This window comes from Schistocerca gregaria, chromosome 7 (assembly GCF_023897955.1).
Source record: "Schistocerca gregaria isolate iqSchGreg1 chromosome 7, iqSchGreg1.2, whole genome shotgun sequence".
In the NCBI taxonomy this organism is placed as follows: domain Eukaryota; kingdom Metazoa; phylum Arthropoda; class Insecta; order Orthoptera; family Acrididae; genus Schistocerca; species Schistocerca gregaria.
The window spans coordinates 500,530,173-500,602,261 of record NC_064926.1 but is presented as its reverse complement, the minus strand read 5'-3'; the positions used below and the strand labels follow the sequence as shown (position 1 = coordinate 500,602,261).

Below are 72,089 nucleotides of genomic sequence, written 5' to 3'. Positions count from 1 at the left end.
TAGCATCAAGCACATCAGTACGTAGCATCAGCAGGTTAGTGTTCATCACGAACGTGGTTTTGCAGTCAGTGCAATGTTTACAAATGCGGAGTTGGCAGATGCCCATTTGATGTACGGATTAGCACGAGGCAATAGCCGTGGCGCGGTACGTTTGTATCGAGATAGATTTCCAGAACGATAGTGTCCCGACAGGAAGACGTTCGAAGCAATTGATCGGCGTCTTAGGGAGCGTTGAACGTTCCAGCCTATGACTCGCGACTGGGGAAGACCTAGAACGACGAGGACACCTGCAATGGACGAGGCAATTCTTCGTGCAGTTAACGATAACCCTAATGTCATGGTCAGAGAAGTTGCTGCTGTACGAGGTAACGTTGACCACGTCACTGTATGGAGAGTGCAACAGGAGAACCAGTTGTTTCTGTACCATGTACAGCGTGTGTAGGCACTATCGGCAGCTGATTGGCCTCCACGGGTACACTTCTGCGAATGGTTCATCCAACAATGTGTCAATCCTCATTTCAGTGCAAATGTTCTCTTTACGGATGCAGCTTCATTCCAACGTGATCAAATTGTAAATTTTCACAATCAACATGTGTGGGCTGACGAGAATTCGCACGCAATTGTTCAATCACGTCATTGACACAGATTTTCTGTGAACGTTTAGGCAGGCATTGCTCTTAATGTCTCGATTGGGCCCCATGTTCTTCCACCTACGCTCAATGGAGCACATTATGATCTCATGCGGGATACTCTACCTGTTCTGCTAGAACATGTGCCTTTACACCTACGACACAACATGTGGTTCATGTACGATGGGGCTGCTGCACATTTCAGTCGAAGTGTTCGTTCGCTTCTCAACAATAGATTCGGTGACCGATGGATTGGTAGAGGCGGACCAATTCCATGGCCTCCACGCTCTCCTGACCACAACACTCTTGAATTTCATTTACGCGGGCTTTTGAAAGCTCTTGTCTACGCAACCCTGGTACCAAATTTAGAGTTTCTTCGTGCTCGTATTGTGGACACCTGTGTTACAATACGCCATTCTCCAGGGCTGCATCAGCGCATCAGGGATTCCATGCGACGGAGGCTGGATGCATGTATCCTTGCTAACGGAGGACATTTTGAACATTTCCTATAACAAAGTGTTTGAAGTCACGCCGGTACGTTCTGTTGCTGTGTGTTTCCATTCCATGATTCATGTGATTTGAAGAGACGTGATAAAATGAGCTCTAACACGGAAAGTAAGCGATTCCGGACACATATCCACATAACATCTTTTCTTTCTTTGTGTGTGAGGAATGTTTCCTGAAAGTTTGGCCGTATCTTTTTGTAACACCCTGTATGTACATCTACGCCCAAACACATCTACATCTACCTGTACCTTTATATCTACGAGGACACTCCACAAGCACCGTAAGGTGCGTGGTGGAGGGTACCCTGTACCACTGCTTGTCACTTCCTTTCCTATTCCACTCGCAAATAAAGCGAGCGAAAAATGACTGACTGTATACCTGTGTATGAGCCCTAATTTGTCGTGTCGTATTTTATCTTCGTGGACCTTGTAACACCTCCGTTTTTATGCCGACCTGATCTAATCGAATAGCAGCCCAATATTTATTATTAACATGAAAGTGAACCTAATGGGGCTGGTAATAGGAATTGACTGCTACGGCAGTTGTTACTTTCCAGTTCGTCCTGTTCAATACTATAATACTGAGTGTATGGTAATAAGGAAGACCAACACACTTTTGCTAATTACGAACTTCTATTCTTCTCAATACACAAAAAGAAGGCAGCCACTGCCTTCGTCATACATATCTAATTACGGCTAATCTCAGCACAGGCTTTCTGCCTTTGCCATTATCGTCACACGCTAATCCATCACTGCATCAGACACTGCAATCCAAGGTTAGGCCGGAGGGGTAGGCGTGAAACCAAATATCGGCACTAATAACATCATTGATCACTTTTATAAAGATACTCCATCACTTTCCTGGTATTATTTATTATTTAGGGGTCTAACCACGGCGATGGCGACACCCTTCTCGGTTAAACACCCTGTATTCCAATAATGGCCTCCACACATACACCATTCCCGCCAAACAGTCTGGCGCATCTCGACACTCGCTCTCGCAACACGTCGCAATCGATTGTTCGCCCTGTCGACCTGTGCCGAGTGCAAAGTTATAGTAGGGGCCTACGGACCCCTTACAACCTTAGGCACAATTTATGCTGGAGTCAGAAGAATCGTTCGGCTGTCAACTTCAAATCCTTTTTCTCTGAACTTCCTCAATAGCGTTTCTCGAAAAGAACGTAGATTTCCCTCCACGAATTCCCATTTGAGTCCCTGAAACATCTATGTAGCACTTATGTGACGTTCGAACCTACCGGTAACGAATCCAGTAGGCCGCCTTTGAATTGCTTCGATGTCCTCCCTCAATCCGACCTGGAACGGATCCCAAACACTCTACCAGTAATCAAGAATGGGTCGTACCAGCGTCCTAGATGCGGTTTCCTTTACAGGCGAGCCATTCTTTCGTAAAGTTCTGCCAATAAAGCGAAATCGACCGTTCGCCATCCCTACCATAGTTTTCACATGCTCATTCCACCTTATGTTGCTTTGGATCGTTACGCCCAGATATTTAAACGACTAGATTGTGTTAATCAAGTCACTTGCAATCCAGTAACCGAACATTGGAGGTTTTTTATTCCTACTCATCCGGAATAACTTACATTTTTCCACATTTATGCCTATCTGCCATTCACCACACCAACTGGAAATTTTGTCTAAGTCGTCTAGTTTTTTCCTACAGCCAATCAACTTCGACACCTTACCTGACCATAACGCCATCTCTCATGAAAACTCGCCGTCGAGGACAACATACTGGGTTCTATTATTTAAGAAGTCTTCACGTCACTCACATATCTGTGAACTTATTCCATACGCTCGTATCTTCGTTAACAGCCTGCAATGGGGCACCGCGTCAAATACTTTCCGGAAATCTAGAAGTATGGAATCTGTCTGTTGCCCTTCATTCCATAGTTCTCAGTGTATCATGTGAGAGAAGGGCAAGCTGAGTTTCGCACTAGCGATGCTTTCTAAAATCATGGTGGTTCGTGAACGTAAGCTTCTAAACCTCAAGAAAGTTCATTATATTTGAACTGAGAATATGTTCAAGAATTCTGCAGCAAACAGAAGTTAGGGATATTGGTCTGTAATTTTGCGGGTCCGTTCTTTTACCTTTTTTGTACACTCAAGTCACCTGCGCTTTTTTGCAGTCGCTAGGGACCTTGTGCTGGGCGAGAGGCTCACAATAAATGCAAGCTGCTTCTCACAGTATCGCGTATTAAGAGTTCTTCTTGTTGCGTTCCGTGCAATGAGAGAGAAGAGTAAGTATTTAAGTGTCTGTGTGTGCACTCTGATTAACCTTATCTCCATGGCACATACGAGAGTGATAAAGAGGAGCCGTAGTGAATACTTAGATTTATCACGTAATACTAGTGCTAGAATCTATGTAAACAGGATGTCGTGGAATTTTCATCTACATCCACACTCGGCAAACCACTAGGAAGTTCATGTCTGAGGGTACTATCCATTCTGACAGTTATTACCCTCTCTTCCTGTTCCATTCAGGTATTGAGCGCTTGAGGAATTACTGCTTAAACGATTCTGTGAGCGCTGTAGTTAATCTTTTCCTTGAGATCCTTACAGGAGTGAGAGGTAGCCCACAATTTTAGTATATTGGAATATACAAGTACGTCATTTAAATCGGTTCTTCAAACTTTGTAATTGGTTTTCTCGGGTTATTTTGTGCCTGTCTTGAAGTATCTGCCAGATGAGTATCTTGAGTTTTTCCGAGAGACTCTGCAGTGGATAATCCAACCTGTGATCACTCGTGCTGCCCTTCTGTGTGAACATTCAGCATCGATTCTTAGTTCAGTTTATCACGGGTACAGTACAACTGAGCAACATTCTACGATGAGCAGCTGGAGTGTTTGTATGCAATCTCGCGTGAACACTGTCGATGAACTTAAATCTGCCACCCGCTTTATTAGTACGACTGAAGCTACGTTATCATTAAATTTCATATACTTATTAAATGTTACCAGAAAGTACGTATGGACTGACCGATTCCAATTTTAAGTCGATATGTTACTGACACGATACTACGCTTTATGGTTTTTGAAGGGCAGAATTTAACATTTTTGAACATTTACATCAAGTTGCCAATTTTTATGATACTTTTAATTCCAGATTTCTTTCAGACTGCGGTTCATTATATACAGGGTGTCCCCAGGGAAATTTCCATATTCCACCATATGACAGAAACGTTCATCGAAGCAAAAAACTCGACTAAAATTGAGCTCTAAAATGCATACCTTAAGCACTTCGAGCACTTCCTCTTCTTCGAAGGAAGGAGGCCAGTGTTTAACGTCCCGTCTAGATCGAAGTCATAAGAGACGGAGCATGAGACCGGAATGATTCAAGGATGGTTAATGAAGTGGAGCGTGCACTTTCCAGGATTTTCCTGGAACGATTTATGGAAATCGCCAAAAACTTACATCAGGATGGCCAGATGCGGATTTGGACCATCGTTCTCCCGAATGCGGTTCCAGTGTCCTGGATGACTGCGCCAGCTCGCCGGATCTTCATCTTCGATACTGTGAAACAATTATCTTCCACTGCAAGATCGTTGCTTTCCATACTTTGAGAGGTGGTAGTATGGAGCGAAACAATTTCCAGTGTATGTGGGCTCTAAAATGCATACTTTCAGAGCTGTCAGTACTTGGTCATCTGTCCTACTGTGAATCGCATCTCTTCCGATAAACAAGTGCCGATAGCTCTTAATGTATGCATTTTACTAGAAATTTTCTGCTTTGAATGTTCCTGTCGTACCGCTTCATACTGACCATTCCTCCTGGGATATCCTGTAAAACTGAGAAAAGTCTGAGATTAATATTAGTACTGTATTCAAATTCATTAATATACAACAAGGTTCTCTTCAGAGAAAATGGTTCCCAGCCGACGTGCATGAGGTCTCTGCAGTGCTCTGTTAAAGAGGTACGCATCGCCAGGAATGTCTAGATCCAAAAGACAGGTTTAAGGATTCTACACACCCACATAGGCCTTTAGCATTGAATTGCATTGATACACTGCTAGCAATTAAAACTGGGTCACCACGAAGAAGGCATGCAAAAGACGCCGAATTACCATAAAGTGTAGTACATGCTTCGATATCAGAAAGGCTGTAACTTGAGCGCAGTTACACAAAATAGGAGTAACGCAATCTATATTCGGTATATAAGTGAAGATTGAACTGCCGGTTTTTCATTCAGAAATCAAATTTGAATATTGGTTCTATGTGACAAGACCGCATTGTAGCTCATACGAGAACCAGAGACGAGTACCAGCACCGGTCGGTTTGCAACAGCATCAAAATCATGGCCTATCGAGACTGCGTTTATCGATTCTAGGTATCAATGCTCCTGTTAGTCGAGATGTGTCGACTTTCAACCGAATACGAAATCGATATGTACAGGAGGGCCATACTGCCGTGCAGGGTCTCTACGTCCAAGCAACGCTCGAGAGGACAGACATTTCTCGCTCGGCCGTACAGCATCACACGACCACGTCGTGTAGGTTAGAATGAGCTCGCTTACAGAAGGACGAGTGTCCGTGGTACAGATCAAGGGTCCTCAAAGTTTTCCTGTCACGATTGCCTTCTGAAACATGAATTTCACTATGTGACCAAAAGTATCCAGACACCCACGAAAACATTCGTTTTTCACATTACGTGCAGTGTGCTGCTACCTACTGCCAAGTACTCTATATCAGCGACCATAATAGTCAGACATCGTGAGAGAGCAGAATGGCGCACTCCGTGCAACTCACGTACTTCGAAAGTGGTCAGGTGACTGAGTGTCACTTGTGTCATACGTCTGTACGCGAGATTTCCACACTCCTAAACATCACTACGTCCACTGTTTCCAATGTGATAGTGAAGTGGAAACGTGAAGGGACACACAGGCCGACCTCGTCTGTTGACCGACAGAGACCGCCGACATTTGAAGAGGTGTAAGTAGGCTGTTTAGGTTTTTTTATTGGTAACGCCGCCGCCACGTAGCGCTCTGTATAAAAATCACTGGCTGTGCCGTGTGCAGTCTGTGGCTGGTTTGCATTGTTGTCTGCCATTGTAGTGTTGGGCAGCGGCAGCTGGATGCTAACAGCGCGTAGCGTTGCGCAGTTGGAGGTGAGCCGCCAGCAGTGGTGGACGTGGGGAGAGAGATGGCGGAGTTTTGAAATTTGTAAGAATTGGTGTCACGAACTGATATATGTATTATGACTATTAAGGTAAATACATTGTTTGTTCTGTATTAAAATCTTTCATTTGCTAACTATGCCTATCAGTAGTTGGTGCCTTCAGTAGTTTGAATCTTTTATTTAGCTGGCAGTAGTGGCGCTCGCTGTATTGCAGTAGCTTGAGTAACGAAGATTTTTGTGAGGTAAGTGATTTGTGAAACGTATAGGTTAATGTTAATCAGGGCCATTCTTTCGTAGGGATTTTTGGAAGTCAGATTGCGTTGCGCTAAAGGACTGCACTGGGTCTGCACCTCTGGTGGCCCACCAACACCGTAATCTCTACCAGGACTACAATGGGTCTACTCTGTGACGACCTACCTACCAATATTCCTTAAAACTTCGACTGACTCTGCTGTGGGTTTGCTCTGTTGTGACCCATTACCTGTCTGCATGTCAAGAGTCAGCACTGTCTTTCCGTTGAAAGGACAACACTGCTTCTTCAAGACTGCATGGAAATCCACTACTTCCGTGTGCATTTTCTTTTACTACTCAGACTTTGAGAAAAACAGTGCAATTTTACTTTGATGAATGATCAGGACTGTCTTTATGGACTGTGAGAAAATTTTAGCTTTTGACCAACATTGTATCGGTAAGTGTGTGCATTTCATTTCTTTGTCATTGCAATTATGAAAAAATTTTCATATCTGTATTGGCCACTGCCCAAAACAATTTGTAAATTTTTTTATGGGGAGCATGAGAGCTATGTAAGTAGGCTGTTTAGGTTTTTTTATTGGTAACGCCGCCACGTAGCGCTCTGTATAAAAATCACTGGCTGTGCCATGTGCAGTCTGTGGCTGGTTTGCATTGTTGTTTGCCATTGTAGTGTTGGGCAGCGGCAGCTGGATGCTAACAGCGCGAGGCGTTGCGCAGTTGGAGGTGAGCCGCCAGCAGTGGTGGACGTGGGGAGAGAGATGGCGGAGTTTTGAAATTTGTAAGAATTGATGTCACAAACTGATATATATATATTATGACTATTAAGGTAAATACATTGTTTGTTCTGTATTAAAATCTTTCATTTGCTAACTATGCCTATCAGTAGTTAGTGCCTTCAGTAGTTTGAATGTTTTATTTAGCTGGCAGTAGTGGCGCTCGCTGTATTGCAGTAGCTTGAGTAACGAAGATTTTTGTGAGGTAAGTGATTTGTAAAACGTATATTTTAATGTTAATCAGGGCCATTCTTTCGTAGGGATTTTTGGAAGTCAGATTGCGTTGCGCTAAAAACATTGTGTGTCAGCTTAAGCACAGTCGTGTATAAATTGTTCTAAGGGGACGTTTCAGAGGGTCGTAATGTGTAATAGGCAGGTATCTATCCACACCACCAGACAGGAATCAAAAACCGCATCAGGATCCACTGCAAGTACCATGACAGTTGGGTGGGAGGTGAGAAAACGTGGATTTCATGGTCGAGCGGCTGCTCATAAGCCGCCTCTCTCCCCGGTAAATGCCAAACGACGCCTCGCTTGGTGTAAGGAGCGTAACCATTGGACGATTGAAAAGTGGAAAAACGTTGTGTGGAATGACGAATCAAAGTACACAATGTGGCGACCCGATGGCAGGGTGTGGGTATGGCGAATTCCCGGTGAACGTCATTTGCCAGCGTGTGTAGTGTCAACAGTAAAATTTGGAGGCTGTGGTGTTATGGTATGGTAGTGTTTTTGATGGAGAGGGCTTTCACCGCTTGTTGTTTTGCATGGGCCTATCACAGCACAGGCCTACATTGATGTTTTAAGCACGGCGAATGCATCTTTCAACACGATCGAGCACCTGTTCATAATGCACGGCCTGTGGCGGAATGGTTACATGACAGTAATATCCCTGTATTGGACTGGCCTGCACAGAGTCCTAACTTGAATTCTATAGAACACCTTTGGGATGTTTTCGAACACCGATTTCGTGCCAGGCCTCACCGACCGACATCGATACCTCTCCTCAGTGCAGAACTCCGTGAAGAATTGGCTGTCATTCCGCAAGAAACCTTCCAGCACCTCACTGAACGTATGACTCAGAGAGTGGAAGCTGTCTTCGAGGCTAAGGGTGGGCCAACACCATATTGAATTCCAGCATTACCGATAGAGGGCGTCACGAACTTCTAAATCATTTTCAGCCAGGTGTTCGGATACATTTGATCACATAGTGTATTTTAAGTCCCCATCCTCTTATTTTACCTTCCTTTCTCAGCACCTCTCATACTTAGCATGTAAACGGCCCATGATATCTATTTATTTCAGTCTATTTATTACAACTATCAGTTATAGCAATAATAATAATAATAGGGTTTTTTTACAAATTAGTCCACAAATTCGACAGTTAATTAAAATTCAACTGTTATCACCGCTAGTACTTTCAGTTCATTTAGAAAGTTTTAATATTTGAGAAATATCTGATACTTTCAATTCAATTAGAAAGTTTTAATACTTGAAAAATTATGACGTACATACAAATTCGATTTTTTTCCTTATTAGAACTTCATACTTTTGAAGAAAAGAGAAACTGTTCTGTTCTGTCAGACCTCTTGTTATCACTGCGAACCAGCCACTTATCCAGGGCAAGGGAGGAGCTTGTATCACTTTATTTTAAATCCGGTTAACTACGTCTGCTCAACACGCACTACAATTGAACCTCTGTCTATCTCACTGCCTTTGAGCTGATTTCGGAAGCCTCACTGAAATCGATTGGGCAGTCAAATTGGCAGTCAGTTTGGAAAGGAAGTGACCGTCATATTATCAAACACTTTAGTGTCGTCACTGGTTGTTAACCGTTTGTAAGTAGCAAACCCAGCAGGTGATCGGTGCCAGGGGCTGTGTCATGAAATATGATACCTCAGTTTTCTCACCATGCGTGCTGACAGAATCTACTGGTCAGTTCTTGCGAAATTAGACAGCGAATTAACGATAGTACAGTCTCGCAACCAGGCTCATGGAAATCTGAATCTGACGCTAGTAATATCTGCTCGTTGGAAGTCTTTTCCATGCATACATCTACATCTACATGACTACTCTGCAATTCACATTTAAGTGCTTGGCAGAGGGTTCATCGAACCACAATCATACTATTTCTCTACTATTCCACTCCCGAACAGCGAGCGGGAAAAACGAACACCTAAACCTTTCTGTTCGAGCTCTGATTTCTCTTATTTTATTTTGATGATCATTCCTACCTATGTAGGTTGGGCTCAACAAAATATTTTCGCATTCGGAAGAGAAAGTTGGTGACTGAAATTTCGTAAAAAGGTCTCGCCGCGACGAAAAACGTCTATGCTGTAATGACTTCCATCCCAACTCGTGTATCATATCTGCCACACTCTCTCCCCTATAACGCGATAATACAAAACGAGCTGCCCTTCTTTGCACCCTCTCGATGTCCTCCGTCAATCCCACCTGGTAAGGATCCCACACCGCGCAGCAATATTCTAACAGAGGACGAACGAGTGTAGTGTAAGCTGTCTCTTTAGTGGACTTGTTGCATCTTCTAAGTGTCCTGCCAATGAAACGCAACCTTTGGCTCGCCTTCCCGACAATATTATCTATGTGGTCCTTCCAACTGAAGTTGTTCGTAATTTTAACACCCAGGTACTTAGTTGAATTGACAGCCTTGAGAATTGTACTATTTATCGAGTAATCGAATTCCAACGGAGTTCTTTTGGAACTCATGTGGATCATCTCACACTTTTCGTTATTTAGCGTCAACTGCCACCTGACACACCATACAGCAATCTTTTCTAAATCGCTTTGCAGCTGATACTGGTCTTCGGATGACCTTACTAGACGGTAAATTACAGCATCATCTGCGAACAGTCTAAGAGAACTGCTCAGATTGTCACCCAGGTCATTTATATAGATCAGGAACAGTAGAGGTCCCAGGACGCTTCCCTGGGGAACACCTGATATCACTTCAGTTTTACTCGATGATTTGCCGTCTATTACTACGAACTGCGACCTTCCTGACAGGAAATCACGAATCCAGTCGCACAACTGAGACGATACCCCATAGCTCCGCAGCTTGATTAGAAGTCGCTTGTGAGGAACGGTGTCAAAAGCTTTCCGGAAATCTAGAAATACGGAATCAACTTGAGATCCCCTGTCGATAGCGGCCATTACTTCGTGCGAATAAAGAGCTAGCTGCGTTGCACAAGAGCGATGTTTTCTGAAGCCATGCTGATTACATGTCAATAGATCGTTCTCTTCGAGGTGATTCATAATGTTTGAATACAGTATATGCTCCAAAACCCTACTGCAAACCGACGTCAATGATATAGGTCTGTAGTTAAATGGATTACTCCTACTACCCTTCTTGAACACTGGTGCGACCTGCGCAATTTTCCAATCTGTAGGTACAGATCTATCGGTGAGCGAGCGGTTGTATAATATTGAATTTAATTGAAACGCCTCCCCCCCTTTACTCTCTGCGCCCCCAGAGCGGAAGAGGACCCCCCTCACCCCACTTTGAAGGCGGCTGCTATAGGTGGGTCTACAGCCGTTGCTAATTTGTTGAGGGATGTCATTTTCCTGCGAAGACTTTTTATTTACACTCCTGGAAATTGAAATAAGAACACCGTGAATTCATTCTCCCAGGAAGGGGAAACTTTATAGACACATTCCTGGGGTCAGATACATCACATGATCACACTGACAGAACCACAGGCACATAGACACAGGCAACAGAGCATGCACAATGTCGGCACTAGTACAGTGTATATCCACCTTTCGCAGCAATGCAGGCTGCTGTTCTCCCATGGAGACGATCGTAGAGATGCTGGATGTAGTCCTGTGGAACGGCTTCCCATGCCATTTCCACCTGGCGCCTCAGTTGGACCAGCGTTCGTGCTGGACGTGCAGACCGCGTGAGACGACGCTTCATCCATTCCCAAACATGCTCAATGGGGGACAGATCCGGAGATCTTGCTGACCAGGGTAGTTGACTTACACCTTCTAGAGCACGTTGGGTGGCACGGGATACATGCGGACGTGCATTGTCCTGTTGGAACAGCAAGTTCCCTTGCCCGTCTAGGAATGGTAGAACGATGGGTTCGATGACGGTTTGGATGTACCGTGCACTATTCAGTGTCCCCTCGACGATCACCAGAGGTGTACGGCCAGTGTAGGAGATTGCTCCCCACACCATGATGCCGGGTGTTGGCCCTGTGTGCCTCGGTCGTATGCAGTCCTGATTGTGGCGCTCACCTGCACGGCGCCAAACACGCATACGACCATCATTGGCACCAAGGCAGAAGCGACTCTCATCGCTGAAGACGACACGTCTCCATTCGTCCCTCCATTCACGCCTGTCGCGACACCACTGGAGGCGGGCTGCACGATGTTGGGGCGTGAGCGGAAGACGGCCTAACGGTGTGCGGGACAGTAGCCCAGCTTCATAGAGACGGTTGCGAATGGTCCTCGCCGATACCCCAGGAGCAACAGTGTCCCTAATTTGCTGGGAAGTGGCGGTGCGGTCCCCTACGGCACTGCGTAGGATGCTACGGTCTTGGCGTGCATCCGTGAGTCGCTGCGGTCCGGTACCAGGTCGACGGGCACGTGCACCTTCCACCGACCACTGGCGACAACATCGATGTACTGTAGAGACCTCACGCCCCACGTGTTGAGCAATTCGGCGGTACGTCCACCCGGCCTCCCGCATGCCCACTATACGCCCTCGCTCAAAGTCCGTCAACTGCACATACAGTTCACGTCCACGCTGTCACGTCATGCTACCAGTGTTAAAGACTGCGATGGAGCTCCGTATGCCACGGCAAACTGGCTGACACTGACGGCGGCGGTGCACAAATGCTGCGCAGCTAGCGCCATTCGACGGCCAACACCGCGGTTCCTGGTGTGTCCGCTGTGCCGTGCGTGTGATCATTGCTTGTACAGCCCTCTCGCAGTGTCCGGAGCAAGTATGGTGGGTCTGACACACCGGTGTCAATGTGTTCTTTTTTCCATTTCCAGGATTGTATGAAAAAATTTCATTTCGTGCTTTTGGTGCTAGCTAATTTCGCGCCCTTGGGCATTTTTAAGCTTCTCCTGAATCTATGAAAATCTGTAGCCACATACACTCAAGCGCCAGAGAATGTAAACAGGCTGATTACGGCGCTGCGGTCGGCAACGCCTATATAAGACAGCAATTGTCTGTCGCAGTTGTCAGATCGGTTGCTGCTGCTGCTGCTGCTGCAATGGTAGGTTATCAAGATTTAAGTGAGTTTCATGCACATGTGTTATAGTCGACGCACGACCGATGGGACGCAGCGTCTCAGAGGTAGCGATGAAGTGGGGATTTTCCCGTACGACCATATCACGAGTGTATCGTGAATATTGGGAATCTAGTAAAACATCGAATCTTCGACACTGCTGCGGCCGAAAAAAGATCCTGTTAGAACGTGACCAACGACGACTGAAGAGAATTGTTCAACGTGACAAAAGTGCTACCCTTTCGCAACTTGATACAGATTTCAGTGCTCGACCAATCAGCGTGCGAACCATTCAACGAAACATCATTGATACGCGCTTTCGGAGCCGAAGGCCCACTCGTGTAAGCTTGATGACTACACGACACAAAGCTTTCGTTTCGCCTGGGCCCGTCAACACCGACATTGGACAGTTCATTACTGGAAACATGTTGCCTGGTCGGACACATTTCGTTTTAAATTGTATCGAGCGGATGGACGTGTATGGGTATGGAGACAACCTCATGAATCCATGACTCTGCATGTTAGCAGGAGACTATTGAAACTTGTGGAGGTTCTATAATGGTGTGGGCCGTGTGTAGTTGGAGTGATATAGGACCCCTGATACGTCTAGATAAGACTGACAGGTGACACGTACGTAAGCATCCTGTCTGGTCACCTGCATCCATTCATGTTCATTATGTATTCCGACGGCAATTCCAGCAAGACAATGCGACACCTCACACGTCCAGAATTGCTACAGAGTGGCTCCAGTAACACTCTTCTGAGTTTAAACACTTCCGCTGGGCACCAAACTTCCGAGACATGGACATTATTCAGCATATCTGGGATGCCTTGCAACGTGGTGTCCACAAGAGATCTCCACCCCCTCGTCCTCTCATATTTTTATGGACAGACATGCGGTAATCTCGGTGACAGTTCCCTCCAACACTATTTTAGATATTAGTCGGGTCCATGCCACTTCCTGCTGTAACAGTTTTGCGTGCTCACGGAGGCCCTACACGACGTTAGGCAGGTGTACCCGTTTCTTTGGCTCTTCAGTGTAATATCTTATCTGGCACGTATTTTTGTGAAGGAAGCTCCATCTAATGGCGTACTTAATAAAGTTTTGGTATGATCAGGGTGGTAACGCGTACAACTACCGCAGATGTGAAGAGCGTATAAAAAATTGCAAATATGGGACCCATATGTGGGTTTTATCACCACATTAAAATAAGTTAGTTTCACGTTTCGTACAAACCGAACGTGACTTGATCAAGGTCTTAAAATCAAATACTGAGTTGATTTCTAAGTCGTTGACCAAATGAGCTAATTGTTTCATCGTAAGGCGTTGGCCATATCATGTGCAGTTTTATTTGAAATGTGAATCTAACGTATGTTAATATGGGGCAAGAATTTTAATGTGGTGAAGAATCCACGTAACGGTTGTATATTCCTCGTGTAGCATACGGAATTCATATCTGTGATATGATGTGCTTGCAGGATTTGCCCGTTGCCGCCATGATGCTAAGAAATTTTTATTAAGGACATATTTAAAAGGAGCTTGCTCCACAAAAATGTGCGGAATATAAGATATTATGTAACTACATTTTTCAGCTCCGACAGAGTTAGCATGAAAATGGCCCAGGACGAAATTGCGTAACAGCAAAAGCGTGAAAGAAAGTCTAGTTGAACAATCAGGTTTCTGCCGGTTATTCGAGTATCAAACAGCACCTGAAGAAGACCAGGAGTCACGCAGTTGAAATATCGTGCTAACAACAGACAGAAGTCCGATTGTTCAACATGACAACCCTTCCCCGGGAAAGTCTGAGGAATTACGAGAAATAAAGTGTTTATTTCATAAATAAGATGAGTTTTGGCAGGAAAATGACATCCCTGAAGAAAGAGAAGTATCGACAGCGCTGGAGCGTCACGCCCTGTGAGTACAGGAGCGGCAGTTGATGTGGCTTCCCTTGACCTGGCGGCAGCAGAGACAGGCCTCAGCAACAACACTGGACGTAATGATGACGCCACGTCTTCTTTCCAGAGGAGTTCCAGTTCTTCGTGCAACATCACTATAGTCGTATCCGTGAGTAGACGCTCAAAGCAGAACGAAAGTTGATCGACTGCATTCGTAACCGTCACATAGGCCGAGCATCAGGGTCCATGGTTGCGTCCACAACAAAATCACCTCTGGTGCTCATAGCCGGTAATTTGAATAGCAGTGGTTACGTATCTCACGTGTTAATGATGGTAGTTGCATCCTGTACTCGAAACTTCAGTGACATTATCTTTCAATAACGTAACGCAAAACCTCATCGTGTTCGTCCTGTCGTGACCAATCCCGATGCAACGGTTGTTCAGCTGTTGCCGTGGCCAGAGCGTTCTCTATATCTCTTACTGACTGGAAACATTTGTTCACGGGTTAACCAATTATTGACACTCCATCACTCGCCAGCCACGACTGACGTGCTCTGCCACAGAGTTGAGGCACCATTCAATGACGTAGCATATTACATCATCGGAACTCAGTTCAGCTGGAAGAGCAGTTAGGCTGGAGGCGCTGCTGCTGCCACAGGTGGCCGGCCTGTGTACCAAGTTCGCATCCTGCACACCCCCAAATCATAGAACAAATCAATATATTTATTTCTATACAGCAAAGAGAGTGTAAATTGCAAAATACGACCAACAGACTGGAGACATAGAGCTCTAAACAGATTCCGTCCAGCCTGCAACTGGTGCTTTGCAACATACACGGTTCTCGTCAAAAAAAGCGTCGAGTTAACAACACAACGATATGAAGTCAGAAAACAGGACAGTGCAGCTTGCCCTGAAACAACACAGTATGTTGTCATTTTAATGAACCTCGTCACATACGTTTCTTCGACCTGTGCCTCAATTTATCAGCTTCCCGATCTAACACAAAACTGCCGCCGAGTAATAAGACCAACTCTGAATCGCTGTACGAGGCACAGGCGACTTTGGCGGCCTCAGCTGCCGACTGGCTACTCTTACACAGCTTAACATCACCCGTACCCTTAAAAAAGATCTGTCTACAGAGCTCAAAAACTGTCGCATCACTACGTGTTGAGCCCCACTGGACCTTGTGCCGCTATATTTCACCTTCAATGATATACTATCCACTTAAGACAAGTTCATTTGTTCGACTGTTTAATTCATTTTATCAGTGAATAAATTTCTAAATTCTGTAACGAGTCACAGTTTTAATTTTCGGGAGAGCGTACTGCATCTGGTTTACTTGAACATGGTATCCTCGAGCGCAACGACAAGTTTAAAATATTCCAAATATTAGACAGTTCTGCAACAGGAGCGAGTGCAGAATGGGACGCCAACTGATAAATTTCTTATTATGGAGAATAAGAGCTAGACTACTGGCGATTAAAGTTGCTACACCACGATGATGACGTGTTACAGACGCAAAATTTAATCGACAGGAAGAAGGTGCTGTGATATGCAAATGATTAGCTTTTCATAGCATTCACACAGTGTGGCGCCGGTGGGGACACCTACAACGTGCTGACATGAGAGAAGTTTCCAAGCGATCTCTCATACCAAACAACTATTGACCGGCGTTGCCTGGTGGAACGTTGTTGTAACGCCTCTTGTAAGGAGAAGAAATGCGTACCATCACGTTTCCGACTTTGATAAAGGTCGGGTTGTAGCTTATCGTGATTGCAGTTTATCGTATCGAGATACTGCTGCTCGCCGTGTTCGAGATCCAATGACTTAGCAGAATATGGAATCTGTGGGTTCAGGAGTGTAATACGGAACGGCATGCTGGATCCCAATGGCCTCGTATCACTTGCAGTCGATGACAGGCATCTTATCCGCATGGCTGTAACGGATCGTGCAGCCACGTCTCGATCCCTGAGTCAACAGATGGGGACGTTTGCAAGACAAGAATCATCTGCACGAACAGTTCGACGACATTTGCAGCAGCATGGACTATCAGCTCGGAGACCATGGCTGTGGTTACCCTTGACGCTGCATCACAGACAGGAGCGCCTCCGATGGTGTACGCAACGACGAATCTGGGTGCACGAATGGCAAAACGTCATTTTTTCGGATGAATCCAGGTTCTGTTTACAGCACCCATGTTTGGCGGCATCACGGTGAACGCACATTGGAAGCGTGTATTCGTCATCGCCACACTGGCGTATCACTCGGCGTGATGGTATGGGCTGCCATTGGTTTCATGTCTCGGTCACCTCTTGTTCCCATGGACGCACCTTGAACGGCGAACGTTACATTTCAGCTGTGTTACGATCTGTGGCTCTACTCTTCATTCGATCTCTGCGTAACCCTACATTTCAGCAAGATACTGCACGACCGCATGTTGCAGGTCCTGTACGGGCCTTTCTGGATACGGAAAACATTCCACTGCTGCCCTGGACAGCACATTCTCCAGATTTCTCACCAACTTGAAACGTCTAGTCAATGGTGGCCGAGCAACTGGCTCGTCACAATACGGCAGTCACTACTCTTGATAACCTGTTGTATCGTGTTGAAGCTGCATAGGCATCTGTACCTGTACACGCCATGCAATCTCTGTTTGACTCAACGTCCAGGCGTATCAAGGCCGTTATTACGGCCAGAGGTGGTTGTTCTGGGTACTGATTTCTCAGGATCTATGCACCCAAACTGCGTGAAAATGTAATCACATGTCAGTTCTAGTATAATATATTTGTCTCATGAATACCCTTTTATCATCTGAATTTGTTCTTGGTGTAGCAATTTTAATGGCCAGTAGTGTATTCCTGCGTAGCTGTACCTTCCGGAACTTTAAATCCTCAGAAAATGTATGGAGATTGTTTTCTATTGTCTTGTGGCAGTAAAGGATTGGTGAGTAGCGCTCGTACAAAATAACTGGGCCGATATGCAGAAACACATTCTCGTCCCAAGTGCTGGGCGAGTCTGCCGCTCTGTTCCGAACGGGCAGCAGCCGTAGTTCGCTGCCGCCTTCTGAGCTGTCATCTCAGCTGTCATTTTCTTTTCTGATTGTCCTGCCAGAGATTATTGACTTGTCAAAATATTGGCTATACTTGCGCAATATGTTAATACCATCGTTTACAGACTCATCAGCTGCAGCTCAGTAGTTTTGTGACCGAGCGGGGTGGCTCAGTGGTTAGAACACGGGACTCGCGATAGGGAGGACGACGGTTCAAACCCGTCTCCGACCATCCTGATTTAGGTTTTCCCCTGATTTCCCTAAATAGTTTCAGGCAAATGCTGGGGTGGTCCCTCTGAAAGGGCACGGCCGACTTCGTTCCCCATCCTTCCCTAACCCAATCTTGTGCTCCGTCTCTATTGACCTCGTTGTCGACGGGACGTTAAACATTAATCTCCTCCTCCTCAGTAGTTCTGCTCGTGAGTGCGCTGCCTTCAGGTGTTTAACTGCACGTCGTCTACTTCAGTGCGCCCGCATGCAGTGGAACTCCCATCCCTACCATTCTCCTTTGCACTATTACGCCGTATGTTACTTTGTACCTATTTTACATAGACACATCTCCGTCTCTCTGCCTTGTCGCAATAGACTACTGCTGTACAAATATCTACAGCTATGGATCTTTCACATTCTGTACCTTTGTGAAGCTTGCTTCAGCTTTGGTGAGTTCAAAGGAGTGGCCGGTAAGGCCAAACACTTGGGTATAAATTCTGTCTAGTCGGTGGGTCACGGCATGTGACGTCAGAGAACTTCTGCCCCGTTCACTGGTTAAGCTGAACACTTTGGTCAACGATACTGTTGTGTGGATTTCCATCGGCGCCAGTCATAGGTTGTAGCATCCACTAAATACCACGCGATCACAGAACAATTGTCTGTAATTAAGAAAAATTTGGAGATATCTCTTGAAGAGAGCTCACTTCACTTGACACTCGAGGTAAAGAAATGTTATTTGGCAGTATTCGATTGTAGTTTACGTTTCTCAAACTTGCCTTGTTGGTTTCTCTTACTTGCTGTTCCTGGCGATGTTTTGCTTCAAAGTAATAAAGTTTCATCTAAAGCCGTTGTCAATACTCACGAGTGTTACGACGGTTTCACTTCATTCTATTTCTTACGATCATGTTGTTCCAAACTTTGTAAGCACCATAAGATATCCTCGTTGTTTGGACTTGCTATCTTGCGTGAAAGCCCATGATATGTGAAAAGTTTTGTCTTATTTCCTATTAATTTAATTTGTGTCTTTTCATTTATAACATTTCTTTTGTAATTTCCTGAGACTACATGTGGCTTCATAATAGAACCACGTGGTTTTTAATATACCGGGTGATCAAAAAGTCAGTATAAATTTGAAAACTGAATAAATCACGGAATAATGTAGATAGAGAGGTACAAATTGACACACAAGCTTGGAATGAGATGGGGTTTTATTAGAACCAAAAAAATACAAACGTTCAAAAAATGTGCAATAGAGGGCGCTCCAGCTGATCAGAGTAGCATAAAGTAAGACAAAGCAAAGATGATGTTCTTTACAGGAAATGCTGAATATGTCCATCACCATTCCTGAACAATAGCTGTAGTCGAGGAATAATGTTGTGAACAGCACTGTAAAGCATGTCCGGAGTTATGGTGAGGCATTGACGTCGGATGTTGTCTTTCAGCATCCCTAGAGATGTAGGTCGATCACGATACACTTGCGACTTCAGGTAACCCCAAAGCCACTAATCGCACGGACTGAGGTCTGGAGACCTGGGAGGCCAAGAATGACGAAAGTGGCGGCTGACCACACGATCATCACCAAACGACGAGCCTTCTGTCGGACATTTTGTGAACTTTGTTTTCTTTTTTTTTGTTCTAATAAAACCCCATGTCATTCCAACCATTTGTGTCAATTTGTACCTCTCTATCTACATTATTCCGTGGTTTATTAAATTTTCAAATTGATACTGACTTGTTGATCAACCGGTACGTTCATGAATAGGAAGGGTTAGTTTTTCATATAACGTCGATGACAGGTCTCTATCGTTCCAGATTTCCACTGCTACTGTTTCATTGTTCAATCGTCTTCCTTTTAATTAAGATTATGATTGCGATATGCGCACGGGTGTGTTTCAGCTAACAGTCACATTTCAGCCTGCAGCTATCACATAGTAGATCTCCAGATATATCCGCTATGCAAATTGTTGGTTTAGATCTGTCGATGTAAAATGTCATTCGCACACAAATTTTCTATCAGGGCATTAGACAGAATCAATGGAACATGCTCTGAGTTTCAATAACAAACCTCTACATGGTGCAGGTCACCTCTCTCGTAGTTTCCGTCGCTGACGTATGTTGATCTTCCCCGAAACGGTCTCGCGCCGACTAAACGAACCTTAAAGAAACGGCTGCTCGTTGTTATCTTTTGTCTCTCTCTTCCATTAATCCAAACTGGTAAGGGCCCCAGACTTATGAGAAATTCCCAACAATTGTCGGAAAAGTGTTTTGTAAGCTCATTCTTTCGTGGATGGTTTGTTTCTCCGTGAGATTTTTCTAGTTAGTCTAAGCCAGCCATCCGCTTTTTTTACAGCTTGTTTGTAAGGTCATCACATTTGTGGCCTATCCAGATTGTTACTCTTGGTTTCTGTCACGGCAGTGACAATTTCAAGTGATTTTTTGCCAATTGTCTAATCGAACATTCGCGGTTTCTTCTTCCTGCACTGCGGATCGATCTCCAGCAGGTCTTCCTGCAATTCGCTACTGTCTTCTTGTGTTGGTGCCTACCCGTCTACAACAGCATCGTCTGCGATCTGCCTCATGGAGCTTCCGACGTCGTACGCCAAACCATTTATATATTAATGCCATAACAGTTTTCGGACCATCACACCGCGTCATAGTGGAGAATGCTGCGCTGGAGAAACCAACGTTACGGTTACAGAGGCCTCTTCTGGGTCTACTTCGTTGGTCATCGGGGCTCAGTTGACAGCGGGACTCATCACTGAAGATAATTCCACCCGAGTCAATCAGATTCCAGGCCGGAGACGTGTCTGGAGACACTCTGGAGAGAGGTGGGATACCAACCTGACTGTTGCCTGCGATACGGCCCGACAACCGGCAGTCAATGTCGGGGGTACCATAGCAGGACCCGTACCGTTGTCATCTGCGGAACCTTTAGAGCACAGCGGTACGTCGAAGGCATTCTACGCTCCGTTTCGTTGCCCTTCATAGCAAGTCATCCTGGGCTTAGATTTCAGCAAGATAATGCCCGCCCGCACACCGCTAGACTTCCTACTGCCTGTCAAGCACTACCTTGGCAAAAGAGATCCCCGGATCTCTGTCCAGTTCAGAACGTTTGGAGCATTACGGCCAGGGGGTTACAACCAGCCCGAGACTTTGACGATGTAACGTGCCAATTGGGCATAATTTGGCATGACATCCCTCATAAGGACAGCCGACAACTCCGTCAGTCAATGCTAAGTCCAACAACTGCTTGCACAGGGGCGGGAGATGGCCCAACATGTTACTGACTTGCTCAGTTTGTGAAGCACTTACTGTTGACTAAATCATCCAGTTTTTCCGAAATTGTAATAACTTGTTTGTATGTACATATACCTCACATATAAAGACTTCTGATTATTTTTTATTTATATCTTTTACTTTTTATTTTATATCTTTTATCTTTATTTGTTTATTTATTTATTTTTGTCTTAGAGTGTGTGTGTTATAAACAGTAACGGCCTTTGCACTTCCTTGGGGTATTCCTGAAATTACCTTTACATCTGTTAATTTTTCTCCCTCGAGAACGAAGGGCTGAGCTCTGTCTACCAGAAAGTTTCGACTACAATCGAAAATTTGACACGATACTCGGTAAGTTCGTATTTTGTACAATAAACAGCAGTGCGAGACTGTATCGAATGCTTTCCTGAAGTCACGGAACAAGGTTTAGACCTAGACGTTGGTGTGTGCTGCGCTCTGGATCTCATGTGTGAACAGAGTGGAATGCTTTTTGCAAGATGTCTGTTTGCGAAATCTGTTTCGATTTTATAAAGGAGATTATCTATATAGCACGTGAACAGGAAACATTTTCCGTAATTCTGGAATAAGGTGGCGTCGATGACATATGGCTATGATTAAAATGGTCGCCGGAAGTAAGTGCTAATCCACAAGAGTGTATTTTGAGTTGCTGCGTATTATATAGATGATTCCATAATGGCTACGTTTGTGAAGCGCTACTGTGCCGGATAATTATTTGTTTGTAATTTCTCTTACCAGTCACTTTTTTGTTTTATGTTTAATGTAACGTAATACAACGCGTTTCGAACATGTTCTGTTCATCTTCAGGCGTTTATATATACACACATACAGAGAAATGTTACTTAAAGATAAACCGTCTTAAACTAAATTAACCTAGAACTCTTTGTCCATTGTTTGTTGCTGTAGTGCTTGGTGTGGCATTTGGGGGGGGGGGTGGGAGAGGGGGCAGTGGATGGCCAGAAATCGATGTTAGTGATGTCTTCTGCTGCTGGATTCCCTTTTGGTTAACTATGCATGATATTACAGCCTGTATAGAATGCAGACAGTTTTGCATCAGTTGTTTTTTGCGAAAATAGTGTGAAAAACTTTTATATGACAGTTGATCACTTACGGTTTCATCACCTTGTAGCTTCACTTGCATCGCTGGTGTAATGACGGAGCTGTTGAGTAACATTACACTATTGTACTTTGTATTTTGTCACTGATTTCCGACGTAATTCACTGCATAAATTGCTCCAACATACATGGAAACATTATGGACGTAACACAAGATTGCGGACTTGTAGCATGTGAGTCAGTATCGATTATCGAGGTTTTGTATCCATATTCTTGGTACTGACAGATTTGTACTCATTTATGTACATTGACTCACCTCGAATCTCTTGAGTTAGAACTCAAGAATGCGATCGATTTTTGGACGTTTTTGCTGACACGGCACCACATTAAGCGATAACAGGTTAAATATCTGTTCACTTTAGGTAACTATCTAGGGAGAATTTTCTCCAACCCGCCCCGCAGTTGGAATCTCCCCGGTGAGCGTGGTTGACGGGTGAAGCTATATTCTAATAACCATCAAAGGCTCGGCTTTCGCTTTCCAAAGGCATGTCTCCAACCGGTAACTTCAAAACGAGCCGTCGCCGATTCGGTTTCGCACAACAGGATCCTATTTAAATTATTTTTTCCTGCATCCTATATCAAATAAATAAGTTTTCTGTTATTTTTTACTCTGTATGACTAAAAAATACCCGCACAAAATTGTTTCCTTAGGTACATGTATTCTGGAATTTCTAGTCAGTGTATAAACGTTAATTTTAGAGTAAGTGCTGTTTCATGTAAGAGCTATAATTATTATGTTCATATATCTAAATTTGTTATGTTATCAGCATTCCCAGCAGAGGTAGTGCGTTTTTTAATGCTGGAAAACCGTTCTCGTAAAACTTAACTTTAAAAAAAAAGCACATAACGCGACAGTTCGCATCGAGCGGCAAACCCAAAAATTTTCATTGCCGTGATTCCGTTATACAGCTCGTGGCTGTTGATATTCTCAACAGCGAATACTTTTCATGTATCTCATAACGGATGTAGTGGCACCATCGTTCTTCTTACGGCGCAGGCACTGCAATGTCGTATTTATCGGCCAGTACAAGGCGGCGGCTGTCAGTTAAAATGACCACCCCATTGTACGAGAATTCCCTAATGTGTACGAGTACAGATTGTGACCCGGGAACGAAGACATATGGAAGTTTGTGTCTGACCGTGAGTTGTGGACGGGTAGCCGAAGCGTTTAAGGCGACTGCTCGCTTAAAGCGGGAAATTCCAGTCCGCCTCAGATTTCCACTTTCGTTATTTCCTTACACAGCTGGTGGTTGCTCATATTCGCATCTGTGAATACATCTCAAGTATACAAAAATGTTGAGTAGAAGGGCGTCAAGCTGGAATAATGATGTACTCGGCTCAACTTTACATAGGATAACATAATGCAAAAACTGCCTCGAAACCAAGATAACAGTGTCAGTCCTAAACAACATCATTCGAAAATCCACTGGCAATAACTGGGGAATCGAACTGGGAAAGTATTGAACCTCCGCCATGGTACTCTGTTTGCGTGTCGCGTAAGGTACAGCTCCTCCCGTGCAAAGTAAGTATGCGTCGCACTAAATGAAACTGGATGTCTGAGACCCACAGACAAAGGTTATTAAAAAAAATGGCTCTGAGCACTATGGGACTTAATATCTGAGGTCATCAGTCTCCTAGAACTTAGAACTGCTTAAACCTAACTAACCTAAGGATATCACACACATCCATGCCCGAGACAGGATTCGAACCTGCGACCGTAGCAGTCGCGCGGTTGCGGACTGAAGCGCCTAGAACCACTCGGCCACCTTGTTTATTGCTTGGTAGGTATTGCAGCTCCTGATATACGTCATAAAGTTCCTACAGACCTTCTAATAAATATGGATGAACTAAATCATTTAGATCCACTCCATGACTATCAACAACCAGATTTTGGTTGAAATCCAGACGAAGTTCCCTGAGTTCGACGTCATAAGTTCGACCTAGAAACGTGCTTGAAACCTGCTGTGTATAACCGCTGGTGGTATTATAAGCTGGCCTACCTGCCGATTGTTGAACGGGCTACGATCAGGTGTTGGTAAATGCAGGGACGACCTTCTCCTATGGGATTTTCCCAGAGGACCGATGCAATATGACTGGAAAGGAGAACAGAGAATACTTCACGTGTGTTACTGTCCGCGCCGGCCTGACGAAGAGCTGATGAGGGATGGAGGCGGTGCAGTGGCTGTTGCCCAGGACTGGGCGTTGATATGTTTACTTTTCTTCTTTGTTAAATTGTGCAGACACAAAATTAAAGGGTCACATTTTCGAAACACCGTAAATTTGAAATGTGGCCCAAAGGTGCGTATATCCTTCCTCTCTAATGATACAAAAGAGTGGCGCTCAGCGACGTCATCCTCAGGCTAGGCGTCGCTTCAAACAGCGAGATGCCGACATAAGTGAAAAGGAAAGAGACCGCAGTTCAGAAGTTCGCTTGAGATGTAGGGCAGGGTAACGATGTCACATTGGTGCCAAATTTCACCACAATTCTGCCCTGCCCAATGCCTCTTACCCATGTGTCACGCCCGATTTTGACGCCTCTGCGAAGGGGGTCAGAATCACGCGGAATTATTACAATTAGCCGAGGAAAACATTTCAGATTCACCGTTGCTCAGAAGTGACTCAAAAAAGCGTGAGGGGGATGGCATAAAGGGCGTCAGTGAAACGTCCCCTTTCCTTGGGATGTTCATTCCTCCACATTTAGAGTTGAAAACGACAGTTGGCAGTGTGGTGGCCAACAGTAAAATGTTCTTGATAATCTTCGACACTGCTGACGTCGACGAACGTTTCAACCCTTCTCTAGCCATACCGAACGCGATCGCACGCCTATGGAGTATAGCACGACCTAATTCTTGCTCTGGCGGGAACAGGAGGGTCAAAAAATATAATCGCTCTTTGCCGCTTTATATGACTTTCAAATGTTCTTCGAACAATGGCTGTACCCTGTACACCAGTCCAAAAAATTGCGATCGCGATCGCGCTACACGCCATAGGCGTGCTCTCACCTTCAGTGGCGTTGCAGGCCCTCGGTGTTATAAGAAAAGGGTTGATCGTTGGGGGAGTGTCAACAGTGCCAAAGTTTGTTAAAAACGTCGTCCTGTTGTCCATTGCACTTCTGTCTGTTTCGGTACGAAATGCGTCGAAATCAACGACTGAAGGAAACGGGTGGTTTCATCAACGCCCTTTATGTGACGTTCTGAGCGCTTTTCGTGTCGACTCTAAGCGACGAGGTGCCTGAAATGTGCTCGTCGGCCACCTAAATATAAAACTCGCTATTTCTCGACGCTCTGCGTCGGCTTTCTGACCATCGTCGTAGAGTTGTCAGAAGAAGGTGTGACATATGGGATAAGAGGAAGTGTGACCACTTTCCCATCGGGTAATACGTCCACGGTGGTGTCGGGAAGAATTGTGGTGACATTCGGTGCCAATGTGGTGTGGTTAACCCAACTGACACGTCACACGAAGTTCTGAGCACTGGCCTCTGTTTGGCCTGTGTCGACGACCTGGTGTTCGAAGCGTCGGTGCGTGACGTCGCAGGGCGCCGAGCTTTTGCACCACCAGTCCAAATTTCAAACCTCTGTGCCGCAAGAGGAGACAATTATGGTGTACAGAAAAATAATCTTTTAACTGTGTTGTGAAGTGTATGTAAATTTTAAATTACTGTAAATGTTGTTTTAGTTATGTCCCTGTAAGATGGCAAGAACTATGCCCCTTACACGAACAGTATTGCTGAACAAAAATGATTGACAAGGCACAATGAATCTTGTAGAGGGTATAGTATGGACATATTGAAATAATTAATGTCGGGTGATGATTTTAAAGTAATTCACACAACATGAAAACTTTGTGGAAACGTGTTGATTTACTGGAGGCTTGTTTATCCCAGGGCAGTATTCAGAGCTGAAAGTGGCTGGCTGGGGAGCGGCGAAGGGAAGCGACAATAGGCAGCTTAGAGTGGCTCATGCTCTGAGAAAGCAGTAACAGGGCGTGGCCTCCAGCTGCCTTAAGATGAGTGACAGTGAGTGGCTGGTTGACCCCATGCTGGTGTACCGACATGCAGATAAATGTCCGTCGTCCCGTTTTCAGTGAAACATGCGGGAAAGCCGCGCAAAGCTATGGTGGAGCAGTCAACAGAGGCTAAAATATGCGTGTTCGTGACTATAGCAACTTCATGCAGAATTCACGGTCCACATAGTCTGAAGTAAGTCACCTGAAGAGCGACAGAATGAAATACGCCGGACTCTGATGGAAATGTAGGCATCAAGGAATTTGAAGTACTCTCCTGGGAGTCAGAATTCCGGAAAAATTGGTATTTTGTGCAGACGCTAACCTTGATGGGTGGCCTAGGAGGAGCTAAATAGCAGAAGTTGAGAGGAAGGGAAATTTTGAGGGAATTTCTTCACTTCCCAGAGCAGGCATTGGTCGGCTCTGGGAAGCGATGCATAATTAACGGGACTTGCGCTGCAATTGGTGTAAGTGATTTTGCTGGAGGGGAAACCGAGGTGAACAACAGACTGGAAGAATTCTCCGTAGTGGTCTTCCGTTCCCATCTTGCCTAGAGTCCGGACGTGGCGTTCTTCAATCAGCTTGCCTGCGAAAGAGTGAGCATCTCTGCAGTTTAGAACTTAGCAAATCGAACGACTGAGCTTGGAGATAGAAAGTTTTGGTTCAGCTATGTACTGAGCAAGATAGATAGGAGTGAATAGACGAGCGCAGCCTTGCAACACCACGAGGCCGGCCGACGTCCTCATTACGACGACGCCCCGCCATGCTGAATTCCGTGATATTGCACCCGCTCTGGCTTGAATTAGGCCACATCAATTTGTTGGATCACGATGGCAAAGTTTCCACAAGGATTTCATGCGCTGTGTATTGGGAAATTCTTCTCGCACTTCGCACTACACCTGGGTCAGGCGATAGGAATTAATTTTGATTTTACTCTGCGTATACGCAATTTATTACCTCTGCTGATAGGAGAGCTATGTAATGTGATGATGGAAGGTCGGGAGTTAAATTTGTGCTAATCGACTGGTTTCAATCAAGTAGCTGAAATCCCAAGTCGTTTTCTTAATTAATTTGATGTTCAACATTTGCATCTGGTGTCTAATAGCTGAATATAACATCAATGTGCACCCATTTTTAATTAAAAGTGATCAATTCTGAATCAATTAATTCAACACTGCCACCGCAGTTCATTCACGAGTCACAGGGCTTTATTACTTTCTTTGCGTTATTCGATATTATGGCAGTTTGCACGCTGTTGATCTGTTAGCCAATTAGCTGGGGTTAACACACGCCAAAACGAGATAAGTGACGGTTGGATTGTTACATCCCATAATAACGGACAGTTATGGCCCTGAATAGAGTAAATATTGCCAGATGTGACGCAATATCTTTCGCATAATCTCTGTGGAATCTGACAGATATCTCATATATCCACATGCCTTTCCAGTAGTGAGCGACTGCAGTTGGTATTCTACCCGCTGTTTCTTTGCTCGTTATCAGGCACTGCGCCCACCCCCGAGACACGTGCGGCTGTTCTCGGCCTGGGGCAGGGCCCCGCTGCTCCCGTCTGCCGCTGATGCTGCGGCCACGGCCGAGATCAATAGCGCCACCAGTGAGGGGAGGGGGAGGGGGCGGGGCGGGGGCGGGGGCGGCGGAGCACGGGGCAGCGGGCAGCGGGCAGCGGGCGACGCCACCCGCAACGCAAACTCGCCGGCCACACCCCGTCCACTCCACGGCCACCCCCTCTGTCTCCTCTCTCTGTCTCTGTCTCTCAGCGGAATATCTCCAGCAATGCGGACGCTCTACTCGGTCATGCACCACAAGCCGTCCAAAACCGTTCGTGACTTCATACACTACTGGCCATTAACATTGCTACACCACGAAGACGACGTGGTACAGACGCGAAATTTAACCGACAGGAAGAAGGCGCTGTGATACGCAAATGATCATCTTTTCAGAGCATCCACATAAGGTTGGCGTCACCTACAACGTGCTGACATCAGGAAAGTTTCCAACCGATTTCTCATACACAAACAGCAGTCCACCGGCGTTGCCTGGTGAAACGTTGTTATGATGCCTCGTGTAAGGAGGAGCAATGAGTACCATCACGTTTCCGACTTTGATAAAGGTCGGATGGTAGCCTATCGCGATTGGGGTTTATCGTATCGCGACATTGCTGCTCACCTTGGTCGAGGTCCAGTGACTGGTAGCAGAATATGGAATCGGTGGGTTCGGGAGGGTAATACAGAACGCCGCGCTGGACCCCAACGGCCTCGTATCACCGGCAGTCGCAATGACAGGCATCTTATCCGCATGCCTGTAACGGATCGTGCAGCCACGTCTAGATCCCTGAGTCAACAGATGGGGACGTTATCAAGACAACAACCATCTGCACGAACAGTTCGACGACGTTTCCAGCAGCATGGACTATCAGCTCGGAAATCGTGGCTGCGGTTACCCTTGACGCTGCATCACAGACAGGAGCACTTGCGATGGTGTACTCAACGACGAACCTGGATGCACGAATGGCAAAACGTCATTTTTCAGGATGATTCCAGGTTCTATTTACAGCATCGTGATGGTCGCATCCGTGTTTGGTGACATCGCGCTGAACACACATTGGAAGCGTGTATTCGTCATCGCCATACTGACGTATCACCCGGCGTGATGGTATGGGGTGCCATTGGTTACACGTCTCGGTCACCTCATGTTCGCACTGACGGCACTTTGAACAGTGAACGTTACATTTCAGATGTGTTACGTCCCGTGACTCTACCCTTCATTCGATCTCCGCGAACACTACATTTTAGCAGGATAATGCACGACCGCATGTTGCATATCCTGTACGGGTCTTTCTGGGTACAGAGAATGTCCGACTGCTGCCCTGGCCAGCACATTCTCCAGATCTCTCACCCACTGAAAACATCCGGCCAATGGTGGCCGAGCAACTGGCTCGTCACAATACGCCAGTCACTACTCTTGATGGCCTGTTGTATTGTGTTGAAGATGCTTGGGCAACTGTACCTGTACACGCCATCCAAGCTCTGTTTGACTCAATGCCCAGGCGTATCAAGGCCCTTATTACGGCCAGATGTGGTTGTTCTGGGTACTGATTTCTCAGGATCTATGCACTCAAATTGGGTGAAAATGTAATCACATGTCAGTTCTAGTATAATATATTTGTCCAGTGAATACCCATTTATCATCTGCATTTCTTCTTGGTGTAGCAATGTTAATGGCCAATAGTTTATTTTCTTTCACACCAGTGGGGCATGAAAAATAACAATATTAAGGCAAGTTAACCGCTTGCCTGTCTGCAGGTATCAATATATGATGGTTAATGTCCAAATTCACATCTACATAGATACTACGTACGCTCTGTGGTAGAGGGTACACTGCACCACTACTGGTCATTTCCTTTCCTGTTCCGCTCGCAAATAGAACGAGGGAAAAGCGATTGTCTATGTGCCTCTGTATGAGCCCGAATTTCTTGTATCTCATCTTCGTGGTGGTTAAGCCCAGTGGCCGCAGTGGAATCGTCAGCAGTCAGCTTCAAATACCGGTTCTCTAAACTTTCTCCGTAGTGTTCCTCCAAAAGAACGTCGCCTTCCCTTAATGATTCCCATTTGAGTTCCGGAAGCATCTCGGTAACACTTACGTTTTGTTCGAATCCACGGGTACCAAATCTAGCAGCCAAACTCTTAATTGATTCGACGTCTTCCTTCAATCCGACCTGGTACGGATACCAAACACTCGAGCGGTACTCAAGAATATGTCGCACCAGAGTATTTTATGTCGCACCTTTACAGGTGAATCACTGTTTCCTAGTAAACAAAAGAAGACCATACACCTTCCCTACTACAGTTCTAATATTCCTGTCCCATCTCACATGGCTTTGTAACGTTACGCCCAGATATTTATACGTGTCAAGAAAGACTCTTCTAATACTATATCCGAACATTACGGGTATATTCGTCCTACTCATCCACACTAAGTTACTTTTTTCCACATTTAGCGCTAGCTGACATTCATCACACCAAATGTAAATTGTGTCTATGACGTCTTTTATCTCGCTACACCACGGCATCATCAGCAAACAACCACTGTTGCTCCTCTTCTTCTCCGCCAAATCATTTATCTATACAGAGAACAACAGCGATCCTATCACACTTCCCTGGGGAACTTCTGACGATACCCTTTTCTCTGATGAACACTTGCCCTCGAGGACAACGTACTGGGTTCTATTATTTAAGAAGTCTTCGGGCCACTCACATATCTGTGAACCTGTTCTATATACTTTTGCCTTCGTTAACAGCCCGCGAAGGGGCATCGTGTCACATGCTTTCCGGAAATCTAGAAAAGTGAGCTCAGCCTGCTGCCCTTGATCCATAGTTCGCAGAATATCATGTGAGAAAAGGGTAAGCTGAGTTTCGCATGAGCGATGCTTCCTAAAACCATGCTGATTCGTGGACACAAGCATCTCAATCTCAAGAAAGTTAACTATATTCGAACTCAGAATGTATTCAAGGATTCTGCAGCAAATAGAAGTTAGGGATGATTTGGCGTGATGCCGGTTCAACGAACGAGTACGACCACCCCCACAGCTCAGTGTTACGATGAAGATAGACAAGCTACAGAACGAGGGCACAGAATATCAGATCAACCGTATGTTCGTAGCATATAGAACATACCATGTTATTGAACTATAGAGGTGCAAGGCTCACACACTATTTTGTAACTGAATTAGCAAAGAAACATCACGTACTTGACGTCATATTATATGGAGAAAAAGTGTAGTTACAAGTTATCAGTCCCAGCAATTCACCTCGCGCTGATATTTGGGTCATAATTCTGATAATACGCAGTTATGGCGCAACATAAAAATGCTCAGTGCAAAGATACCTTTTGCAACAGCTACACCTTAAAAAACGCTCACTTTGACGCAGTGAACAAAACATGTCATTAATGCCACAGCAGTATTTCACAAATCTCTCACTCACTCCATTGTGCAGCAGTCCGCGCTCGAGCACTACGTGGCTGCAGTGAGCGCAGCAGGTGATAAACAACTGCTGTGCGAGGAACTTTAAAAGCTATACTTTCAGAAGGGTATAATTGCGTAGTAGCTACCAGAATATTGTGGCCCACGTTATCGCATGGGATCGATTGCTGTGGCTGATATATTGCAACCGTGATTTTTTCTCTTTAAAATATGAATACGTTTCCTTGAAGTGTTATGGACAGTCAAGTAAAATCGAGACAGACGGGGGAAAAGTAAGTAAACTGTTAATTACTTCAAAACTGATCACAATAACTGTTAATACATTTATCCCACTCTGAGACAAGATGGTCCGTGCTGCACGGAAAAATATTTGTACCATGACTGTACCCAGCCCTCCGGCTCTTCACCCTAGGCAAATCGATGGTCATGAATGTTTTTCTTTAGAACTCCAAAAACATGGAGATGGCATGGGAAGAGATCGGGACTGTATGAAGAATGTGAATAGACTTCCTAGCGAATCTTCCGCAATACAGTCGTAACAGCCTAGAAAACACGAAGCGGACTGTTGTGTACATAGTTCTGCATAGTCAGCGCGTACACAACTTTCCCACTAGACCGCGCCCCGCTAAGCACAACAGCGCAGGCGCAGCGCTCGTCCGTCTTCGCACTACGAGATGGCGCTGTCTTAGAGATGGAACAAATTCTGCTTCCGCCGATCCGTGTATTAATATGTAACGCAACCAATGAGATTGCTGCTAACATAGAACCTTTTCTCCTCGCGGATCACACTCCCGCAGTGGTACCTGAACGCTCGAGGTTTTATAACGAGTGTACAGACCTCCGATTAGTCAGTCTGCATAAGTCTGCGTTAGTCTGCATTAGTCTGTAATCAAGTTTCAGTCTGCGCCTATAAGATTATCATATTCCCGTACATAGCCATGAAGATACACGAATAGACACTTTGTCAAGTATCAGAGATATGTGAGAATAAGATTAACATACCAAGACCACAGGAACTTTCAGATTGTCAATTGTAAATAGCATCCAGAACCAAGTTAAGTTATTTCCATGCTTGTTGTTATGTTGATAAATATGTGTGAAAATTAATCAAGTTCTGTTTAAAGTTGGTCACCGTCAATCTGCTACTCTAAGCGTGCAAGTGGCATTTCTATCGTTTGACCTAATGGCAGAAAGGAAACATGCCACGATAAGACCACGAGACATATTGCTGACACTCACCTACTTCGTTAGAGCGACAAGTCAAATAATCTGATGGTGTGTGTACTGAAGGTCTTACAGTACGCACACCACATGGACATTATCCTGCAACAGAAGGATACTGCTCGTCGACATTCCAGGGCGCCTGGATTTGATGGCGCTCTTCAGTTTTTGCACTGTCTGCTCTGGTGCTTCCTCTCTGGCTCCAAATGATTACACCACACTTTATCTCATACAAAATACAAGACATGAAACTATATTCATCATTTTGATGGGATTCCAGGTGTTGCAGTGTTGTGGAGATTGCGTTCAACTGTACAGCCCCCGCAAAACTGGTCGATATAGCAGACCAATATTACTCCATCAACACAACATACCCATCATGCAGGGCAACCTATATATTGGAGCTGGAAAATTATTTCTTGCCCCTGAGATGTAGACTGCCCTGCTGAACTGGTAGATGAGACAGGCTAATACCATTACCACACAACACGTCTTTTGTGTAGGACAATTACATGGCAGGGGCTCAAAAACGCATTTCTGCCCTTGTCTCCTCTGTTACTGGAGGTTACAAACCCCTACAGCGTTGGTAAAAAGTTTGCTGTTGTGTGTGCCAAATTTAGTTGAAATTAATCAAGGTAGATCCTGGACACAAATATATACATCTATTCTGCTTTATATATATACAATTGTCTTTTCCCCACAGCTTCATCACATACTTGTTTGACACATATATTGCACATGTCTCTCCTCTCAGTGTCCACCTCATCCTCCCACATTTACCTGTCCATCTCTTCCTCCCAGTTTCTTCTATCTCCCTCTCCCTCTATCGTCTCCCCACTCCATTACCTCCATCCTCTCCGCCTCCCTCTGTCTTTCTTCCCCACCCCCATGCCCATTTCCTCCGTCTTTCTCTGATAACATCATCTTCCCTATCCCTCTGTCCATATCCTCTTCCCCTCTCTTTGCCTATCTCCTTCTAACATTTGCCCATGCCCATCTCCTCCCCTTCTCTCTGTTTGTCCATTTCCTCTGGCTCTTCTTTCTGACCATATCTTGCACTAGTAAACACACATGTTCTATCAGAATAGGCGAACTACTTTCTAACAGGCATGGTAAGTTTCTCTTTTGAGCATGGATGGAAGAAATGAGGTCTCAACAACCAGTCACCTAACTTTGACATATTATTTTTTTGTGATTTGATTCTCCAGGAACACACAGCTATCAGGAATTCAAAGACAAGCTGATTTACATATGCATCCTTGCCAACAGAATTTTGAACATTTCGTTTGGGAAAGTGTTTCGTAGCATAATCAAGAGGGTATTTTGAACATTCCATGCAAGAATACGTTTCATGTAATACTGGTACGTCCCGATTCTCTTTGATTCCCATGAGTAATGCGATTGTAAGGGCAAGTAGAAAATGAGCTCTATCAAGGAAATGAAGTGTTCCAGACCCATTTCTTCCTCTATGTGTGAGGAATGTTTCCTGAACGACTGGCCATATCATTTTGTTGCATCCTGTATTGTTTGAGTTACCCTTCCTGATTGCATTGGTCACACACATACACACTAGCACTGGACGTGCAGAAGATGCAGATTTCTCAGCCACCATTTAAAGGCAAACTAATGTACAGTTTGAATAAACACAGGTTATGTAGCTGTCTGTTCACACCTTAATAGACGGTTAATGTTATTAAAAACTACCGTGAGCCAGTCGGTGTATAATGCGCTGCTGCACTATTGGCGTTTTGTGTAATTTAAGGAAATGTTTGAGAGCACTAGATATTTTCTACTGTTCACTGAAGTGGCACTGCATGCTATTATCGTCACTCTGTTATAAATTTACAGTCTGTTCTTGTATAAATCAAGTGGAATCGGTCCACTTCCAAGGCAAAGTCAACTGTTACAGATCGTCATGAACGTACTGTTTCTTTCTGAGTCAAATTTCACCCGTTAAACATTCGTTACACAACAGTCCACATGCGCAAACATAAACGATGCTTAACTGCTGTTTCTACGCATCAGTAGATACGAAATAGACGTAATTAGAGTGGGGATTCTGTAACATGGCAGTCGGCCGTGAACGTAAACAAACGAGAACTTACAATCCCCGAGGGCTGAGGAGCGGAGCGGGGGAACAAGTTCCGCCTCCCTCTGGCAGAGCTGCCAACCTAAACACATGTTCTGTGTTTCTGCGAAAGCACAACTGACGCAATGGTCACGGGAATCACAGGTCCCTTCTAGTATTTTGTTAGTTGGTACTCGAACCCTGTCATGGACGAGGTTGCCATAAATGTTGGTAGTAAAACACGGACAAAATCCGTAGAAATCCAATCATAAGATGAAGGTGAGTAGAAACTTCAAATGCTTGGAAAAATTAACCTAAACGTTACTACTGGCATAATACGGACATAATACTTGTACCAATGTATTTGAAAAGAACAAAGTATGACATAAGTAATTTATTACATACACGATTTTTACACAGATTATTTCACGGACCAGTCATACTCCTAAAACATCAGTTTATTGACTTTCATAATTTTAAAACTCTGCACAGCACACTTTAAGCTTACAGGCACACTCTAACACACTTATAATTGCTGATAAATCCAAACGATACCGTTCTTGAGTCCATTGAGCTCCCATTAATGAAAAATTATCTCAACATTAGAATTTTGTTCTACAACTGAACCCATATAACGAAATACCTTTAGCAGTTCTGACTGCTGCCTCTAAACTCTGTATTTCTGAAAGAGTCTAGACATTTGTTGTGGGCAGGTATACTGCCTTCCAATTATGCTCTGTAACTTTTGAAGCCAGAAGCTTCTTCAAATGTACATACTGATCAAACATTGCTGACTCATAAATGAAGGGATTATTTGAATAGTGGTACAAGTCGATTAGCTCCAATTTTCTGTCTATAAAGCTTCTGACGTTAATGGTCCAAACAAACAGAAAGAAAGGTTCATCTCTGGCAAGAAGCCATATGCTTGAATATTTCTGCTACCTCAACTGCAGGTTTTTCAGCGCTCATTTAAGTTTAGGACTCTGTATTTCAGAATGAACAAAAGTGGACTTGTACCACTATTGAAATAATCCCTTCAAATATCTACTTCCTTTTCTTTTAGATAAAGCAATGTCCTGCCTACGTCTTCCCAGTCCACTAATTTATTCAAAGTCATTCACTCAAAAATGTCAAAACCTGATAGTTGAAGAGACCATTCGGTAAGATAATTAATGCAAATTTCACAAATTTTTTTACGTCACCGATAAATTTTTTAACGGTTAATCCACATTAAAGATTTTCTGCACTTATTAAAATTTCTTTAGTTCTCATACCCAAACAAGAACAATTTTCTTTCTCTTGTAATAAAGTTATTGTGTTCTCAATGATGACTTTCACTCCAGTCACAAGTATGTTACTACTTTCAGTTTTCTTCGTTTGGTTACTAAAAAAATTAAAGTGATTGTGAATAAACCAAAAGTAAGCCTCACTTACTGAGGCACAGAAAAATTCTACCACGATCGTTGGTGGTTTTTCTTCCCACACGACCAGAATCTCTTCAGATTTTCTGCCATATTTAGAGGCAAAGATTCGATGTGGTAACTATTAAAAGTATCTGGTACTGAAGTTCGCGCTAAATTTCGACCATTTGGAAAACTTTGCCAATCTTGGGATTTTTCTTGTTTTTTAAATTCGGCATTCTTTTTTGTTGCTTCTGCAACAGTTTTCTCACCTTGTGTACCATAGGGAGGGGGGGTCAGTAACATCTCTTATTAATTTATTTGGAATAAATGTCGCCATTGCTGTCAGCAATATTTCTTTGAAATTTACCTTCATTTAGTCTACACTTTCGTAGTTCGGAAGAAATGGAGTCTGTCCCTTAGGAAGGCGCCAAGAGAACTTTTGTTTGCTTTTAGGAAGGCGTCAAGCGAACTTTTGTCTGCTTTTTTTGAATTGTTATGCTATATTGAGTTTATTTTTGGTGGGTTTGGGAGTTGCGGTATTCAATCACGCTACAAAGATTTTGTGGTCACTAAGCACTGTATCTGTCATTCTCCCTATTTACTTGGGGTTATTTGTTGCTAAGATGTCGAGTATGTTTTGGCAACCATTTACCATTCGAGTTTACCCCTGAACTAATTGTTTAAAATAATTTTCGGAGAAGCCGCTTAGTACGATTTACGACGATGTTTTATGCCAACAACCCAGTTTAAACACGTAATTTCTCTGAAGTATCGAGAGTAGATTGAGGTCACCAACAAGTATAATTGTTTGATTAGGTAATGTGCTCGAAATGAGACTCAAGCCTTCTTTGAACTGTTCAGTAACTGTATCATCCGTGACGGCAGGTCGGTAAAAGGAACCAGTTATTAATTTACTCCGGTTGACAAGTATAATCTCTGCCCATACTAACGCATAGGAACTATCTTGTTCAATGTAGAAGACGACAAACACGCCACCACCAACTGTATTTAATTTTATGAATGCCGTTGAGTCATTTGTAAATGTTTCGGCTGAATTTACTTCTCGTTTTAGCCAGCTGTCCGAATAGACTCTGGAATAATGTAGACATGAAGAGACTTAGTGATGATAGACTCATAAATGATGTAAAAGTTAAGGGACTTATTTAGAATAGTCTCAGGAGTAGTGTAACGTTGAAGAAATCTATTCAGCATAGACTCAGAGCCGCATTTAGGCGTAGGTTGTCTAGGGGTCCGCATCAAAAAACTTAAAATGAAATTCATTGTTTTAAAACTGAGGGTTAGGTCCCGTTAAAACCGTAAAATACATAGGCACTGTTATTTTGTTTGGACGATTCCATTTTTTTAGTCGAATCATGTCTGCATTCTCTTCTCAAAATTGTCATCCAATTTCCAATGGCATCTGGGCAAACGGAATTTCAGCAGTTTTAAGTAATGTCTATTTTGCGGAATCAAATTTAAGCCATAGCTCACTTCATCCCAACCAGAAAAATTTTAATCCCGTCAGTAGGCCCAAGTTGCTGAGCTTTAGACGTCAGGGAAAACCGTTTTCCGATAAGCTTATTTGTTAGGGAAACGTACACTACGTCTTAAGGTTTGTAGCGTCTGCGGATACCTTAACGGTTTGTGACACTAGCTATGTCACGCGACCACTGTACGCATTTCAGTGGAAAATTCGAGAATAACAAAATAAATGCGGTTTTGAAAATACGAATGTATTTTTAATAAACAAATTTTTTGTTCATGCTAATTAAACTACCAATTAGGAGTAAGTTGAGAATTTTTTCAACATATGGCGTCCTTACCTGTCATTGTAGCGTTATTTCCAGAACTGCCATAGCAGGCGAACAACAGTGGTGTAAGAGGGAAGTAGAACGGTCACTGTAATAAGACTTCTTCTCGTATCTACGCAATTTTACAAATTAAAGCCCCTCGCTGTGTTTCCTGTCTGACTGCGAAAGTTAATCTCAAACATCACTGTTAGCATTCTGATACGGTTTTCACCAATAGATAGACTGATTCACGAGGAAGGTTTGTGTGTATAATTCACGCCAATCAAGTGATACCCGTCCGAAGCTGGGACACGTCTGTAATAATTATGGACCGCCAGACACAACGGAATCGCCATAACAAATAAGACGTCTTTGAAATGAGAATCCTTCCATTTTTTCAGCTCAGCATTTCATTGTCTCCTAGATTGTATAGTAAATTTTAATAGAATATAATGAGAAACCTTAATGCTACGTTACAGGGTTTTAATTCGGGTAGTGCTCTAAAATGCTACTTCTACTGGTCATCAAAAAATTTCGCCTGCTAGTCCCTGCAGCATAGGTTCAGCCTATATCTATATGTACGAGTGCGAGCTGAAACGTAATGCCTTGGAATCTTTTATTCGAAAACTTCTAAAGATTTTTAAATGAAACAAACGTTATTAGCATTCAACATCTTTATTCTTATTGTATGAATACTTATTTATCAACATAGTCACTCTGGCGACGATCGCATTTCTCCCAACGAACGGGACCTGTGTGTTGAGCGTCGCGACTGTAGAATATTTGACTCTGTTGGCGGGACCTCCACGTCAAGCTGTAATGGTTCTTTATTTACGTGACCATTACGGCACTCCAACCGCAGTTCTCGATACCAGTAATATGGAACTACTTTTCTGCGAAGTAGCAGACATATTTTTGTGACAATATTCACATTTGGTTTTATTAATGTGTAAGTACTCCGATGTATCGATATATTACAGTGATATAGTTCTTGTGTGTATTCATTGCTGTGAGACTGTCATAATCTTTGACTTACTTGTAACCGTTTTGGTGTAAATGCGCACAGAGCAATCTTTGTTTCACTTTGCAGAAGTTAAATTGTTTTTACGCTTTGTGAAAGAACAGTCATGTCTTGTGTTTGGTTAAAGTGAAAATTAAATATATGAAGATTGATACAAATCTGTTTTCTTGATGATGTGACAATTAAGAAGAGGTATATGCGAATTTACAAGAAGTTTATTAAAAATGTGGATCGTGAACACCAAGTCAAAAATTACTTCTACCATGCCATTGTTCTGAACTGGGATTGTTTGATCATTAAGAATTTCCTGAAAAACGCATTTGTTAAGTCTGTCAAAGTAGAATCACCCTAGAATCAACAAGATGAGCCATAACGACTTCGACGAAATCTACGTGGGAACCCATGCAAGATAAGGGGGAACCCATTCAAGATAAGGGCCAAATTAATGACTTTTTTTACAGTGACATTATTTCCATTCTGACTCGAAGGGAACGATCTATTGATACGTAATCAGCATCGTTTCAGAAAGCATCGTTCTTGTGCAACGCACCTAGCTCTTTATTTGCACGAATTAATGGCCGCTATCGACAGGGGATCTCAAGTTGATTCCATATTTCTAAATTTCCGGAAAGCTTTTGACACCGTTCCTCACAAGCGACTACTGATCAAGCTGTGGGCATATGGAGTATCGTCACAGTTGTGCGACTGGATTCGTGATTTCCTGTCAGGAAGGTCGCAGTTCGTAGTAATAGACGGCAAATCATCGTTTAAAACTGAAGTGATATCAGGTGTTCCGCAGGGAAGCGTCCTGGGACCTCTGCTGTTCCTGATCTATATAAATGATCTGGGTGACAATCTGAGCAGTTCTCTTAGGTTGTTCGCAGATGATGCTGTAATTTACCGTCTAGTAAGGTCATCCAAAGACCAGTAGCAGTTGCAAAGCGATTTAGAAAAGATTGCTGTATGGTGTGACGGGTGGCAGTTGTCGCTAAATAACGAAAAGTGTGAGGTGATCCACACGAGTTCCAAAAGAAATCGGTTGGAATTCAGTTACTCGATAAATAATACAATTCTCAAGGCTGGATGTTAAAATTACGAACAACTTCAGTTGGAAAGACCACATAGATTATATTGTGGAGAAGGCGAGCCAAAGGTTGCCTTTCATTGGCAGGACACTTAGAAGATGCATTAAGTCCACTAAAGAGACAGCTTACACTACACTCGTTCGTCCTCTGTTAGAATATTGCTGCGTGGTGTAGGATCTTTACCAGGTGGGATTAACGGAGGACATCGAAAGGGTGCAAAAAAGGGCAGCTCGTTTTGTATTATCAAGTAATAGGGGAGAGAGTGTGGCAGATATGATACGCGAGTTGGGATGGAAGTCATTAAAGCAAAGACGTTTTTCGTCGCGGCGAGATCTATTTACGAAATTTCAGTCACCAACTTTGTCTTTCGAATGCGAAAATATTTTGTTGAGCCCAACCTACATAGGTAGGAATCATCATCAAAATAAAATAAAAGAAATCAGAGCTCGAACAGAGAGGTTTAGGTGTTAGTTTTTCTCGCGCGCTGTTCGGGAGTGGAATGGTAGAGAGATAGTATGATTGTGGTTCGATGAACCCTCTGCCAAGCACTTAAATGTGAATTGCAGAGTAATCATGTAGATGTAGATACCATCCACAGTCCGTAATTTGGTTGTTACCGATAAAGCGAACATATGCTGTGTGGGCAACATCATCAATCTGATTTCCAATCTACTTTGCAAGTGGTGGTATTGTTAGAACGTCTGCTTGCATCGCTTAATCACTGTCAGAGTGAACCCCTGGCCGGTGTTCATTAAGTTTTGGGTACGGATGATATCGAATGGGTCCAAGTCGAGACTGTATGAAGGAGGACTGATAACAGATCATCCAAGGGGTCGGATTGTTGCAGATGTCGCAGCGTTCGAGTGTGGTCTGATGCTGTCACGCCGAAGGAGAGGGCGCTCCGCGTGTTGGCCAAGTCAGCGAATTCGAAAGTAGATTACAGCGCGCTTCTTGTCACGTACCACCGCCACGTTACGCTCTACAGTTCGGAGCCCTGTAGGGGCAGAGGACTGCAAATATGTTGATGTGAAGGATAAAGCTGTAGAACCCCAGTAACGTTCGTTTTCTTTAAAGATCCTTAAGAGTTTTCACTTACTTTTCAGCAAGCCTTCATACATGTATACACACATTCGCAAAGCCACCTTACAATGCGTGGCAAAGGATACCATGTACCACTACTATTTTCTTATCAATTCCACTCTCAAATGGAGTGAGGGAAAAACTTACTAGCTGCTTGCATCCGGAGGAGCCCTAATTTCTTCTGCGCTGTCTCTGCGATCCTCATTCGAAATGTATGTTGGCGGCATGAGAGTCGTTCTGCAGTCAGCCGCGAATGTCAGTTCTCTAAATTCTCTCAGTACTGTTTCACGAACAAACAGTCTTCCTCCCAACAGAAATTTCTGTCTGTATTAACGAAGCATCACAGTAATATTAATGTTTTCATCGAATCTGCCGGTAACAGATCTAGTAGCATGCCTCTGAATTGCTCGGACCTGATGGGTATCCCAAACGCTCAAGCAGTACTCAAGAACGGGTTCCACTAGTGTTCAACTAGGTGTTTCCGTAAGAACGTGCAAAAATGTAACAGGACATGAAGAATACTCGACTGAAGAATTTGAAATAGGGAACCTGGGGCCAGAGAAGCCAGGGAAGTAAAACGTCTCCCACTTTGTCCAGCATTACTGTTTTCCAGTTTACTTACAACTAACAAGTGTACAAGCTTACAAGTATTGCGCTGTTTATTTACCTGTACTTCGTTGGGTGACATTGTAGGCGATAATCTTATTGGGCCATACCTGCTAACTGGCCGTGTGAATGGCCACCTGTACAGAGGAAAGAGTTCTACCTGAGTTGTTGGAGAACGTACCCTTGGATGTTCGTGAGAGGATGCACCATATTTTTTTCAACAATTCATTATTGAACAGAATGAGAATTTTAAACTCGAAATAAAGGTGGTTTATGTACACACGATGTAATCTCCATTCCGCTCTATTGCCTTCCTCCAGCTCCAAACAAGGGCGTGTATGCCCTGTCGGTACCAATACCTGTCCTGGTGCTTCACTGTATGAACTTCCTTTGACAGAAGCAGCGCCAATTGCCGAGTCATAACGCGTCTGTCCTCGCGAATGACGACATCAGCTCGCTGCAACATGTCAGGTGTGAAAGCCGTGGATGGTCTCCATGACCGCTGCAAATCGTGGAGCTACGCCAAACCGCCTTATGATGACCTCACCCTCCGTGGCCAGCGACTAACTGTATTTCTGTCGACAGCATAACTCCATAGACTTCTCACAGCCTGTTGTGAATGTTCCCTACAGTTTCTTTCTCTGCAGCGAGAAATTCAATGACAGCACGTTGCTTGTAAAGTAGGTACATCACCTACACATCGCCATTTGGAAACTCTCCTGCAGCTACGCCTGTGGTGTGCGTACTGTAAGACCTTCAGTACACACACCATAAGATTATTTGACTTGTCGCTCTAACGAAGTTTGCGAGTGTGAGCAATATGTCTCGTTGTCTTATCGTGGCGTGTTTATTTTCCGCCGTTAGGTCAGACGATAGAAAGGCCACTTGCAAGCTTAGAGTAGCAGATTGATGGTGACCCACTTTAAACAGAACTTGATTAATTTTCACACACATTTATTAAAATAATAACAAGCATACAAATTACTTAACTTGGTTCTGGATGCTATTTACAATTGACAGTTTGAAGTTCCTTTGGTATTGGTACGTTGATCTTATTCTCACATATATCTCTGATACTTGACAAAAGTGTCTATACATTTATCTTTATGACGATGTACAAGAATATGGTAATCTTATTAGACGCAGACTGAAATTTGACTATAGACAGTCACAGACAGGTGCAGATAAAGGCAGACTAATGCAGACTGACTAATCGGAGGTCTGTACACTCGTTATAATACCTCGGGCGTTCAGGTATCACTGCGCGAGTGTGATCCGTGAGGAAAAAAGGTTCTACGTTAGCAGCAATCCCATTGGCTGCGTTTCATAATAATACGGGGATTGGCGGAAGCAGAATTTGGTCCGTCTCTATGGCAGCGCCATCTCGTACTGCGGAGACGAACGAGCACTGCGCCTGCGTTGTTGCGCTTAGCAGGGCGCGCTCTAGTGGGAAAGTTGTGTACGCGCTGACTACACGGAACTGTGTACACAACAACGCTATTTGTCGGAAGTGATGGAAGCTTGGCGCCCTCATCAGGAGACATCAATTAACACATACATAAGGTATCGCATTCGTATAATTTTTTTCGGCTGAAAAAAAAATTGCGGTCCACTACATTCTGGGCAACCCTCGTAACATGATGGGGCACAGCCTCAATTCAGTGTGGATATCCTCAACCATTCCAGTGATATATTTCTTGTTCGCTGGACTGGCAGGAGAGGTCCTATTCCATGGCGTGCGAGATCATCTGACCTGAGTATTTAAAGTCATTGCGCATGAGCTCTAGTGGATACGGAGATGGAATTAGTTGCCAGAATTGTATGCCTGCCATGCCATTCGAAACACAGCAGGGTTATTTGTCAGGGTCCGTCACAATCTTGTTAGGCAATGTCATCTTTGCACTAAGGTTGATGGCCGCCATTTTCAGCACATTTTGTAAGATACAGTACAAATGTTACTTTCCATTGTGTCAATGATGGTATTTGCAGCTAACTGTAACTAATGTAAATAAAAAACACACGGTAATGTGATTTTATTCCTATTTTCTCCTTAAGCTGTCTTTCCCGACTCGAGCATCCCTACCTCAAATCATTCAGTGGAGCATCATCTGTGTCCTGTTAAATTTTTGCACGCTCTTACAGAAAAGCCCTGTATACGCGGTCTCGGTTATAGATGAACTAAAATTATCTAAAGCTAGGTATACATGTGAGTTTTTCACTTTCACGGAGCTTCGGAAATTAACATGTGTCGTGTTAACAGCCCCGAGAGTCAACTCGCCGGCAGTGTCCGAGAGAGGGGCCAAGATCAGAGATCGTCGCACTCAGAGTTGAGCCCTCTCTTGTAGACGGCAACCCCCATCTCTAGAGAGCTGCTCGCCGTTGCTGTCAGCAAGGAAAACTACACTGAAGAGCCAGAGATTCTGATACACCTGCCTAAAGTGGTGAAAACTAAATAAACTGCAAAAAGGTGGGAATTTAAGGGGACCTGGATAAACTGAAAGAACCAGAGCTTGTAGAGAGTTTCAGAGAGGGCATAAAGGAACGATTGACATATGGGGGAATGAAGGCTACAGAGGATCAAGTAGGTAAAAAGACGAGGGCGAGTAGGATACCTTGGACAACAGAAGGGATATTGAATTTGATTGACGAAAGGAGAAAATATAAAAATGCAGTGAATGAAACAGACAAAAAGAAGAACAAACGTCTCAAAAATGAGGTCGACAGGAAGTGCAAAAGGGCTAAGCAAGGATGGTTAGAGGACAAATGTAAGGATGTAGAGGCATATATCACTAGGGGTAAGATAGATACTGCGTACAGGAGAATTAAACAGAGTTTTGGAGAAAAGAGAACCACTTGTATGAATACCAAGAGCCCACATGGTAAACCAGTTCTAAGCAAAGAAGGGAAAGCAGAAAGGTGAAAGGACTATATAGAGGGTTTATGCAAGGGTGACGTACTTGAGGGCAATATTATTGAAATAGAAGAGGACGTAGATGAAGCTGAAATGGGAGGTATGATATTGCGTGAAGAGTATGACAGAACACTGAAAGACCTAAGTCGAAAAAAGGCCCTGGGAGTAGAAAATATTCCATAAGAATTACTGATACCCTTGGGAGAGCCGTCCCTGACAAAACTCTTCCACCTGGTGAGCAAGATGTATGAGACACGCGAAATACCTTCAGAGTTCAAGAAGAATGTAATAATTCCAATCCCAAAGAAAGCAGGTGTTGACAGATGTGAAAATTACCGACCTATCAGTTTAGTAAGTCACAGCTGTAAAATACTAAAACGAATTATTTACAGACGAATGGAAAAACTGGTAGAAGCCGACCTCGGGGAAGATCAGCTTGGATTCCATAGAAATGGTGGAAGACATGAGGCAATGCTGACGCTACGACGTATCTTAGAAGATAGATTAAGGAAACGCAAACCTACGTTTATAGCATTTGTAGACCTAGAGAAAGCTTTTGATAATGTTGACTGGAATACTCTCTTTCAATTTGTAAAGGTAACAGGGGTGAAATACAAGGAGAGAAAGGCTATTTACAATTTGTACAGAAACCAGATGGCAGTCAGAAGAGTCGAGGGGCATAAAAGGGAAGCAACGGTTGGGAAGGGAGTGAGGCAGGGTTGTAGTCTATCTGTACATTGAGCATGCGGTAAAGAAAAAAAAAGAAATATTTCCAGGAGGAATTAAAATCCATGGAGAAGAAATAAAGACTTTGAGGTTTGCCGATGACATTGTAATTCTGTCAGAGGCAGCAAAGGACCTGGAAGAGCAGCTGAACGGAATGGACAGTGTCTTGAAAGGAGGATATAAGATGAACATCAACAAAAGCATTATGGAATGTAGCCGAATTAAATCAGGTGTTTCTGACTCTTGAAGTAGTAGATGAGTTTTGCTATTTGAGGAACAAAATTACTGATGATTGTCGAAGTGGGGAGGATATAAAATGTAGACTGACAATGGCAAGGAAAGCGTTTCAGAAAAAGAGAAATTTGTTAACTTCTACTGTAGATTTAAGCAGGAAGTCTGCTGAAAGTATTTGTATGGAGTGTAGCCGTGAATGGAAGTGAAACATGGACGATAAATAGTTTAGACAAGAAGAGAGTAGACGCTTTCGAAATGCGGTGCTACAGAATAATTCTGAAGATTAGATGGGTAGATGGCGTAACTACTGAGGAGGTACTGAATGGAATTGGGAAGAAGAGAAATTTGTGACATAAGTCGAATAGAAGAAGGAATCGGTTAATAAGACACGTTCTGAGTCACCAAGGGATCACCAATTTAGTACTCGAGAGCAATGTGGAGGGTAAAAATTGTAGAAGGGGACCACGAGATGAAAGAACTAAGCAGATTCAGAAGGATGTAGGTTGCAGTAGTTACTTGGAGATGAAGAAGCTTGTACAGGATGGAGCAGCATGGAGAGCTGCAACACACTGGTCTCTGGACTGTAGACCACAACAACAACAAGCAACTTGGATGCATGAGCTATAAAGTTGATTGTGCGGTAATTCTCGCACTTGTCAGCTCTTGCCGTCATCGGAATTGTGTGGATGATGCCTTTCTAAAAGTCAGATGGTATGTCGCAAGACACACATTCTGCACACCAACGTGAATAGTCGTTTTGTTGCCACTTCCCCCAATGATTTTTAGAGATTCTGATGCAATGTTGTGTATCCCTTCTGCTTTATTTGATGTTAGGTCCTCCAAAGCACTTTTAAAGTCTAATTTTAAGACTGGATCCCCTGTCTCTCCTACATCGACTTTTTCCTTCTTCTATCACATCAGAGAAATGTTCCCCCTCATAGAGATTAAAGGCTTTCAAAGTATTCTTTCCGCCAATCCGCTTTCTCCTCTACATTTGACAGTGGAATTCCCGTTTCAGTCTTAATGTTATCACCCTTGCTTTTAATGTCACCGGAGGTTGTTTTGACTTACATGTATGCTGAGCCTGTCCTTCCAACCATCATTTCTTTTTGGATGTCTTCACATATTTCCTGCAGATATTTCGTCTTAGCTTCCCTGCTCTCTATATTTAATAAATTCCTCATCGACTTGTATTTCTCTACTCCTGAGTTTCTCGGAACATTTTTGAACTTCCTCTTTTCATCTATCAGCTGAAGTATTTGTTTTGTTACCCATGGCTTCTTCGCAGTTACCTTCTTTTTACCTATGTCTTCCTTCCCAAATTCTGTGATGACCCTTTTTAGAGACGTCCATTCCTCTTCAACTGTACTGTCTACTGAGCTATTTCTTATTTCTGTATCTATAGCCTTAGAAAACTTCAACCTTATCTCGTCATTACTTAGTACTTCCGCAAACCATTTCTTTGCGTACTGATTCTTCCTGACTGATGTCCTAACTTCAGCCTGCTGTTTATCACTACTATATTATCTGAGTCAATGTCTGCTGCTGCGTACGCCTTAGAATCCAATATCTGAATCTCTGTCTGACCATGATTTAATCTAACTGAAATCTTCCAGTATCACCCGGTCTTTTCCAAGTATACCTCCTCCTCTTGTGATTCTTGAACAGAGTATTCGCTATTACTACTTGAAACTTGTTACAGAACTCACTTAGCCTTTCTTTCTCCACTCATTCCTTGTCCCAAGCCGCCGGCCGTGGTGGCCGAGCGGTTCTAGGCGCTACAGTCTGGAACCGCGCGACCGCTACGGTCGCAGGTTCGAATCCTGCCTCGGGCATGTCTGTGTGTGATGTCCTTAGGTTAGTTAGGTTTAAGTAGTTCTAAGTTCTAGGCGACTGATGAGCTCAGAAGTAAAGTCCTATAGTGCTCAGAGCCATTTGAATTATTTTGTCCCAAGCCCATATTCTCCTGTAACCTTTTATTCTTCTCCTTCCCTTACAACTGCATTCCAGTCTCCCATGACTATTGGATTTTCATATCCCTTTGCATACTGTATTACACTTTCAATATCCTTATACACTTTCTCTATCTCTTCATCTTCACCTTGCGACGTCGGCGCATATACCTTAACTATCGTAGTCGGTGTTGATTTGCTGTCGATTCTGATAAGAACAACCCCATCACTGAACTGTTCACAGTAACACATTCTCTGCCCTGCCTTTCTATTCATAACAAATCCTACGCCCGTTATACCATTTTTTGCTGCTGTTGATATTACTGTATACTCATCCGACCAGAAATCCATGTCTTCTTTTCACTTCATTTCACTGAGCGCAACTATATCTACTTGAGCCTCTGCATTTCCCTTTTCAAACTTTCTAGTTTCCCTATCACGTTCAATGTTCTGACGCCCCGACAAGTTGAACGTTATTCTTCTGTTGATTATTGAACCTTTTTTTCATGGTAAGCTCCTCATTGCGAGTCCCCTCCCGGAGATCCGAATGGGGGACTATTCCGGAATCTTTTGCCAGTGGAGAGATCATCATAACCCTTCTTCAATTACAGGTCACATGTCTTTAATGAAGTGGTTCCATTGCCTTCTGCATCCTCATGCCGTTGATCATTGCTGGTTCTTCCGCCTGTAAGGCCAGTTTCCCACCCCGAGGGCAAGAGAGTGCCCTGAACCTCTGTCCGCGCCTCCGCTCTTTATTTTTACAAGGCCATCGCCAGAATAAGAGGTCACTTCTTAAGCTGGAAGTCTTCGGCCCCCAATGCTGATTATTAATCAAAATTTGAGCAGCAGCGGGAATTGAACCGGGGACCGAAGACCATTTGTCCAACGAGGGACAAAATCTCGCTGAAAGCGATTTCTCACAGATGCTCTTATCCTTCTGTGCATAAACGGTTCGGGAGGACGGCGGTTCAATCCCGCGTCCCACCATCCTGATTTAGGTTTTCCGTGATTTCCCTAAATCACTCCAGGCAAATGCCTGGATGGTTCCTCTGAAAGGGCACGGCCGACTTCCTTCCCCATCCTTCCCTAGTCCGATGAGACCGATGAACACGCTGTCTGGTCTCCTTCCCCAAACCAACCAACCAACCATAAACGGTTCAGGCATCTTCTCTCGCAAGAGACTCAGATATTTACAGAAAGAACTCGCAAGTAACTATCACACAGTAAAGATCACAAAAAATTCGCTCCTAGTGTAAACAATTCTGTGAGTACTATGCTAAACTACCAAACTGTCTAAGGGTAAAAAAAAAAAACTCTCGCTTGTTCCCTAGCTCTAAAATTCTTCCAGTAAACCGAAGTCGACGTTTCACCTTCCCTCCTGCCGGCCTTACGTGCTCGTTCCGTTGCCACGTCTACAGGGTGTTACAAAAAGGTACGGCCAAACTTTCAGGAAACATTCCTCATAAACAAAGATAGAAAATATGTTATGTGGACACGTGTACGGGAACGCTTACTTTCCATGTTAGAGCTCATTTTATTACTTCTCTTCAATTCACATTAATCATGGAATGGAAACACGCAGCAACAGAACGTACCAGCGTGACTTCAAACACTTTGTTACAGGAAATGTTCAAAACCTCCTCCGTTGGTGGAGATACATGCATCCACCCTCTGTCGCATGGAATCCCTGATGCGCTGATGCAGCCCTGGAGAATGGCGTATTGTATCACAACCGTCCACAATACGAGCACAAAGAGTCTCTACATTTGGTACCGGGGTTGCGTAGACAAGAGCTTTCAAATGCCCCCATAAATGAAAGTCAAGAGGGTTTAGGTTAGGAGAGCGTGGAGGCCATGGAATTGGTCCGCCTGTACCAATCCATCGGTCACCAAATCTGTTGTTGAGAAGCGAATGAACACTTCGACTGAAATGTGCAGCAGCCCCATCGTGCATGAACCACATGTTGTGTCGTACTTGTCAAGGCACATGTTCTAGCTGCACAGGTAGAGTATCCCGTATGAAATCATGATAACGTGCTCCATTGAGCGTAGTTGGAAGAACTAAAATGAGCTCTAACATGGAAATTAAGCGTTTCCTGACACATGTCCACCCAACATCTTTTCTTTATTTGTGTTTGAGGAATGTTTCCTGAAAGTTTGGCCGTACCTTTTTGTAACACCCTGTGTATCCACGTCCACGTCTACAGACGTACTCCGGAAGCCACCGGAAAGTGCGTGCTGGAGCATAACACTATTGGTCACTTATTTCCTGTTCCACTCGCATACAGAGCGAGGGGAAAATGACTACCCTTACGTCTCCGTACCAGCCCTAATCTCTATAATCTAATCTTTCTGATTTTTACCCGAAATCTAAGTTGGTGGCAGTAGACACGTTCTGCAATCAGCCTCAAACGCCGGGTCTCTACATTTCCACAACAGTGCTCTTCGGAAAGAACGTCGCCTCCTCTCCAGTGATCCCCATTTGAGCTCCCGAAGCATCTCCGTAATACTCGCTTGTTGATCGAACCTACCGGTAACACATCAAGGAGCCAGCCTCTGAATTGCTTCGATGTCTTAAAATTGATACACCACGAAGATGACGTGCTACAGACGCGAAATTTAACCGACAGGAAGAAGATGCTGTGATATGCAAGTGATTAGCTTTACAAAGCATTCACACAAGGTTGGCGCCGGTGGCGACACCTGAAACGTGCTGACAGCAGGAAAGTTTCCATCCGATTTCTCATACACAAACAGCTGTTGACCGGCGCTGCCTGGTGAAACGTTGTTGTGATGCCTCGTATATGGAGGAGAAAAGCGTACCATCAAGTTTCCGGCTTTGATAAAGGCCGATTGCAGCCTATCGCGATTGCGGTTTATCGTATCGCGACATTGCTGCTCGCGTTGGTCGAGATCCAATGACTGTTAGCAGAATATGGAATCGGTGGCTTCAGGAGGGTAATGCGGAACGTCGTGCTTGATCCCAACGGCTTCGTATAACTAGCAGTCGAGATGACACGCTACTTATCCGCATGGCTGTAACGGATCGTGCAGCCAAGTATCAATCCCTGAGTCAACAGATGGGGACATTTGCGAGACAACAACCATCTGCACGAACAGTTTGACGACGTTTTCAGCAGCACGGACTATCAGCTCGGAGACCGTGGCTGCGGTTACCCTTGACGTTGCATCACAGACAGGAGCGCCTGCGACGGTGTACTCAACGGCGAACCTGGGTGCACGAATGGCAAAACGTCATTTTTTCGGATGAATGCAGGTTCTGTTTACAGACTCATGTTGGCCACATCCGTGTTTGGCGACATCGCGATGAACGCACATCGTCAACGCCATACTGGCGTATCATCCGGCGTGATGGTAATGGGTGCCATTGGTTACACGTCTCGGTCACCTCTTGTTCACATTGACGGCACTTGGAACAGTTGACGTTACATTTCAGATGTGTTACGACCCGTGGCTCTACCCTTAATTCGATCCCTGCGAAACCCTACATTTCAGCAGGATAATGCACGACCGCATGTTGGAGGTCCTGTACGGGCCTTTCTGGATACAGAAAATGTTCGACTGCTGCCCTGGCCAGCACATTCTCCAGATCTCTCACCAATTGAAAACGTCTGCTCAATGGTGGCCGAGCAACTGGCTCGTCACAATACGCCAGTCACTACTCTTGATCAACTGTGGTATTGTGTTGAAGCCGCATGGGCAGCTGTACCTGTACACGCTATCCAAGGTCTGTTTGACTCAATGCTCAGGCGTTTCAAGGCCGTTATTACGGCCAGAGATGGTGATTCTGGGTACTGATTTCACAGGATTTATGCACCCAAATTGCGTTTAAATGTAATCACATGTCAATTCTAGTATAATATATTTGTCCAATGAATACCCGTTTATCATCTGCATTTCTTCTTGGTGTAGCAACTTTAATGGCTGTGTAAAGCGGTATACTACTAATGCTGTAGTCGTACATTATACGCTTGTTTTTCTTACTCAGCTGTATTAAATTACACTCTTCTATATTTAAACCTAGCTGGCATTCATCACACCAACGAGAAACTTCATCTAAGTCATCCTGTATCGTCCTGCAGTTGATCAACGACGACGCCTTCCAGTACACCACAGTATCATCAGCAGACAGCCACAGACTGCAGCCCGCCCTGCCCACCAGATCATTTATGTATATGGAAAGTAAGAGCGGTCCTCTCACTTTTGCCTGGGCATTCCTTGCCTCTGACGAACACTCGCCGTCGAGGACAACGTACTGGTATCTGTTGCAGTCATAGAGCCACTGACATACTTGCGAACCTATTCCGTATGTTTGTACCATGGTTAATGTGGTGTCACCACCAGACACCACACTTGCTAGGTTGTAGCCTTTAAATCGGTCGCAGACCCGCGTGTCGCCACTATCAATGATTGTAGACCGTGCGCCGCCACACGGTAGGTCTAGAGAGACTCCCTAGCACTCGCCCCAGTTGGACAGCCGACTTTGCTAGCGATGGTTCACTGTCTACATACACTCTCATTTGCCGAGACGACAGTTTAGCATAGCCTTCAGCTACGTCATTTGCTACGACCTAGCAAGGCGCCGTATTCAGTTACTATTCTGAACAGATAATATTGTGAATCATGTACCGTCAAGAGCGACGTTCATCATTAATGGATTAAAGTTAAGTATCAGACTAATTACGTCCGCTTTCTGAATTCTAATTCCTTGTCATGTTCCAGACCTCACGTCAGTATAGTTCTTCCCTCCTCAGGCCAGCCTGCATGAGATAAAACGCGTGCAAATCGGCCTCCTCTAGTAACTACAGTTAACAAACCTGCTTCCACCGTTACGCTTAGATATTTAATCGACGTGACCGTCTTAAGCAACATTCCCTTAACACTGAGTTCGACCGTCGGAGCCTAGGCGTCAATGGATCTGAAATACGGCGCTGGGTCGACTACCGAGTGGCAACAAACCTGTCTCCGCACTGACTGTAACAACAACAAAGTGATTTCTAGCGCCGGCCGAAGTAAGCCTGGAATCTAGTGAGTTGCCTACCAGACAAGAGCGAGAGCGCTGGTTCTGCACGAGCCGCTTGCCACCGAGGGCGGCCCGTGAGGTCGGCGTCCGCTTGGCCCGGAAGGTGAGGCGGAGCACGTGTGGAGTGCGAGCGGCGGCGCGTGTGTGTGGCCAGCACACCGCTCCACCCACACCGGAGCACGCCGCTCCACCCACACCGGAGCACGCCGCTCCACCCACACCGGAGCACGCCGCCCCACCCACACCGGAGCACGCCGCTCCACCCACACCGGAGCACGCCGCTCCACCCACACCGGAGCACGCCGCTCCACCCACACCGGAGCACGCCGCTCCACCCACACCGGAGCACGCCGCTCCACCCACACCGGAGCACGCCGCCCCACCCACACCGGAGCACACCGCTCCACCCACACCCGAGCACGCCGCTCCACCCACACCGGAGCACGCCGCTCCACCCACACCGGAGCACGCCGCTCCACCCACACCGGAGCACGCCGCCCCACCCACACTGGAGCACACCGCTCCACCCACACCGGAGCACGCCGCTCCACCCACACCGGAGCACGCCGCTCCACCCACACCGGAGCACGCCGCCCCACCCACACCGGCGCACGCCGCTCCACCCACACCGGAGCACGCCGCTCCACCCACACCGGAGCACACCGATCCACCCACACCGGAGCACGCCTGGGCACCCTGGCCTCGAGCCGCCTTCCCGCGCTTTTCGAGCGCGCGCTCCACTGGAGCTCACGGTCAGGTCGCAGCAGCCTCTTGCAGACCGACCGCTCCACCGGTACCACACTGTACCGTTGCTATCCGGGTACCAGCACTATCGTCAGCTTTGCCAAAAATTACGTGTTGTCCGTGGTGATCAAGTGTGATTATGGAACGTAGAGATTCCGAAATCAGGTACTCGATTGCCAGGTGTACCCAGGAGCATCCGTAAATTACAGTTTAGTAATGATAAAGCGAAAGTTGAAGTTCGAGGGGACGTGAATGTCATGGAGACGGAAAAGTGGAATTATTTTCATTTAATAAAATTCTGTGTCTGTTCTTCATTTTAAAAATACAGGGTGTTACAATAAGGTACGGCCAAACTTTCAGGAAACATTCCTCACACACAAATAAAGAAAGGATGTTATGTGGACATGTGTCCGGAAACGCTTAATTTCCATGTTAGAGCTCATTTTCGTTTCGTCAGTATGTACAGTACTTCCTCGATTCACCGCCAGTTGGCCCAATTGAAGGTAGGTAATGTTGACTTCCGTGCTTGTGTTGACAAGCGACTCATTGCTCTACAGTACTAGCATCAAGCACATCAGTACATAGCATCAACAGGTCAATGTTCATCACGAACGTGGTTTTGCAGTCAGTGCAATGTTTACAAATGCGGAGTTGGCAGATGCCCATTTGATCTATGGATTGGCACGAGGCAATAGCCGTGGCGCGGTACGTTTGTATAGAGACAGATTTCCAGAACAAAGGTGTCCCGACAGTAAGACGTTCGAAGCAATTGATCGGCGTATTAGGGAGCACGGAACATTCCAGCCTATGACTCGCGACTGGGGAAGACCTAGAACGACGAGGACACCTACAACGGACGAGCCAATTATTCGTGTAGTTGGCGATAACCCTAATGTCAGCGTTAGAGAAATTGCTGCTGTACAAGGTAACGTTGACCACGTCACTGTATGGAGAGTGCTACGGGACAACCTGTTGTTTCCCTACTATGTACAGCGTGTGCAGGCACTATCAGCAGGAGATTGGCCTCCACGGGTACACTTCTGCGAATGGTTCATCCAACAATGTGTCAATCCTCATTTCAGTGCAAATGTTCTCTTTACGGATGAGGCTTCATTCCAACGTGATGAAATTGTAAATTTTCACACTCAACATGTGTGGGATAACGAGAATCCGCACGCAGCTGTGCAATCACGTCATCAACACAGATTTTCTGTGAACTTTTGGGCAGGCATTGTTGGTGATGTCTTGATTGCGCCCCATTTTCTTCCACCTACGCTCATTGGAGCACGTTATCATGGTTTCATACGGGATACTCTACCTGTGCTGCTAGAACATGTACCTTTACAAGTATGACACAACATGTGGTTCATGCACGTTGGAGCTCCTGCACATTTCAGTCGAAATGCTCGTACACTTAACAACAGATTCGGTGACCGATGGATTGGTAGACGCGGACCAATTCCATGGCCTCCATGCTCTCCTGACCTCAACCCTCTTGACTTTCATTTATGGGGGCATTTGAAAGCTCTTGTCTACACAGCCCCAGTACCAAATGTAGAGTCTCTTCGTGCTCGTATTGTGGACAGCTGTGATACAATACGCCATTCTCCAGGACTGCATCAGCGCATCAGGGATTCCATGCGACGGAGAGTGGATGCACTTATCCTCGCTAACGGAGGACATTTTGAACATTTCCTGAAACAAAGTGTTTGAAGTCACACTGGTACGTTCTGTTACTGTGTGTTTCCATTCAGTGATTAATGTGATTTGAAGAGAAGTAATAAAATGAGTTCTAACATGGAAAGTAAGCGTTTCCGGACACATGTCCACATAACATATTTTCTTTCTTTTGGGTGTGAGGAATGTTTCCTGAAAGTTTGGCCGTACCTTTTTGTAACAGCGTGTATATTCTTTAAGAATAGCACCTCATCATTTTCATGTTTAAATGCCTTTCTGAAGCAGATGTGGCACCTGAATGCCTACTGTCAAATACAAAAAGTTGCCTGCAATGTTTCGTTACATGTGCCCCCCCAAACTGTTACGATAGAACTGTTATGATAGAAATAAGGCCAATAGATAGAGATCTTTCCGATTGTAAACTCCTGGAAAATGTTTGCATGGCAAAACACAGAATGTCCATGAAAGCTTCAATAGTTGCATGTGGAAAGGCTTGCCAAAAACTTAAAATAATTTTAAAACTAGGGAAGCCACAGCCAAAGGACAGGATGACAATTATTGAACTACATGAAATAAAATCTGAACGGTTTGCCTTAGTACTTCCAGACTGCACCGTAGACTGCGGGGCATAATCGGAATTTGTATGGTTTGGTTGAGCGACGTAGCGCACTTTCCTTTGGATGGGTTCGTAAATAAGCAAAAACGGCACATTTGGGATACCGAGTATCCGCATTTCACGATTGAGAAGTCTCTTCATCCGCACTGGGTGACCGTGTGGTGTGCAGTGTCCAGTCACGGAATAAACCGAACAGTACCTGAAGGTTTTGGAAGATGATTTCATCCCCATTATCCAAAGTAACTCTCATTTCGGCAAGATTTCGTTCATGCAAGACGGAGCTCGAAGAGTGTTTGATGTCCTGGAGGAGCACTTTGCGACTGCTGTTTGGCTCTGGGGTACCCAGAAGCCACAGGCCTGGGCCTCGATTGGTAGCAAATTCTCCGGACCTGAACACATGCGACTCCTTTTTGTGGCGCTGTATTAAAGTGAATGTGTACAGTAACCATCTATGAGCTGAAAACAGCCATTCAGGTGGTTGTCGATAGCATCGATGTTCCGACACTGCAGTGGGTCATGCAGCATTTCACTATTCCTCTGCACCACATCATCGCCAATAATGGCAGGCATATCAAACGTAAGTACGAATATGTGTAGTGATGTTTACGTGTTGAATAAAGGCTGCACACATCGTAGGTTGTAACTAATTTACGTTTCTTTTCATATAGGTCAATAACTGTCAGCCTGTAGTTACACATACTTGATTGACCAATTCATACAGTGTAGCAGGTGTTGAAACTATTGTAAGTAGGCTGTTTAGGTTTTCTTATTGGTAACGCCACATAGCGCTCTGTATGAAAAATCACTGGCTGTGCTGTGCGCAGTCTGTGGCTAGTTTGCATTGTTGTCTGCCATTGTAGTGTCGGGCAGCGGCAGCTGAATGCTAACAGAGCGTAGCGTTGCGCAGTTGGAGGTGAGCCGCCAGCAGTGGTGGACGTGGGGAGAGAGATGGCGGAGTTTTGAAATTTGTAAGAATTGGTGTCACGAACTGATATATATATATATATATATATATATATATATATATATATATATATATATATATATTATGACTATTAAGGTAAATACATTGTTTGTTCTGTATTAAAATCTTTCATTTTCTAACTATGCCTATCAGTAGTTATTGCCTTCAGTAGTTTGAATCTTTTATTTAGCTGGCAGTAGTGGCGCTCGCTGTATTGCAGTAGCTTGATTAACGAAGATTTTTGTGAGGTAAGTGATTTGTGAAACGTATAGGTTAATGTTAGTCAGGGCCATTCTTTCGTAGGGATTTTTGTAATTCAGATTGCGTTGCGCTAAAAATATTGTGTGTCAGCTTAAGCACAGTCTTGTAAAATTTTTCTAAAGGGACGTTTCACTATTAAAATATAAAACTGAAAGAATAGTCCAATAGTACACTGTAGCTGTATTTATTTAAATCGCTTGGAAACACACACAACTTTGAAGTTGAATCTACTGGTGTATATCTGTGCAGAAAATTTGCTAAGTTAACACTTTGATAACGGGGAAATGAAATTATCTGAGGTGTCTTAAGGTACTGAATGAATAGGATTAAACAAGGAGGAAAATATCACGCATCTACTTAAAAAACTAGGTGCGTATCACATACGCTCCACAAAGAACAGGCCTATACGTATTCAATAAATAAGATTTGTAATTCCACACCAAAAGAAGGTTATTTACGCATGCTATGTCATACACGTAGTATAGAGAGTTACTGCAGACTGTGATAGTTGGCCTGGCAAGGCAAAGTTCTCAGCGTTCCTTCAATAGATCAATGGTGAATATCCAGTCTATACTAAAATCACGAGCTGTCAACACCCTACCGATTAAAATATGTTCCTGTGGGCTTATGTTAAGAGACAGACGTTGTCTCTTGGAAATATTATCTAGGAAAATATTGGGTCCGGAAGCCGACAAGCTTATGTGTGATTGTCACTAATATTTTCCTGGATAACATGTACGAGAGGCATCGTCTGTTGCTTGGCATAGGCCCACAGGAACATATTTTCATCGGTAAAGTAAAGACAGTTCGTGATTTTAACACAGGCTAGACATTCATCATTGATGATGGTGTTTATCAATTGAAGGAAGGCTGAGAACTTTGCCTAGCCAGACCAGCTGCAGTTCTGCGCCAAACTCAAAAACTGTTTTTGTTGGCACGTCAGCTTCTCAGATTGGTGTGATGGACGCCTTAATATGTTTTAATCATGGAGTAACAAGCAGATTAAAAGCTATGAGCAGATTAGGCACCAAAACCGGTGAAGAGATGAAAACTAGGCAGCTACGAGTCGACAGGTGAAGTTGTAACACCATAACTCTAGTGCTTTACTAATTTATTTTGCTTTTGTTTCATTTAATATTACATCGTTAAGCTACCATAAATGCGTTTGATTGAATAGATAACACAAAATTGTATACTCCTTTCTTTGTGCAAACTTTGTTGTCATGGTTTGGTTCTATGCAAAGTAGTGTATCTGTCATTGAAATTCTTTGTCCCATTTGGAGGGCACAAAACTTACTGTATATAATTATAATTTTATGTGAATAATTTTTGGTAGAAATGTCAATATGTGCAAATGTTCTGTTTTATTTATTGTATTTGTTTGCTGTTATGTAACCTGCTGATCCTCACTTAGGGTTCTTAATTAGTTTGTATGTAAAAGGTGTTGTGGTTCCCCTCGGGAATGGAACTGTGTGGCGCGCGCAAATTGTGGTTGGCCTAGGTAGAAAAGGTGGAACAAGAGCCAGTCGGGGACGAGCTACGAGTCGGGGACGAGCTACCTAACTGTGCACTGCCGCGTAAATGTTACATATTGTGCTGGTCCCGAGAGAGGCTTTTTCTGCTACTTTCCAGTGCCTCGGATGAATGGATAAATAGCTGGAACTGTTCTGAAATTTGTGTGTGTCATCGCCACCAAGAAATAACAGAGTCCAGCAATTCTACCTCCAATTTCAACTACCAACATGCAATCACCACCACATTCCGCAATAACTGTAATGGAGCACTATAGTAATGTACAGTGAAGGATCAGCTTTAATGGATGTGTTGGTGGGCTCAAATATAAGGTAATTTATAACTGAATTTATGTACCTATCTTCATTTTTCGCCTTATCATAACACCTCTCAGGTTCCTCTCCGTTTGAACTAAAGTGATTTCCGAGTGTCCCTACTGAAAGAACATTAAAGACCATTGTTTTTGCTAATTAATGCCTCTTGAACATAGTAAAAAGAAAGTTAAAGACTGAGTTAAAATTAATGATGCTTGCTGAAAATAATTTTCCTAGTAAAACTGCTTATTAATGTGTTGTTGCCAACTTCAAATTAAGAGTTCTTAAGACTGAGGCTTATAAAGTTTTGCTTAGTAAATGATCACATTACTGCTTGTTGTAAATCGCAGAAGGTGAGTCAGTATCTTACATACACTCCTGGAAATTGAAATAAGAACACCGTGAATTCATTGTCCCAGGAAGGGGAAACTTTATTGACACATTCCTGGGATCAGATACATCACATGATCACACTGACAGAACCACAGGTACATAGAGTGTATTAAAATTTGGAATTATTAAATTTCGAAATACTAGTGTAAACTACAGGCCATTACGTCCTGGTCCCCTTTAAAAGATTAATCAGAAAGAAACAGTTCGCGGAGAAGTGGGATATGTAAGCACCAAGGAATGAAGACATACGGTTGAAGTTCCGTGAGGCTATAGTTACTGCCACAGTGGATAGTTCAGTGCGCAGTTCAGTTGAAGAGGAAAAGGACATCTTTATGAAGGGTAATCGCAGAAGCTGGAGTGAAAACATAGGTGCAAGGAAGATAACTACGAAGAAACCATGGATAACTGAATGGGTAGTAAAGAATATGTATTGAGAGTATATCGAGGGAACACGAAATAAATAAGAAGTAACAGAAATGAGAACAGCGAGAAATTTAAGAACAGAATTAGGGATTACGAAGAAGGCTAAGTAAAGGAATTCTGCTACTGAACACTGTTGAAAGTTAATTGGACTCAGATATAAGGAATGAGAAGGTTCTCTGCAGAATCGGCAAGGAAAGGAATACATGGAAAACACTGACAAGAAGAAGGGACAGGATCATAGAACATCTGTCAAGACAGCAGTGAATAACTTCCATTGTTCTAGAGGGAATTGTGGAGGGTAAAAACTATAGAGCAATTCAGAGATTGGAATATGTCCAGAAAATAACTGGGGAAGGAGGTTGCAAGTGCTACTCTGAGATGTAAAGGTTGGCACAGCAGAGAAATTCGGGGCCTGCCAGAAGACTGATCACTAAAAAAAATGTAGTTAATGAGTATACCTAAGTGCTAGTGCTACGTTGCCTGACAGTGAAACACCTGAGAGAGACGAAGAAAATGAAAGGAAAGTTGACAACTTGAGAGGGCCATCATCGTTTAGCAACTACTGTTTCCCGAGTGCGTTGTACAAGTGCTCGCCATCTCCTTCAGTGTTCATACATCTTCTGTTGCAGGACAATTTCCCATTTGTGTCCTTTCTCCTCCACATCTGATCTTACAATCTCTATCCATTGTTTTCTTGGTCTTCCCCGTGGTCTTCTTCCTACGAGGTTCACGTTGAAATACCTTTTCGCCGGTCTTTCGTTGTTCGTTCTTTTTGTGTGGCTATACTACTGAAGCCTGCATTCGTTTATGACACTGGTAACAAGAACCTCAATCTGTTCACCTCATTCCTGATTTTGTCCTTTATAATAGTTTGGTTCATAGTTCTAATGAATTTCAGTTCTATTGCATGAATTCTGCTGGGTTCCTTGTTTAGTAGAGTACATGTTTCTAAACATTATGTAATGATTGGTACGAAATAGGTCTGGTACATGGTCGCTTCTACTTTTAGTGGCATTTTATCGTTCCAGAGAATATTTCTGATTTGACTAGAAACTGGATGCTTTCTGTGACCTGCTGAGTATTTCCTGCTTAAAGGTGTTACCTTTCGTGATCATGCTTCCTATGTGCTTTATATGGGAAACAGATTCTACTTTGAATCCTTCTAAAAATATATTTGAGATAGTTCCTTGCCTGTTGATGGTCATTTCACTTTTAGTGTGAAATTTTGGAATGTGTTGTTCCAATCATTTAGTTTCCTCTATGCTTCAGGTTCCGTCTCTCTCCACACTATCAAATCATGAGCAAAAACCACGGCATTTGGTTCGCTATCTATTTTCTTGATAGATTTTACGATCTTGTTCATTACTATTACAAACAGGAGTGGTTATAAGGCACTTCCTTACTGGACACCTCTTTGTTTGAGAGGATGTACGGCGTTACGGCAGTGATTACAAAACTGAGTCACATTTACAAAGAATTTGGCAGCATGAGCATGCTTATCAGTACAACGTGGCAGCCCCTCTGGCTTAGATACACGCGCTGATCCAGATGGGAAGTGTGTCATAAACTCTTTGTACCCTTATTTTGCAAGTAAAACTGCCTTTTCTGCTGCTAGTTACTTTATTTATCCAATACGCATTTCGCCTTCTGTTCTAAGGCATCATCAGTGGGATCTATAACGAAACAGTTTTGTTAGTTTTAGATACAACTACTTCGTCGTACGAAAGAACAATAGTCCACCACAAAAAAGAGTGAGAAACATGAACAGTGTGTGGAAGGTGAGAACACAGAGATGTGATTATATGTCAGTGAAAAAAAGTGGTAGTGCGACCTCCATACCAGATGTGAGGAAACGCAGATCAGCAAATCATCCCACTGATGATGCCTTAGAACAGGAGAAAGCGGAACGCGTATGGGATAAATAAAGTAACTAGCAGCAGGAAAAGGCAGTTTTATTTACAAAACTGGTATTTATATGCTTGCTGCGGAAGATGGCCACACAAACAAACTTGTTCTTTGTACCCTCTTCTGACGCAAGATGTCCCACAGTTGCTGTAACTGGTTGTTGATAACCTGGATGCTGGCGCTAGGCCAGATTTAACATCCGACCTGGTTCCATACGTGTTCTAGTACAGACAGATCAGGATATCTTGCTCCCCATGGGAGTACCTCAACATCACGAAGACTATTCATAGAAACACGCGCCATGTCGGCACGAGCATTTTTCTGTTGAGAAATGGGAAAAACGGCGCTACATTACAGTCGCGTGAGACGTAACACATGAAGATGCACGATGTCCGTGATGTACGGTACTGCCCTCAGAGTGCCCACCAACCACGGACGTCCGTGGCCCGAAGTCATCCCCAGAGGCTCCCCACGCTGTGACTCACGGAGTAATATCGCAGTGCCTCTCCAAAACAGTGGAAGAACGATGCCACTCCTCAGGCTGTCGCCATCCTCGCCGACGGCTGTCATCCGAGGTGGTGAAGAAGAGCGATTCATCGCTGAACACAATGCGACGCTATTCGGCAGCAGTCCGTGCTTTCCTATCACGGCACCACCCGAAACACAGCAATTTGTGTTGTGGTGTTAGTGGCAGCCCCCGCGGCAACTCCCAGTTTCAGTTGTTGCTAGTCTGCAGTTAGTGTGACTGGGTGACACAGAATACTTCACTGAGTCCATTAGTTCTTCTGGGATGGCAGCCGCATTTGAGGAGAAGTTATAATGTACTTGGTGCGCAGTTGGGTGATACTCTCTTGTGATGGCAGGAACTTTGACGACGAGTATGGTTGCACTGAGATTCCCACGTAGTCCAACATCGTGCCACTACGACATCTGAATGGCTTTCAAATCTGAATGTTACAAGATCTGACCTGCAGGGCAAATGGAGTCCCACGATGAGACCACTTCAATCTCTGTCAGATACCGGAAACGTTGCCTCACATTGGTAGGCGGTAACTCTGTGTCCTTCACAGGAGTCATTCAACATCTGATGCTGTTCACACCTGTTATGTAGCCCACCAGGTCTGGTAACCACACTAAACACCAACAACACTAATGCATCCTCGTGCTCGTTCTAGCTGTCTCAGAGAGCAGCACTTCTAATTATTTACGTACTCACCAATAGTTTGCATGTGTACGACGTTACATGTTACAAAGTCTCTTGGCTGTTCCACATTTTTTATCAGGTAGTGTATTTATTTACGTATTCGAATAACCCACTTGGAAAGTGCGGTGGATGTGTTGTGGCTATGGTCCTTTGTTTTCAATTTACTTTGGTCCCAGTCTTCCTTCATTATTTGAGAGAGTCGCTTCTTTTCTTCCCGGGTCCACTTCCGTTCATTTCCTGAACTTTTTCTTTCCTGAAATCCTGCCTTTTGTGTTGCTTCTCTAAAAGGTGATCTGTTATCTATATGTCCGTTCTAAATCCAGTGTTTTTCGTATCTTTGTCGCTTTCACTGAACTATGTCGGTTTGGATTTGTAGTTCTTCAGTATTCTGCAGATCTGCTTGGTTACTCTGAGACACTGAAAGAAAATGCTACGTCTGCCTAATATCGTGTAGGATCCCCGCGAGCACGTAGAAGTGCCGCAACAAGACGGATCATGGAGTCGACTAATGTCGGAAGTATTGCTGGAGAGAAATGACACATACGAGGGGGAGCACGTTGCAAGACATCCCAGATATGCTCAATAACGTTCTTGTCGGGGGAGTTTGGTGGCCAGCGGAAGTGTCTACACTCAGAAGAGTGTTCCTGGAGCCACTCCGTAGCAATTCTGGACGTATGGGGTGTCGCATTCTAAAGCACACACGATACACTCGTGAGACAGTCGTAAGGTCAAATGCCCACTTCATCGCTACCTCGGAGATACTGTGTCCCAGGGCTCGTGCGCCAACTATAGCACTACGTTTAAACTTACATCTTGGCTATTGTGACTTGCAGTAACCGATGTAACAACTGAGCCAGACAACTATTGTCTTATATAGGTATTGCCGACCACAGTGCCGTATCCTGCCTGTTTACATATCTCTGTGTTTGAATACGCATGCCTATAAAAGTTTCTTTGGTGCTTCAGTGTATTACTCATTTGGTATAACTGTCTATAAAACTGCAGTCTTCTTTACCTCATTACTTATGTTAGCTTTTCCATTTTCAAACAGAACTCATCGTTTGACTTAAATTTATATTCAGCAATACTGTTACTTTTAGTTCCCAATGTTTTCCTGCCAGTTCTTCTTTCAGCGTTTTCCAATTATACAAGATCCTCAAATCATGTAAGTTTAAGTGTTTCTGGTTCCTGCAGTGTTTCGGAACTTTGCATTGTTTGATAGTTTCTTAGTCTTGTGTTCAAGGAAAAAGGTTTTTTGCTATGTGTGCTTTTTTATATGGAACCTCCTTTCCATTTTATGTACTCAGCTTTCTAGTCCTGTCTTTTCTTTGGTATTACTCGTTATCTGTTCTCCTAGACATTCAAAGTAATTTGTATTAGATACTGTGTTCTTATGAGTTTTAGTATTCTAGGGAACATTTCTGATATCTGCTCAGAACCGGTTTTTTAGTAGCAGATAATATTTTCGGTCACGTTTTGGATACTTGTTTCTGATGGTCTGCGATTTGTTTTTTGGCAGTATCCAGTGAGTCAGTAATCAACACCATGTCGTCTGAGAAAGCTAGACAATCCATGATGATTTTATTTCTTCGTAGTTCTACACCCTGATTATTGATGGATTTCCTGCATTCACTCCCTTCTGTAACGCACAGTTGAATAGTAGAAGTGACAAACCTTCTCCTTGTCTTGCACGCGACTTCATTGCAAAAGGTTTTGACAAGTCGCCGTTAACTTTACTTTCGGTACAGTATTCGTTAAAGTTCCTCTAATTATTTCTGTTTCTTTATCGAGTCGAATCCTTTTATAATGTTGGTTAGTGCATTTCAATCAAGTTAATAAAAGGCATTTTTAAAAACTACAACAGTTGCCACATATTTCAAGTTTCTGATATTTATTTCGGTTTCGTTCTTTAGATTTAATATTTGCTCTGCGCAAGACCAGTGAAGTGAAATTTGACCTCTAATGTTCTCGGTATATGTAAGCAATTTGTAAAATACGGTCAGTGGCGTTTCAGGATTGTTAACTAATGATTGTGTCTACAGAGAATGAAATGCGTTAGCAAGCGAGGAGACGGAAGTGATACCACCACAGAAAACATAGCACGTCGTCAAGAAAAGATAAATTTATTGAAGCAAACAGCTATTTTGAATTTCCTTTAACCTTTGGAATTTGGCAACTCAGATGAATGCAGGAAGCTTCTGCTTTTGCTGACGCCTTAGTACCGCAGTTTTCCCAGGGTCGGCGTGGTTACAATCGCATTTAGCAAGGTTAATTTGAAGGGGTAGCCGGATGCCCTTCCTGCCGCCACCTCGTACCCCTCCCCCCCCCCCCCCCCCCCCGGACGGAATCAGCATACCCCAACTGTCTGCGTCTAGTGTAGATCATGAAATAGTGCGAACGTGTTACAAACGTCTGTGAGGCTGTAACTGAGGCGGGACGTGGGGACCAGCCCGGTATTCACCTAGAAGGACGTGGAAAACCGTCTAAAAACCACATCCAGGTTGGCCAGCACACCGGCCCTCGTCGTTAATCCGCCAGGCTGATTCGATCCGGGGCTGGCGCGCCTAACCGACTCCACGAAGCAGTGCATTGGCGCTCCCGTCTAGCCTAGCGGGTAGATGAAGGCAAGAAGATCAGCAATAAATAATTTGTATTTAAAATTTCAACTATTTTCAGCTGAGGTTTGAAATGGTGACATTGTGGGGAGCATCTGTCTCAAAATATATTCAACAGGGCACACTACAAATTCGGGAACTACTATAGAAGACAAAAAAACATTTCACTCAACACCGCCTCCCCTCTTAAAAAATACATCAAGCAGCAGTAAACATATCTGTCAGCACAGCAAATCACAAGATCCAATTATCAATATAAAATAACATGGAATATAGCCTTTAAGCAAAGGAGAGAAATATTATTTGACATCTCATAAACAGGCAGCGGTTGCCTCTTTAAAATAGCCAAATATGGTATTAAGTAGAATGCAAATCTCGTCCAGGAGAGAATATACTAACGTACGTTGTGATAACTCAGGTTACTACTATAAGAGGATGGTGTTGTTATTTCTGTTGTTACTGTTGTGGTTTTAGTCCAAACACTGGTTTGATTAAGCTCTCCATGCTACTCTATCTTGTGCAAGCCTCTTCACTTTCGAGTAACTACTGCAACCTGCATCCTTCTGAATCTGCTTACTGTATTCATCTCTTGGTCTCCCTCTGCGAGTTTTGCCCTCCACGCTTCCCTCCAGTACTAAATTGGTCATTCCTTGATGCCTCAGAATGTTCCCCACCTGCCGATCCCTTCTTCTATTCAGGTTGTACCACAAATTTCTCTTCTTCCCAATTCTACTCAGTACTTACTTGATAATTACGTGATTTTTCAGTCTAATCTTAAGTAGCACCATATTTCAAAAGGTTTATCGTCCGTGTTTCACTTCCATACACGGCTACAAGCCATACAATTACTTTGAGAAAGGATTTCCTGACACTTAAGTCTATGCTCGATGTTAACAATTTTTTTCTTCAGAAGCGTTTTTCTTGCCGTTGACAGTATACATTTTATATCCTCCCTACTTCGAACGTCATCAGTTATTTTGCTGCTCAAATAGCAAAACTCATCTACTACTTTAAGTGTCTCATTTCCCAATCTAATTCTCTCAGCATCATCTGATTGAATTCGACTACATGTATAAGTACTACACGTATAAGTAAAATTTGTATAACCACGCCCCACCTGAAACAGCAGGTACTAAAACAGAGCTTACAATTATTTTTAGTATCAAACAAACAAAAAAAGAAGAGCATAAATATTATTCATAAATTATCAGTAGTGCTCAAAGTTGATTTACAGTAATAAGTGTGGTATAAACAATTTTAGCAATGGAAGTTAGCCAAATTCGAACAGGTAAACCCAAGTAAAAAGCAAGACAACACACATAGTGTAGAGAACCGTACGGTACTGCAGACAGCTCTGAACATCTATTCGAACAACCTACACATTTCCGTGAAATTTTCTCGTTAATTCTGTAGACACAAATAGAAGACAAAATTCGAAAACTGTCTTCCGCCAACTCTGAGAATGTGCTTCGCGGGCATTTAAGCTGAAAGAACAATCACACAGCCGCTCAAAATTGATATCCAATTTCGGTAAATGCTCCTAGCGTCGTCCATGGCCTACTTGAGTCTCAGCACTTGTCCTGCAATTACCAGCGAAATTTTTCTGAGAGCGAACTCCTGTGCGTCGCGCGGTAGAGAGCCCTGCCTGCCACCTGGCGGGATGCGAGGGAGGCGGTCGCTCAGCTACACAGCCAAATAGATTACACCACGTTTCGATTTCATATCTCAGCACCGCACAGTTCAGAGAAGTATCCTCGTCAGACAACTGCACTACATTGCAGAGAAAACTTTGAAATAGGCACAAATGTAAGGTAATGCGCATAGCAAAGAACGTATCCGATTATAATACTCTCCTGGCCATTAAAATTGCTACACCAAGAAGAAATACACATGATAAACGGGTATTCATTGGACGAATATATTATATTAGAACTGACATGTGATTACATTTTTACGCAATTAGGGTGCATAGATCCTGAGAAATCAGTACCCAGAACAACCACTTCTAGCCGTAATAACGGCCTTGATACACCTGGGCATTGAGTCAAAGAGAGCTTGGATGGAGTGTACAGGTACAGCTGCCCATGCAGCTTCAACGCGATACCACAGTTCATCAAGAGTAATGACTGGCGTATTGTGACGAGCCAGTTGCTCGGCCACCATTGACCAGACGTTTTCAATTTGCGAGAGATCTGGAAAATGCGCTGGCAAGGGCAGCAGTCGAACATTTTCTGTAACCAGAAAGGCCCGTACAGGACCTGCAACATGCGGTCGTGCATTATCCTGCTGAAATGTAGGGTTTCGCAGGGATCGAATGAAGGGTAGAGCCACGGGTCGTAACACATTTTAAATGTAACGTCCGCTGTTGAAATTGCCGTCAATGCGAACAAGAGGCACCCCATATAATCACGCCGGGTGATACGCCAGTATGGCGATGACGAATACACGCTTCCAATGTGCGTTCACCGCGATGTCGCCAAACACGGATGCGACCATCATGATGCTGTAAACAGAACCTGGATTCATCCGCAAAAATGACATTTTGCCATTCGTGCACCCAGGTTCGTCGTTGAGTACACCATCGCAGGCGCTCCTGTCTGTGATGAAGCGGGAAGGGTAACCGCAGCCATGGTCTCCGAGCTGATACTCCACGCTGCTGCAAACGTCGTCGAACTGTTAGGTAAAATGGTTGTTGTTTTGCAAACATCCCCATCTGTTGACTCAGGGATCGAGACGTGGCTGTACCATCCGTTACACCCATGTGGGTAAGATGCCTGTCATCTCGACTGCTAGTGACACGAGGCCGTTGGGATCGAGCACGGCGTTCCGTATTACCCTCCTGAACCCACCGATTCCATATTCTGCTAACAGTCATTGGATCTCGAACAACGCGAGCAGCAACGTCGCGATACGATAAACCGCAATCGCAATAGACTACAATCCGACCTTTATCAAATTCGGGAACGTGATGGTACGCATTTTTCCTCCTTACACGAGGCATCACAGAAACGTTTCACCAGGCAGCGCCGGTCAAGAGCTGTTTGTGTATGAGAAATCGGTTGGAAACTTTCCTCATGTCAGCACATTGTAGATGTCGCCAACCTTGTGTGAATGCTCTGAAATGCTAATCATTTGCATATCACAGCAGCTTCTTCCTGTCGGTTAAATTTTGCGTCTGTAGCACGTCATCTTCGTGGTGTAGCAATGTTAATGGACAATATTGTATTTAGAGTAGATTATCTGGATAACATAATTTCTTCGAAATACACTGACAGACAAACGACGTACCACGAAGCAATTATCCGAATCGATGGAAATCGATGGATATGATGTTCATATGCACAGAAACAAATGATTACTACTTCAGAAACGTTGGATGATTTATTCAAGGGAAAGAACTTAAACTGAGGACGTTAATAAGATGTTGGTCCACATCTGGTCCTCATACAGTCCTTGATTCATAGAGTTATTGGATGTCCTCCTGAGGTATATTGTGTTTAATTATGTCCAATTGGCGCATGAGATCGTCAAAATCCCGGGATGGTTGCAGACACCTGCCCATAATCCTCCACACGTTCTCAACTGCGGAGCGATCCTTGTTGGCCAAGGTAGTGTTTGACGAGCACAAAGACAAGCAGCAGAAACCTCTGTGTGTGAGCGGGCATTATCTTGCTGAAATGTAAGTCCGGGTTGAGTTGCCATGAAAGCAACAAAACGGGGCGTACAATGTGGGCGACGTGACACTGCTAGACGGGCGCCACGAGTAACAACCAAAGAGAAACCACTCGCACAGTGGTTCCATACCAGCCTCACTGTCGATTGCAATACTGCCTGACAGTCAGGAGTGATGGCCTGCCGTGCCGTTTCTTTTTACAGCTGGATCTCATTCACGGCACCCTTACAGCACACTGGTACGTCGACGATATTGTACGTCTCGTTTTGCTGCCCTTCAGGGCAAACCATTCTGCGCTTACCGAGCCGTGCGTGGCTCAAATTCGTGCCATCTATTATTTAACATCTTGTTTTTACCGTACGGCCACCTCGTCATTTTAATTGCCATTGCTGTCTTGCCTGCCCGTGAGTAGCAGCAGCAGCAGCGCGTATCGATATTAGCTCCGCCGTATTATCTTTGCTGGACGGATATTACTTCCCAGCCGTTGCGTGTCTTGAAGGGAGATCGCACCTGGCAGTCGTTGAGTTGGAACACAGCAGAACTCCAGTCGGGACGTAGTAGCAGTCGGGGAAGGAGCGCTAGGGAGGCGCGGACAGCCAGTACTCCCAGACCGCTCGGGACACAGGATGAACTTTCCGACGGACGGAGATGGCAGCCGGATCGACCGTTGCTCGGTCGTTCAGTTATTCGCCTCTTTGGGTGACGTGTGTTTGGTCTTTTGACCGTTTCTGGACCTCGCTACTGGGTCATGTTGCTGGACGTGGCTCAGTTCTTTCTTGTGCAGAGACGACGTGGCCAGTCGGCAAGAGTTACCTCTGCATGATTGGTTCCGAGCCAGTGTGCCCGGACAGTGAAGACTCGCCGACCGTTCGTGACACACATGGTTCGAGTAGCTACGACTTCGGTTGGTTGTTGGTCGGTCGTCTGTGTTTTGTCACCGACGGTCTTTCGGTTTTGTGTGTGTGTCCGCCTGTGATTTGTTCTAGTTGTTCATCAGTGATTCTGTTTTACGAGTGTTCGAGTTTCTAGTGGCAGCGTTTCGTAGAACACTGTGTACCCTGTGCGAGTTCCACTGAGCAATGCTTTAAATGCTGTAATGCTGTCTACGAACTGCAGTAGCCAGGTGGTCGGTTGTGACAGAGCACCCAGTGAGTGTTTCTTACCGTGTTCATGCTGTCCGCCACGGCGTGTAGTTCCACAACCGTGGCGATGTTCGTGTATGCCAGTAGTTATTGTGCCTTGGCTTATTAACACACCAATATTTGAAGACCAGTGTTACTGGTCTCTATGCCTCGCTGTCATTTTCGTTGCAGTGCCGTTGGTCTGGTGGGCGAAATAAGGTAGTTGGTTGGTTCGTCGGCTGTCTATCGGTTGGGTTGCCTCCGACTGAGAGATTGTTGGTCAGCCTGCCTGTCTCGCTTAAACGGACGTTAGTGTTACACTTCGGGGCCGACCCTTGGAAACTTCTGAGCGCCGCCCCGTGTGTGTTAAATAGTAACTTTCCTGTCTGAGTTTTAGTTATTTGGTTGATGTGTGGCCTTCAGCTGACTTTTAATATATCCTGAATTAATGTTCCTGTCTTGCCGTTAAGGCATGAGATTATTATTCCTTATTTTATATGAAATGTTTTATGGTATGACCTTCTGCCTTTAAAATTGAAACTTTTCTTTTAGGGCTTAAGCCCTTAACTTATTCGCTGAGGTGCGGCCTTCAGCCGAGTGTTGATATCTCTTAAATTAATATTCTTGTCTTGCCCTTAAGGCATACGATTGTGATGTTTTTGTATGGGGCCTTCAGCGGAATTTCCTTCAATTGTTTTAAGATAAGGCCTTCTGCCGTTTGAAACATTTCTTATTGCTTAATATGCAGCCTCCAGCCGAGTTCCATTAAAATTAAAGTAATAAGGCCTTCAGCCTGTTTAGATAGAAAATATTTTTGGGTCACACCTCCAGAAGGACATTGTATGTCAATTTCTTGCTTAGGCCTTGCATATTGGATTTTGAGTGTGGCCTTCTGCCGGCCTAAAGTTAATTAAAGGAGGTCGATTAAATTTTTTAATGTTTTCCATTCTAGTTGTAATGTTATGTGTGTGTACAAATAAAGTTTGTATCTTGAGTGCAACTGAAAGCAACCTTATTCTGGCCCCTTCCCACTACCTAATCCGCTCTGCCCAGCTACCCCAAGCATTTCACTTACATTTCAGCAAGATAACGCCAACCTGCACTGCAAGAGTTTCTATTAGCTGTCTTCGCGCTTGTCACTTCCTATCTTGTCCAGCAACGTCACAAGATCTCTCCCCAGTTGAGGAATTTGGAGCATTATGGGCAGTGCCTTCAAGCTATCTCGGGAATTTGACAACCTAACGAGCGAATTAGACCTAATTTAGCACGATATCTCTCAGGAGGACATTCAGTAACACTGTCGATTAGGGCCAAGCCGAATAACTGCTTGTATAAGAACCAGAGGAGGAGCAACTCATTGTTGACTTGCTCAATTTGTGCAGCTCTTTCTCTTGAATAAATCATTCAATTTTTCTGAAATTATAATTAGTTCTTGATCTGCACATGTACAGTCGTGGACAAAACGAGCGAGACCCCTCGCCTTTTCGTTATTCTGATCCGCACAGCGTAACAGGCAAGACGACGAAGTGCTACCAACATACTATGCACAGACAGATAGACAGTCAAGAAAGTGAGACTACGAGGGTTCCATTTCTACAGATTTAGGTGACGGAATACTAACAATGAAAATAGCTAAGAGAGTTACTGAAGATGAGGGCCGCATAAATAATTCCCCCTACTCTTTATTGGAAATGTTCTAGTTGCAGTATTAATGTCACCACGTTTTAGAAGTGCGAGCATTCCCACTGCTAGCTAGCTTAAGAAACACTTCGGCTAATGAACGTTTTCTGGCTGTGATGAGTCTAATGGAGAATTCGAAACATTGTAGAATACGTTTGGCAGCTATGTAACCGTTTATTTCCTGGGGTGGTGCAGAGTTATCCTATTAAATTTACTCGCTAATAATAGAATTTTGTTATTTCGATAAACATCCTGTTTGATTGTCACATAAGCGGTGATATAAAGGTAGGAAATTCTTGTTTTTGAGTCCAGAAAGCTATGCAACAGAAACTGGAGATCGTTTTCCCATTCCCATTGTGAAATTGCCGGTTTATTCATGTCTGGGGTTAAAATAGAGGACTGTTTGTCTGGGTTGCTACTAGCGTAGTGAAACGTGTTTGCTACTGCAAGGGAGATCTGGTTTGTTTTCGGTTCTAATCTAGATGTAGACAGACTATCAGTAAAACAATTTTAAGAAATACTCGCGCCCCCAATACCTTTTATTGCTACCTTTATTCTGTAACGGCGCCCTGTGGATGTAAATATGAAAATCTTGTAGAATTTCGTACTTGTTACTGCCTACTTTTTCCGCTTCTGTTAATAACTGAATTAACTGACGTGTGACACTGAATGATTTTTAACTGAATTTCGTTATGAATCTTCACGCATTGCTAAATTTGCACACATTCATGATAGG

At 44.1% G+C, this 72,089-nt stretch overlaps 1 protein-coding gene across 1 annotated transcript; it reads left to right on the top strand.

Annotated features, from left to right (window-relative positions):
* The first annotated feature begins 30,728 nt into the window (after positions 1-30,728).
* LOC126282449 (proteoglycan 4-like) lies at positions 30,729-64,227 on the top strand. The gene is made up of 3 exons (XM_049982105.1): positions 30,729-30,777; positions 52,230-53,003; positions 64,178-64,227. Exons 1-3 carry the CDS (start codon positions 30,729-30,731, stop codon positions 64,225-64,227), a joined length of 873 nt encoding a protein of 290 aa, XP_049838062.1.
* The last annotated feature ends 7,862 nt before the right edge of the window (positions 64,228-72,089 follow it).

Bases quoted from the DNA above. Each gene is read 5' to 3' on its own strand.
- LOC126282449 (XM_049982105.1), top strand. From the start codon at position 30,729: ATGAAGATAGACAAGCTACAGAACGAGGGCACAGAATATCAGATCAAC. The intron at 30,778-52,229 runs GTATGTTCGTAG...AGTGATTTCTAG, and splicing joins CACAGAATATCAGATCAACC to CGCCGGCCGAAGTAAGCCTG. The intron at 53,004-64,177 runs GTCAGGTCGCAG...TTCGTTCTTTAG, and splicing joins GCGCTCCACTGGAGCTCACG to ATTTAATATTTGCTCTGCGC.